Source organism: Arachis stenosperma, chromosome 10 (genome assembly GCF_014773155.1).
Source record: "Arachis stenosperma cultivar V10309 chromosome 10, arast.V10309.gnm1.PFL2, whole genome shotgun sequence".
Taxonomy (NCBI): domain Eukaryota; kingdom Viridiplantae; phylum Streptophyta; class Magnoliopsida; order Fabales; family Fabaceae; genus Arachis; species Arachis stenosperma.
Genome location: NC_080386.1, coordinates 131,051,945 through 131,106,086, shown reverse-complemented (window position 1 = coordinate 131,106,086; position 54,142 = coordinate 131,051,945). Strand labels below are relative to the sequence as shown.

Here is a 54,142-nt window from a genome sequence, read left to right as displayed (position 1 = left end):
CACATAAAGCCCTTACTTTTTGCTTCTCATTCTTAATGTATATAACATTCTTACCCTCATAAACAAAATAGTCTTTCAGAGCTTGTTTGAATATATCCATTGTAGGAAACATCTGTCCAACCTTAAACTCCACTTCACCATACTCAGTGTCTTCATTATATGAGTCATATGCTGTCGTCCCCTCATCATCACTGAAAATTGGACTGTTGAAGGCTTCACTTTCGTATTCATAGGGCATATCATAGTCATTATCATTTTCTAAATTGTTTGGGTCAATGTTGGATCCAAAACGTAGCACATCATCTACAGGGTCACTACTTTGCTGTTTACTTGGGCCTGCATCAACTGAATGATGTCCATTTTTATCCTTGCTCCCATCATTAGACTTTTTATCCTTCAAGATATGCTTTCTCCTCACACCAAAATACTTCCTTGAGAAAAGTCTCTTAGCAGTACTATGGGAGATGTCCCTGTCATTACCTTTCTTCTTGCTTTGGGTTACAAATTTTTTGGAGTAGACTTCTTATCTGTCTTCTTGTTAAGCACTCTCTCATTAGAACTAGTGTCAGAATCCTCCTCATAACCAGCTGGAGGTGGTTTTCATGCCTCATCCTCGGCACTCTCATATCTGTCATCAGAACTTGATGACGAATCACTCAAAACAAAACTTCCAGATGCCAAGCCATCCCCTACCACCTCTGGCATATCTGCAGGATGGTTAAAATAAATGTAAAACTCCTCACTGTCTCTGTTCTTAAGTTTGTTCTCCCTCATCTCATTAATCTCATGATCACCTTTAATGGGATGAAGCCCAAATTCCATGTCAGGGGCCAATATGTCATACCAATGCATCTCCTTATACTCAACATACCCCAACTCCTTAAATAACAACCAAATCGAAAAAATTCACATAATTCAAATCCATTTATGGGAACCTCTTCTCTTTACTATCCATATAACTCATATATCTTCCACTGTCTCTCACAAACTTTTTCCCGTGACGAAACACGGGAATAGCAAAATATTCAGACATCTGTAGTATAATATAATACATACATTAAAAAAGAAACTAGCATACAAATTTAATTTGACTCTATTTCAATTTCACTTCTAAATTAGAAACCCTAATTCAATTTCTATTTACAGTAACATTGTTTATTATTTCTCTTTTTCTTGGACCACACACACAATGTACATGGCAAAACATGTTAGAATTATTGAAAACGACAACACACATTTGAAAGGCAATGGAAGGACCACACTAACCTGGCACGTCGCAAACGCCGTGCAATCTCCGTCCAGGCTTCAACCAAGCTCCGTCAACCACACTATCCAACCACCGTCAACAATAATATGTGGAGGTCAGTCAGCAACCTTGTCAGCAACACTGTCAGCACGTCACTCCAACTTCGAGAGGTCAACGATCACTACAAAGGAACGACTCTTGCTCTACTAGGGTTTTCTAGTAATTACTGGAGCAACACAGGAGGCTTATATGGAAACCCCAACGTCACATTCCCTTATTCAATCGAAACGCAACGTCTTAGACCAACAAAACGACGTAGTTTTAGGTCTTCAAAGGGGGACAGACCGACTCCTGTCCATTTTCAAATGGCCAACATGGAACTTAATAGAGTGTTAACCTCCAATTCAGCAACGTTAACTGATATGTAGGCAATTTTCGTCTATTTTGGTCAGGAAAGATGACGGAAGAACTGAGAAGTCTCACGGAAATATGAAAGAAAGACCGATTTGTCCCTTTTTTTTTTTACAAGGGTCGCGACGTCCATCGAAAAAAAGATAGGGATCAAGTTTGGTGTTCACTCAAGTGTTAGAAGTTTAAATTTTATATTATATGTGTAAAATTGGTATTTGATACACCAAATTAAAATTCATAATAAATTAATTATTAACTTATTAAATAAAAAATAGTATGTGCGAAAAAAAAACTTTGTTTTAGGATTTGAGAGTACTAGCAATGATGATACCTCCTAATTAATGTTCAATATTTTTTCTTTTACTATCTGATGGGTTCATTCAATAGTACGGTTGTTAGCAGATTCAGGCTATCAAATAAATAAGAGTCTTGTAAAATGAGTAAATTCCACTAAATGATACTACATGAAATCATGAATATGGATCACCTCTTTATTTTATAGATTGCAAATAATAACTTTATCTAATAACATAAAAGATATCTTGGTAAGTTATCCGTTATATATGTCGCCTCTCTGAATTTTCTGTAAGTTGCGAAAAGCAATTTTTTATTTGCTTTTTCTACATTTTACAAATTGTAAAAAGCAATATATATATATATTTTTTCAACACGTGGATGTTTTTTGAATTTTTACAAATTGCAAAGAAATAGACTAGTCCATATTTTTATACATTATGTTAGACATTTATTCTGATGAATTACACCAACTGAAATACCATTTAAGAATTAATTTCTGAAATTATCTTTATTTTTTATTTATTTTATTTTCTTTGAGGTTGGTGTATTATCCTTTTAAAATTGGAATAAAAATCAAATTAAATTTTGAATGAGAAACATATCATAAATAACTAATAATTGCAACTCGTATACATACTTTAATTTCATCAAAGGAAGAAAACAACGTATGTACAAAATGCATGTATACGCGCCACGCAATAATCAATAATGTATGGTAGGAGTAGAATAAAGAAGAAAATGAATAAACGTATCTAGTGGCAAAATAGGTCGAGTTCGCCGAGCCGATCCGCTAAATCTGCTTAAAAAAGCGGGTCGAGTTAGAATTTAAAATTCGCCAAATTAAAAAATTCGTATAGTCAAATTGGCAGATTTTGGCGAGACGGAGCGGACCGGTTCGCCAGACCGAAAATTAACATTTTTTTCATTTTTTGTTTTTATTTTTTTTAGTTATTAACTTTATTTATTTTATTTTACAATTTCGTATATATGCTCAAATTATGTGACTTATTTTTTAAAATAAAAATAATTTTATTGACAAATATTATTTTGAACAATTTTATTAAGTTAAAAATAAAAAATATAAAAAATATTATAATTTGATTATTTGTATTTAATTTTTTAATTATTATTTTTTGGTTAATTTTAATGAATTTTATTTAAAAAAAAAGAGTCAAGCAAACTAATCCGCCAACCCGCCAATTTGTCATAAAATGAGACGGGTTAGCATTTTGAATTCATTTTAGTTGGCGAAACAGATCGGTCCGTCTCATTTATAGAATAAACTTAGATGAGACGGGCCAGTCTGCTTTGCCACCTCCTATCTATATATCAATTATTTCAAGCATGAATCGCATGGAATGTCTTCAATTTTATTTATATATAATATTTTTTTCTGTATATTTTCTAAAGGTTTATTTTTGTGTTTGATAAAAGTATTTTTTATTTTTGTAAAATGTTCGTGCGTGGTATGAGACGATTATTTTTCAGACGATTGGTATGAGATGATTGTGGTAGCTTCAACAAGTTGGGGCAGTGTGGAATTGTGCTTTAGTTTTCTAGCGTGGCAACAACATAAGGAGTGTACCTCCTGCGGTAAACGCAGGCGCTTTTTTTTCTCTATGAGATACGCCTAGGAATACAAATTATATATTTAAAAAAATTAAATAATATATATATTTACAAATATATAATAATTGATTTTAATATATAAATAATATTTTGAATGAATAAAATATATGTATAATACGTTGATATTCTAAAAATTATTTAAAACGGTAATTTGAGTATGAACTTAAAGTCTAGACTTTTTATGAGACAGTGTTTGACTTGTTCTATTGCCGAAGTGTCACCGTTCGAGATTCTCGTGAAGAGGTGGGAGTGGTACTTGCAAAAGATTTCGATACTTAAGTTAGCAAGGACTTTAGACAGGTTTATAATAGATTGGGACGTGAATATACTTGAAATATGTCAGTGTATTTATAGTAGAGTCGATAACCACCTTTTTAAAGTAGTTCTACCTTTGTAGGCTGGTAACCATTCCCTTTATCTCGGGAGTTTGTTGAGATATATTTTTGAGTGAAAATAGAGATAGTAGAAAAAATTCAGAAAGACAGTTACTTATTTGGATAAGCGGAATTGAACCCCCTTGTTGCGTCCGACCTCTTAGGAGGTCTGGTGAATGGAAGAAGGCACCCTTGAGGGGTCTTTGTCCTTACTGGGCCTGGCTATATTTGGGTCAGAGTATGAACAGTGCCCCTATTTGAATCCGAACTTTTATGAGGTCGGGCCCAAATATTTGTGGCTCTAGTCTTCCTTGTGGGATATGCCACATTCAACAGGTCGGGTATTCGACGTGTTTCAAAATTTGAAACATTGCCACTTTAATAAAATGGCTAATGTTACGCGGCAATTTTCTGAAAATCCGTGTGTGCCTTTATAGAGGGGTGTAAAATATCTTTTTTGCCCTTTGTTTATTGTAAAGGCTTCGCGTCTTTCCTCTTTTCTCTTTTCCCTTTTCGAAAATGCTCTCTTTGCTTTCGTTTTCTTTAACGAAGACCCTTCGCTCTTCTTTTCCTTTTCTTACTTCATAACAATGTTCTAGTTCAAGATATCTCCATTTAAAATCTTTTGAAGATTTCTGTGTGCTTCGAAGAGGAACGTTCGAGATTTTGTGCCCTTTTATTTTTGTGCTTCATCAAGGTTGGTGCTTTTACTCTCTTTTCAGTTATTTTGGGTTTTTATATCTTCTTTTGGATGATATGATAATTGGAGATATTTGTTGGAGGTGGAGTTTTTGTATTTTCTTTAACTGCCACGGCTTGTTTGTTCTTAAAAACGTAAACATTTTTTCAACTTGTCTATTGTCTGAGATTGTTGCTATGGAATTTGATTGTGTTACCCCTAAATGGTGTCATGTTTGTTTGCTCAAAAGTGACACCATTTCCTAATTGTTGAATTCGTTTGTGAAAAAATTATTTAAAATCGTGTTTTTAACGTTATCCTATGAAAATACGACTTCCTTTGCTTGGTGTCCGAGTTTGTTTTGTGACGGCTTCTTTATTTATTGTATTTGTAGGTATAGCTTTATGTCTTGATCTGTTATTCATGATATGTCAAAAAAAATTTCCTCTTCTCTTTTAACTTGGGTAGATACTTCTGTCTTTACTCCTGTTCCTGTGATTAATAGATAGTATACCGAGACTTTTTGTAGACACTATAGGTTGTGTGAGAACCGAAAAGATGAGCGAAACTACGAGATAGTGATAGCTGATCCCGAGGAGAGGGTGTGTTTTTCCCCACTAGAGAAGTCGGAGCGCTCTTTCTTTTATGCCTATGATTATTTTTTCATTAAACCATATATTAGACTTCCATTTTTCGACCGTGAGATCAATGTCCTCTGGACTTACAATGTTGCACCTACCCAATTACACCCTAACTCTTGAGCATTTCTGAAGATATACCAGCTCCTTTGTTAGGAACTAGATATCCGGCCTTCTTTTAGAGTGTTCTTTTATCTCTTTGTTATGATCAAATCTTTTAGTTCTTCTAAAAAACTAGGTTGGGTGTCATTTTGAGCTGTCCAGGGGAGAATTTTTTTTTTCATTTTTGAGGAGTATTTTCATAATTTCAAAAATTACTTCTTCAAAATACGAGCTGTCGAGACCTTTCTTCTTAGATGAGAATGATAAACCCTGTTTTTCATTATATTAGAAAGAGAAACCCGTGATAGCCAAATGCAATGTAAATGACTTAGATGACCTTGAGAAGAGTGTAGTTGGCTTATTTCAAGAGTACTGGGACCGAACTCCTTATTTGGACACCCAAAAATTCTTAGAGAATCCCAGTCAACTTCAGTCCGAGCTAGATAGCTGTTACAGTCCAAAATGAGTCATGACCGGCACTTAGAAAAATAGTCCCCTAGCAAGCCTAACCAACTCAGATATAAGTTGAATAAAAAGTTACAAATATTTTACAAGTTCTAAAATAAATAATTATACATTTTTAACAAAATTAGAATAATTAAGAACGGTTGAATCCTGCCTGTGATATATGGAGCATATACATCTAGGAACTCGACAAAAATAGATACTCATTGCAGATCGTGGCTCTTGATTAGAAAGTCTTACATAGTCAAGTATTTGTTCCTGAAAAATATTTTTTAAAAAAGGGATGAGTTTTGCAACTCAATGACTAGACAATACATCTATAATCCACATGAGACCATATAAACATTATTATCAAAGTAATTTTAATTAGAAAAGAGTAGTTGATAATAATAAGTGAATCAATAAGGGAGTTCTCCTACAGAAATTAAATCAAAAGTCCACACTTGGGCGGCTCCACCTCTAAGGGTAGCCCTTTCCTCTTGTGTGTCCGTACGGAATAACAGATCCAACGTGTGGCCTACACGTTAAGCTAGCAGCGCCCCTGCTAATTGAGGTCTGAGCCAGATGCATCTAGGTTAACGTCATAACTGCCATTAACTACGGTTTTCTAAATACGATTCAAAACATATAATTTCAATACAACAAATCTTTGATCTTTTAAACATATAAGGTATCGAATCGAATCAAATCAAATCAAATAATATTTTCTCATAAAAAATCTTTTCCAATCATACTTTTTCAATCATAAGAAATTTCAAGCATATTTCACCATCTTTGAAGTAAGTGAGTACCAACAAATACTTCAATACTTCAAAAACAAATATTCAAGTAAAATCAAATATTTTGGAATAATGCAAAATTTCATAAAAAATATATATATAGTCTCATGGATAGTTCCAAAAGTATAAACTTCATAAAAACAAATTATTCAATTATAATAAATCAATTATTTTAATCAATTTTAAATCGTTCAAGATAAATATAGTGAGTATAATTCAAATATCATAATACATATATGTCCAAAATAATTATAAATACATAATCAAACAATTATGACTGTAAAGTCTACCCACAATTTGGTTCTAAGGGACCGAAGAGACCAAACCCAGAATGCCGAATTAAAATGTGAGAAAGGTTGGAATAAAATGGAACAAAAGGACGCAGAATTTGGACCGAGTCAGTGGCAGCAACTTCAATTCAAATAGCAGTAACGACTACGTCACGGATGTAATCTCGGCAACAGCAGCAACATCACTACCACTTCAATGTAAAGGTATAGCAGTGGTGGTTCTTGGCAGCAACAATTCCAACGACTTCGGCGGCAACATTCATGGCCCTAGAGACTCCGACAACCAATGAAAAACTAAAAGTAGGAGCAGAGCAGGACAATTCCTTCTCCAGTGACCTTTTCCACCTGCAACGGAGACAACCGCAATGATAATGGAAGGACAGAAGGCCGGGTCTACGTCGCGGTGTTGGAAGGCAGTAGCATTTTGGCGACGAGCTCCAGCAGAGCTCCCCTTTCTCTTTCTCGTTCGCGCCTTCCTTTTCTGCCCTGTTTGGCGATGACGATGACCTCAACCGGGACGACGACTGTCTCGATCAACGGCAACGGCAGCGACGGACACCGCAACGATGACATGACTCCCTTCTTCTTTTCCGTCGCGCACTTTTCTCTTTCTCCATGGAAGGTCTGCGATCTCACTCTCATCTCTCTCGTGCGCCTCTTCTTTCCTCTGCTATGGCAACAGCAGCGCCCTCCCCCACCGGCGTCGTCTCTTTCCTCTTTTCCCTTTCTTCTTCCTTTCTTCTTCAATCGCTTCCCTTTTGATTTCTGTTCTCCCCCCTTCTCTCTTTCTTTCTCCTATTTGTGGGTGTATGTGTTGTAGCATTAGGGATTTTTGGATTAGGGTTAAGGTTGGAAAGAGAGGGATAAGGCTAGTTTATGAATTTTGATAAAATTAGAGGGTAGGGCAATCATAAAAAAAAAAGTTTGGGACATTACAGTAGCTTTCTTACCTTTTACTTATAAATTTTGGTTGTGAGTTTATGTTGACGACTAATAAGTCTTTACTTTTACTTTGCAGAAAGAATGACTCATAAATCTGCTGCTATGAAGACACTGCGGGCGACCAGGAAGAACGCTGTGGTTCGGGATATACAGTCAAAGAAAGCTGGTGACACTTCCACCCGACCTTCCCATTTAAAGTCGGACTCGGGTGCCTTAGTTTCAAAAAAGATTATATCCGTCCCGACAACTCGTCTAATTCATCCTAACTCTCCTTTAGACAGTGCCATGGCCCGTCCTCTCCCTTCTTCCTCTGAATTTCCTCCAAAAAGACAAAAGACTATCGAGGAAAGGAGTATTTATGAAAAGGATTTCGATGGACTCGTTTGGAGTGAAAATCACATTCTCTCCTACCGCCATATCAGTATGAACGATGTGATTCTCAAGAACCATCTCCAACTCCTGGCCCGTGGTGAAATTCGGACTACAGATGCATGCGCCGCCTTGAAAAGGGGGATTGAAAAGGGGCTCAATCTAACTTGGACTATGAGAATAAAGAGATTAATAGTGAAATATGATTCTCAATGAGTGGTAGCTACTCTCAATAGCCAAAGACATCTACAAAGACACTTAAATGGATTAATTAGAAGCATTAATAATTGGGAAAGAAAAAATTGGATGATCCTTTTAAGGGGTGAACGTAGATCGGATATGACCAAATTTTCGATCCTATCTGCACTAAAATAATTGGATCGGGTCGGATCCAATATCTGCTGTTTTTAAACTTGGTTGGATCTGATCCGCACATTATCCGTAAAATGCAAAAATATTTTTAAAAGCTTATTTTTGTTAAAAAAATCAATAAAATTTATTTTTTATATCCTTTTAAATATGTTTACTCTTAAAGTAATATTAAACATATTTTTTTAAATAATAAATTAAAATAATACAACATATATGATTATTATTAGTTGAAATAAAATATAAAAATAATATACTTATTTATTTCTTTATTTTTGCGGATACAAGAATATGCGAATACCTATACAAAATCTGCAATCTGATCCAATTACTATGTAGATCGGATCCATATCCGCAATTTTTTTGATCGAATTTAGATAAATATCGCAGATATGCGTATTGGATCCAATCCATGAATATCCCTACGATATTATAAAATAAATTTACTAAAATAATTATGTAAAAACTAATTTATATAACACGTTATACGAAGTAATCAAATGAAATCATCAATAACATATCATGTACTAACCTAATAACTCATCCATTATTTATTCTTCCAAGTGATCAAATTTTTATTTTATTATACTTTTCTATTTTTGAAACAAACATTTATGTAATAAAAGTTTGTATTTAAGGTTCTGTAAAGATTGAGCTACAAGCCTACGACTAGAAGATCCATTTAAATTCGTCAACACAAAATCAAAATCATTTTGTAGAATTTTTATTGGGTTAATTGAGTCAATCTCACCTTTTTTAATGCGACACATCAAGGATTAAACAGAGCTTTATTTAAAGATTTAATGTTGATCAAAAAATTATTGTATGTATAAAATAAAATTTAAATTTTTAATATTTATTTAAATGGATGAATGAGTTAACTAAATGGCAAAATTAAATTAATTTGAGTCAATCTCACTGATAATACTAAGTTGCGTAGTGATAATTGTTACGTTGCTGTTACTTCACTCAATTTGAAATTTGAAGGGTGATCACCAATAATCAGCCGAGTAATTCCCTCACATCATACCTTCACTACTTAGTTAAGGAATCACCAGATCACAATTTCTTTAATTTTTATCATTTTCTCTTCAATTCAGTCACTCCAAACTATTTCAAACTGTTTTTATAAGCACATCATAAATAGCAAAAATGATCTTTTTAGAAAAATATATATAAATTTATCCTTAGTTTGGTAAAGATGATAATGATTCGGCGATACATGGACATATATTCTTTTTTTTGGTCGGTGATGGACATATATTCGAATGAGAAAAATAAAGAACGAAGACAAGAAAGAGAAAGTAGACATAGAAGTAGACATAGCAATTATTAAGCAATATTGGGCTTCAAACTAAATAGGCCTGAAGCCTTTCTTTTTTTTTTATTTCATTTATAGTTTTGGATTTGCCATAAAAAAAATTAACAACAACAATGTTAGATGTATATTAAAATTAACTATTAAAATTAATTATTAATATAAAATATTTATTAAAATATAAAATATATAATATTACATGTATTAAAATATAAAATATATATTAAAAATAAATTAAATAATATATATTTATATACAGATATATAATAATTGATTTTTGTGACAGACTTTAGTGTATAAATAAATTTTTGAAAGAAAAATGTTGAGCTCAATTTTTTTATTTTATATTTATTTAGTATTACACATAAAAAAAGTAAAATTGATTTGTCAAGTCAAGACGTGTATCTTTTTTCTTTTCTAAATAAAATTTACGTCAAAAGAATTTATATGCAACATTTTTTTTATTTTGTGAGCACCTTTTGTTTGTGTAATAGATATACAATATTAATTGTTCACAATTCACATTGGTCCCTTTTATCATCTCTACATAACCAGTGCAAAATTGGGGGTGGTTGTCTTATTCCCTCTGATTGCGTCGTATTTCAAGAAGCTAAGCCCACTTTTTTAGTGCATAATCAACCACTTTACACGTCCGAAAAAAAAAATCAACCACTTTAAGCCTCGTTTTCCGACCAAAAAGGAAAGAAAAAAGATTCGTTAGTCCTTAAAACAAGATTCCTTGAACTTATTGAATCCATAAATAAACAAATGAAGAATATATGAGTCTACCATAGCGATTAATTAACCCTAAACATAAAACGAAGATAAAAAACATAAGAAAAGAAAAGAATGGTCCTACACTTCAGCTCAAATCTATATTTATATTTATCAATAATTCAATATCAGTGCTAATACACTATGATATATTGATATTTCATGCTGTTTTCAAATAAATAAACCAATTAATAAATAAAATACCACTATATATCAGATAATCTGATCAGAAAGAGAAGGAAGTCTTCTATAAAAGTTGGCAGAAACGGAAGGCATGTCATCACGAAACCTTGGATGGCGAAAGTAATAGAAACCAGCTCCCAAAACAAAACCTTTAAACGGCACCACGTAGAACACCAACGACAACACGAAGCACAAAACGGCAAACATCGCCGTCGCCCTTGGGTCCCGCCAACTGAACAGAGCTTCCAATCGCTCTCCCTGAGCTGCCACGTCACCAAGCAAAGTCTGCGCCCTCCCCGCAAGCGCCCGCACCCTATCGTACCTGATCCGCACCACCTCCGGGGACCTCGTCGTCGGAAACCCGTCAAACTCCTCATCCAGCTCGTCCAAACTCACCATGTCCACACACGAAACCCTCGGATCCATGCTCTGTGGGACCCTCTGCCGGTAACGGAATCTCAACAGAAGAATCAAGAAGCAATACATGAATGCAGTGGGTAGAACGAGAGAAGGGCAGAAGACTATTGCCAAAAGAAGCACGTGCATTAGAATAGTAGTGGGAGGATGCACCCACCTTCGGATCCCGTCAAACCAACGCGCCAGAGACGCGGCGCGTGAGATGCAACTAATCACCCTGAACCAATTCGCCTTGCTTCGTCTCATGCTCCACACGTGAGTGTCTGAATCTAACATGAACTGAACCACCTCATGACCCAAGGGCGGTTCAGACCGGGCCAGTCGAGCCGTCACGATCCTCATAGCCATGTGACGTAGAATATCTTGTTGGGCTGGGCCGAATGGTTTCACATAATGCATTCTTGGAAGAATTGGGCTTGTGTAGGCCTGCATTAAACTCAACCACGACGAGCATGAAAATCTAACTGCAATTTCTATCTCTCCCATCTTCTTGGCTCCACTTGGCAGCAAAACGGTTAGAGAGTAGGAATGAACGTAAACCCGGTTGGTATCCAACGTGGACAAACGCACGCGAATTTTCCCCAACCTAACATCTTTATTCAGCTTCCCCTCTTCAGAACGCTTGTACCTTCCGTTATCGAACACACCAATTGTGAGGACTGTGCAAGGGTCATAAACATCCCATGTGTATTGTTCATTCCATCGCGGGTTAAACCGGTCAATGATGGTTCGGGTTCGGATCCACTTGGGTCCATATTTGGCCACCGCGAAAGCATCGGTAGTGCCACGTGTTCCGTCCTTGGTCTTCACGGGGAGGAGGTTAGTGGCGCCGCGAATTCCCACCTCAAGCAAACCAATTGGAGCCTTGCATAGTTGTTTGGCCGATGCACGAGCGTCGCTAGTCACGTGAGTTGCTTCGTCGATCACGTGATAGCCTCCTTCCAGGCACACCCGAACGTGAATCCTTCCCGTGTAGGGACGGGACTCGTCATCACTAGATAAATTGAACCATCTTGACTTTGGCTCCGCTCCAACATCTGTCCGCCGTTCGATTGATGACACGTGGATTTTGGCTTGGCCAACGGTTTGGGAGTTTGACACGTCCTCCACCGTTAAAACCAAGAAAGGCTCAAACGGCTCAGCTGCAACAAATACAAGGTCTTCATTCCATGTTGGGTTAGCCGAGCTTGACGCTGCTGAGCCGCCAGCCGATGTTCTTCCAGTCTTGAAAACCTGTGCGCCGAGTTGACCCTTCACTACGTAAAGCTCTGGACTCCTAAGCTTAGGCTCGGATCCCGAACCTAGCTGCAAGTCCTGCGTCTGGATGACCGTTACTCTCAGATACCAAAGCTTTGGGGAAAGATACACTTTAGCTCTAGTCTCCGGTATTAAACCGCCGGAATCAGACTGCCACGCCTCTTGAAACGCTTCGTCAGCCTGCGTCCCGATCCACACGGCCAGCATGACGTCATTTCCTGGCGACGTATCAGATTCCAGAGTGTACCATTGGGGAGCCAAAGGACTGTCCGGCGGCACACGCTTAGGCACTTCTTGCAAATCAAACGACACCGTTCCGAGTGAATTCTCGGTGATCTCTTCACCTTCTTTCTTTTCCTCGCACCACACTGAAACCTCCAACGACGTGGAATTGAGTCCTTCTTTATCAAAAGCAAAAACCTGATCCCAGTCTTTGTCTTCACTTTCACTCTTGGTCTTCACACTGTGTGTTCCGATCACGAGCTTCGCATAAACCTTTGAACCGCTTTCACTGCTGTTTGCTCGCTTTGCCTTCACCACGCGAACGTAGAGGAATGGAATGCGATCCACAAGATCGTAAGTGCTGCGACTACGATCGCTGCTCAAAGACCGTAGTTCGTGATCGTTCACGCTCAGATGATTATTCTCAGCTCGCTTTATTATCTCAATAAGCTTCTCCTTTTGTGGTTTTGCCAGATTCTGCACTTCTGCCTCCGGTTGTGGTGGTGCCGCCTCTGCCGGAGCCTCCTCCTTTGGCTTTGGATTATCCGGTGGAGCTTTCGCCTTTTCCTGTTCTTCTTCAGGAGGTTTGCTTTGTTCTTCTTCCTTCTTCTCCTCGTCCTGCTTATTCTCTTCTGATTTTTCTTCTTTCTCCTCTTCTTCTTTTGCGCTCTCCGCCGCAGGCGGAGGTGCGGTCTCTGCCTTCAGCTCGCCATCGGCCTCCGCTGACGGCGGCGGCGGTGGATCATCGTCAACGTAAGAGACTTTGAGTCCTAACTCTCCTTTGATCTGAGAGAACACGCTTCTCTTCTCCAACGGATAGTACACAATCTCTTCTGTACCAGACTTCACAACACTGCTTCCTGAGATTTTCACTTTTCCGAGAAAAGTGCTTCGCTTCCCCAGCTTCTTATCGTTATAGAGATTGACCTCTAACGTCTCTGAAGCCATTGAATCTTTATCATGAACAATAAACTCGAGCTTCTCGTCCCATTGAGGGTTGAGATCTCTGGATTTGGTAGTCGTTCTTCTTCTCTGGCCATCGAAATCCACAACGGCATAAGCACTTGCGGTTCCTTGGCCATCTTTCGGCATCAAATTCTTGGCGCTGCAAACCTCCACGATAAGCTTCCTGCCGGAATTTTCCGCCATTGATGAAGAATTTTCAGAGACAGAGAGAGTGAGCGATAATAATTGTGTTGGTTACCGTTAAAAAGTTAGTGGTAATCTTTCGGCGTTTGGTTTAGTGGAGCATCAATGTACTGTTGCATAAGAAGAAGGTCTTGAACGTTTTAAAGCTAAAGCGAGGAGCGTGTACACGTGGATTAGATCTGCCACGTGGCAGAATCTCGAGGTGTGTGATTTTTGGACCAGCAACTGAAAAATGATTTATTTTATACTGAGCACCGTGCCTGGTGCTGAATTGCTGTTGATGCTGGATTTATATGGCATTTTGGTGGAAGAATATTATAGAAGTGATTCTTTTTTTTCACTCATTAATTTTTCTGTGGTGAAACGTGAACATGATAAATGAATCGGAGGTGAAAATGCATTCTGCATGGGAAACGGAAAAAAAATTGAATGCGCAAGCAGTCAAGCACGCACTACTCATGTTTCATGTTTGTCCTGTTGCTTTTTTTTTTTTTTAAAGAAACTTTTATAGTATTCCTTTTGTTGTATCTAGTCAACAATCACTAACTAGTTTAGAAAAAGAAAGTGTCTTTGGGTTCATTGATCTATTCATTCATCATCGCATCTCTTAGTTTTGTTAAATTGGAAAATGGAATAGCTCTACATTTCATTTCTCTAACGACGATGTTGAAATATTTGTTGTATTATTATTTTTCATATGCCGTTTTGGGTAACTTGATTAAATAGTGTGACCATTTTTATCACATTATAACGTGCTTGATAGGTGTGAGAGTCAGTGCAAATCAAAGTCAAGTTGTTGTCGTCAATTAATTATTAATTAACAATGTAGATAAAGATATACTCATTGGACTGAGTTCCTACTGGATTTATTTTATTGAAACATATCTTTCTTAATTTTTTTTTCATTTTCTTTTTTAAGTTTTGCACGTTGCCTTGTGCATAGTTTACTGCAAGATAGAAACCCACTTGCACACTGCAAATATGAACGTTGTTTTTGTTTCTGGTCTTGGTGATTGTCTTTTTTTCGAGGGAAACTTTATAGAGAAAGACGATGCTATGAACTTCAATGTGATGGATCGTTATATGTTAAAATGATACACACACCCACTGACTGTTCATTGTACGACACTGACAAGATGCATGACGTTACTTGTATATTTAATAGCATTGGCTAAAGAAAATTAAATGTGGTTAAAATCTGCGTATTTCAATTCTATTATTTAGGGACATCCTCCACGGAACCCACCAATGGGGACACATTTAAATACGGCTGATTCTAACCGATTTGAATTGATTTAATAGTTAGTTTATTAGTTTACTTAAATAAATGTCAGATTTAAATCTCTCCTTCCTTAAATAAAACACGACAGATTAATTCTTAATCTACGTTGGAGGATACCATGAGAAGAAAGATACAGCGGATTCTAAGGCAATTAGATGTTCCACATAGCAAAAATTGAACTCTCAATATTTAATTAAGAGAGATTTAGAGAGATTTGTTTAAGGTTTGTAAACTAAATTCATAGAATAATGACTTAGGAATAATATAAGGTGTCATAACACCCACTTCACCGTTGAATTTAATTTTAATCAAATAATAGTGAATGGCAAGCTTACCTCGCCTTAGAGCATCTGCAACGAACACCAACAGACATCCAACATGATAATATCTCCATAAATACCGTAACTACACTCATTCCAGCATCCCTAACCAATAATCATCAACTTCTATGAACTGCCTAAGCACCTGAAACTGTCCATAATTTATCATTCAATGACTAATGATGACTTATTGACTTTAGTATGCAAGACAACGAAGGACCTCTAATTATATTCATAATATACAATGCACCCGTTGCTTGGAGCTCAGTACAACTTCTGGTGAACATTGATTACGATTTCCATGGCATTGCCACACCACTCTGGGTAGTTACTAGTAAGGAATATTCATATTTCATGTTAAGGATGACGGGAGAAAAACAATCCAAGCACAATTTTAAGGAATCAATAACTTTTTGAAAGAATCCGTACAACAAATAATAAACAACTCTATAAGCAGCTAAAATTACAAATGGGGGTAAGGGGAAATTGTCCCCAAAATTGACTCCACTTTTGTGGAGCAATATGAAATATTCTTGGACGCATAACTAGCATCCCAGAAGTTATTATTATAGCTGTGGTAGAAAAAACTAATTGAAGAATTGATAAAGAAAACAAAATACAAAATACAAAAAACCTATTACCTATGCGGATCCTGAGCCAGTGGATAATATCTCATTTGTTTCATCATCACCAAACCTATATTGATTGTACACTTCAAGCAATAATTCCCTACAAGGCACAACGGCCCCAATCTTAATGCATGCCAAAAATGCACCAGAAAGTTTTCTGTGCAGACTGTAAGCTTCATCAGGTGGCGGAGTCAGCCTGTGCTTCAGCATCGTCGCACCAAGGTGTGAAATGCTTGATGTAATGTTGGTGGACTTGAAGTCGAATCCACCGGATCTTGCAAATGGCAAACCCACAATGAAACCAGCTTGAACATGGGCATCGAGCATCACATCTGATTCCATTCCAGTGATGAACCCAAGTCTCTGGGACATCTCTATGACCCCATCCCTATCAGTATTTGCACATGCTAGAACCTGATCAATCGTGTATCATAAATAAAAATAAGAATAATAACATTTCCAGGAGTCTCTTAATCAATTGAATAATCAAACTTATTATGACCATTACTGTCTAGAGCCATTTTGATTCTCTTTCTCTATATTTCAAAATTTAGATCAATCCTTTCATAACTGCAAACAAATTGTTACTGATTTTCAGTTAAATGATGCAGCTTACCAGGTAAAAAAAAGGACAAAAAAGACATTTTCCAGTAATGCCAAATTTCATTTCAACATAGGTAAAAAATTCAACAATTACGACCACCAACTTTTTCCTAATTATGTGGGGTCAGCTATAAAGACCCACATCAACCACATGGATAAATGATACGACAACTAAACAATTAAGAGGGCCAAAAAGAGCAGTTATGAACCAACATCCGCTTGTAATTGCATACCAGATGTTACAGTAAAGTGAAGAAAAGAATGTGTAAATCGAAAACAAAGTAACATAAAATGGAACAGAGAAAATATTAACACAAACAACATTAGCACAAATTATGATCTTAAACAATTAAACCTCATGTCAGTTATTGAAGAGAATGATAATGGAGAAGAGGAGACCTAACCATTTGTAAATAATCATCAACAAATCTTTTGGGGTAATCCCGTGCCGCTCCAAAATCAATGAGATTTATTGTTTTCTTCGCTTCATCATATAAAAAGTTACCCCAATTAGGATCAGTCTGCATCAAAGAAACCACCTCCAACATTAAATGAGACCAGAAATACATGTTTACAGCCATAAAACAAACCCAAAACTCATCATTAATGATAAGAGCAGACCTAGTTCATTCGTTACAGATGACACACAATAGACAGTGTCAACTGTCAACAATGGCATATAATGACTTCAAACATACGGGAAGAATAACAAATAACATGCCTGCATAAATCGAAATACAAATAACTCCATCAATGTGAGCTCCAATAACATTTTCCCAATATAATTACGAGTTTCCTGGTCCAGCAAGGCTACTTTGTCAATTGTAATTCCTGTAACAAGAGAAAACACTTCCTTGTTAAAAACAAGTTGAAATTGAATAAAACTTGAAACAACATTTCTATTTATTCAATCAAAATAATGTAATAAAATTAGTCATTTAATTGACTGAATGGTTTTCAGAGTTTGCTGCAACTGTTAAGCAAGGTGCAGTAAAAGAATGTCCTGCAGGAGGAACAGGTAAAACTTGTAATTACCATGAACAAGTTCTGTAGTTAATACTTTTTTGCTTGAAAGATCATTAAAAACTATTGGAACATAAAGCCCTTCTGTGCCAGAAAGCAGATCTCGGAATCGCTTCTGACTTGCTGCCTCCAAGTTGTAATCACACTCACGTGATAATTCTTCTTTGGCCACCTAGGGAGAGGGAAAAAATACAAAAAAGATAAACATAAGAATCCAAATTGATGGATAAGGGACTCCAATGTCGTTTTAGACCAGAGCACATGGCTTAGACAGGACAAGGTGATGGGTGAAGAAAATAGAAAGAGGTAGTAATGAAAGTTGAAAGAGCTGCACGTATAAATACAGAACAAATTACCATGAAATGAATCTGCCATTATACCTAACATTTGCAGGTATTTTTTTGTTCAAAAAAAAGAGAAGAAAAGAAAAGAAAAAAGGCCAGCAAGCAAGGGGTAGAGGGACTATGTAATCCACACTCCCAACAATCGAGAAATTGAATTCAGGGTGTTTAAATAAAATGATTAACACAACTAAAGAGCATACAAGAATTCTAACAAAACAATACAAACCTTTATAGCCCTGTCAAGATAAAGTCCTTCAGGAATCAGATTTGTGTAATTCAAAAGAAGTTTCACATTCTCAATGTCGCTCTCAATGCTATTTGCAACACCAGGGTACTGAATTTTCATTGCAACTTGCATGCCATCCTTCATGACAGCTTTGTGCACCTAAATATTTTAGGAAGAACCTTGTTAGAAAATATTAAGTGTGACAACTAAAGTTGCATGATATTGTTGTTAGGACAATGCAAATTTTCTTGAGTTTAACATAACTGGAAACTTCAATTGTGGTTAGTGTAACTCTTTGCAAATTGAGAGTTTTGTATGTAATATTGCATAATCTCAGATGAGGATAGTGTAATTGACCCCAGATTTAAATCAACACGTAATTAAACAAATAAACAAGCACCCATACCTGGCCAATACTTGCAGCAGCTATAGGTTCATAATCAAAACTAATCAGCTTTGTTGACCAGTCAGGACCTAACTCAGCATTTAAAACTTCATTAAGCTGGCTCTTTGGCATCACATCTGCACCTTGGCGTACAATTTCTAATGCAGCCAGTATCTACAAATAGAACACAGAGAGTTTGCTTCTTAAGGCACATACATGGAGCCTATGACACTAGTCAGAAAATAAACATCTGATTGAGCACAATATGATATTAATTTTGCTAATCAGCATTTATAAAAATACAAGAGATAGTGGTAGCAAATATGATGAACTATAACCACCATTTTACACAAACTTCATAAACAAAATAATGCATATTCACAAGCTAATTACTGAAAATGCAAAAGATGAGAAACAATCATGAAACAGGAGCTAAAGCCACTAGACCATTTGAATGAAGAACTCGTGTTAACTGCTGATGATATTCAGTTCAGGTCGATTGACATCAAATAAAATCACACTACATTGAAACAGAAGACATGAAGAGGATTTGGAAGTACAATCCAATGCTGATGAAAATGATTTTAGCCTTTTAGGACCCATTTGGATAGCACCATCGTAAGTTTATTTTAACATTTTGGAATTCAAATCATAGGTTTAACTTTTGGTCCTGTTTGGGTATATAATATATTTAAGTACATCATAACTTATTCATACATTACTTTTCAAAAGTTCCATTTGCATAATCGCTTCAATACTATATCTTCTTAAATAGCATACAAACATAAAAGTGTGCATAATAGAAGAATCAAATACCGGAGCTGGAACAAGAGATTCATCCTGAATGCTCAACATCTGCCCAATTTTGAGGGCAGCTCCACGCATTCTACAAAGTGCAAGAGCCAACCGCTCTGCGTTCCTCTCAGACAAGAATGGAGAAAGCGGAGATTGGTTGTCTTGAGAATTAGGCATACCAAAGGCAAGCCTCCTGGCAGATTCCTGAAGTGTCCCCCATGCAAGACTAGCTCCTAGCCCAGCAAACCTAAATTCCCATATCAACACATATTACATCACTAGTTCTTAAAGAAACACTGTCTATTACAAGAACTACATTTAAAGCTAAACTTATCAACTCCGAATTTAGGCAATATTACACACGATAGTCCTTTTTGCCCTGTCTACACTGGTGCCACTACAAAGGTCCTCAGTGTCATATACTACTATAGTACAAGGCTACCAAGTCTAATATAAGTATATAGCCACAACCTAATTCTCAGAAGGACAAGCATATGTTTCTATAAACAAAAAAGACTTCACGTCTAATATCATCTAACACAATGTAATGTCTATAATCTAACGAGTAAGATTCTGAGGCCCATGTTAAAAACACAGTAATCTCTAATAAGTACTTAGAATACATGTTGGTTACCAAACAAACCATTAGACCAGGAATCAAATGCTTCATCACAGCCAATGAAAATTGAATTGAAAGTATCACAAGTCAACCACAAAAATTGATAATAGGACAGGTATTACTATTGTCTAACTAACCATTAGACCCAGAAACAAACGCCTCATCAAAGCCAATGAAAATTGCATTAAAAGCATAGCAAATTAACACAAAGTTAATACATTAGAAACAACACTAACCCAAGAGCCCTGGAAAACGGAGTTTCAGGAACCCTCCTCTCCCTCGGTCTTCGCCTCGTCACCGGTGGAGTAATAGGCGCCATTTCACCACTCCCCTCACCACCCACCTTCCCATTCTCATTCTCATTCTCTTTCACATTCACATCCACCTTACCCTCAGAGCTCCGAGCCTCGCTTTCCTCCGCCGCCAAAACACTCCCATCCGGAACGGCAACAACCGGAGACGAAGCCGCCGCAGTCGCCGTCCCTGCCTCGGAATCCGCGACCCTAGGGCGGTTTTCTTCAGAAGTCAAAACGACATCATTTTCATCATTTCTTGTTGTCGTTTCAGGGGGCTGTGAAGAGCTGAAATAAACGACGGAATCGGTAGAGGCGCGTTTGGGAGCGTGAGAAGATTGAGGGTTTGAGAATTGGCGAAGCTTGCCGCTGGTGATGCCGGAGAGGTCAGTAGCGGAGAGGACGGCGTTCTTGATTAGGGTTTGGAGGTCGGACTTTGCGGCGGGTTTGATGAATTCGTTGGCGACGAGGGAGAGGCCATTGAGGAGCCTGGTAAGGTCCTTCGTATTGAAGAATGAAGAAGGCATTGATTTATGTTGGTTATGGGTGTTGAGGATGGTTCTTTGAGTTGAGATTGAGAATGTTGATCATTTTCTTTCTGCTCATTCTATTTCATACTTTCAGTTGATTTCATGTCTCGCACGGAAGCAACCAAACATGGCTTTTGAACGCCGACGTGGGCGCTGTTCCATCCATGGAACTCAAAACCAAAAAATAGAAAACTTTCAGAAACCGAACCATTTAGTGTTCAAACATTTAAATATTCCATGAAAAATTGAGCCATCATCAAACCGATAAAATTAAACATTTAAAAGTTTATCAAAAAATAAATTCAAATTAAACTAGATGTAATAAAATAACAACAATGCTAGAGAACTAAAAAGGTATCACCAAAAAACTAGCCAAATGCTTCTGGGTGAATCTAAAATTTCTACGTGGATAGTGTTTATGCTAGGTATTAAGATGTTTATTCTACTAAGTTTTTTTGGTGACTAAACATAACACAAAGAAAAAAGAACTAAGAGAAAGAATAGCACTCCTCTCTAATAATAATGTCTAAATTATTAGGGGACAGTAACCACTCTAGATACACCTGCTTGTTTAAAGTAGCAGTTTTAGCAATTAAATCAGCCACTCTGTTTGCTGTGCGCTGGATGAGAACTAAAGTAGCTGTCCAATTGCGTTGGAGCATCTCTTTGATTTTGTCAAGCAAATCAGAGTCATTCCTAGTCATACTGGTTGTGCCTCGCGAAACAAGAAGAAACGCATCAAGATTATCAGTTTCACAGATGACCTCTTTGCACTCGCAATCCCAAGCCATAACAAGCCCTCTCCAAATAGCATGAAGCTCACAACAGAGAACACTAGAAAGAGGTATACTGGCAGAACAACATTTTATCCAAATTCTCATGCTATCTCTAATAATACATCCAAAGCTAGCTAATTGCTCATTTTTAAAAACGATTGCATCGCAGTTCACTTTACAAACATTCATTGGAGGTGGTTCCCAGTTATATTTCAAAGAAGAATGAATAATATGTTTTTGGTTGGTAACACCATTAGAGAAATCTCGAACAACATGTTTAACCAAGGGAACAATTTTCTCTTTACTCCATGGATCATCTTGATGAAAGATGTCATTGTTTCTATCCCTCCAAATCCACCAAAAGGCCGCTGCAAAGAGAAACTCATTGTTGTTGAGGTTAGAACGAATCCAAGGCACAAAATCCAAACTAGAGTCCTCAGCGGACAGCGGTCATTCCCAAATTTAAGCTAATCCAAATCTGACGAGCTTTTTGGCAAGTCCTAAAGCAGTGGTTAATATCCTCTTGCGCAAGATAACATCTCTGACAAAAATCAGAAATATCAAGACATCTTTGAAATCGGTATCTAGCTGTGAGAACTCCGTTGTTGAGGCAAAGCCAGAGCAGACACTTTATCTTCTCCGGTATTCTTAAGCGCCAAAGCCAAAGCCAATTTTCATTATCATTCCCAGCCAAATTTCTTCTTCTACTAAGTATCAAAATATTTTTTTTTCATATTAAATTAATGTTCTTTTATATATTTTATAAATTTTTTTATATACTAAAAATCGAAATTGTTGGAAGCAGAGTTCCGTGATCTCCGCCCATAATTTTCCAACGTATCATTCAGAATATTAATTTGAGGTGAGAAACAATTAATATCAAATATTATAAATTAAAAACAAATAAAATTAATTAAATATAATTATAAATTAATCAACTCTTAATTCTATATACTTTTTCATAAAATAATATATCTACTTATAAATATAAACTTTTTCTAAAAAAATATTTTTTGATGGGTTCATTGTCGATCGATTTTTACTTGAATTGAACCCGTCTACTGATCGATTTCCGATTAACCCAATTTTCAAAACCATGAAAAATAGTTAATCTACTTCTACACTATTAAAAAGGGTTTTTTTCTTTTTCTTTATATCAAAGATATACTTTCATTGCAATAAAATGACTTGCAATTACAGTTTTGACTTTTGAGATGCACTTACGGTTTTGACTTTTTACCATCTGCTCTAAAGCAAGCATGAGTAAAAGAACGACGGTGAAGCTGATGTCTGATTTCTATCTCAATAGCTTTGATTTTAGATATTAATTAACGATTGGAATAATTGCCAAAAACTTCACATCGACAGCAAAAATGATTTTTGGTTTCCAACTTCATATTATGAGGACAAGTGGACAGTCTTGTTTCAAGTTTAATCAAACTTGGCTCCCAACTAATATTCTTTCAGCCGTAGAACCAAGGTTCTCAATGTCTACCCTTTTTCAAATGCAATCAAACTTATCTCCTAACTAGTATTATTTTTAGTATAGAACTAAAACTTTCAAAAGCCATAATCTGATTCTACTATCATGACAATATCGGAGTACTTCCACAATGACAAGTACCAAAGTGCAAGGGCTCAATGTGAAATAAAACGGACCAAAAAACAAACATATGACTCGACTAAACAATGACCCAACACTAACACATGACTCAACAACATAAAAACTCTCGAACATACTGAATGAAACAAAACAAACCCATGACAACTACAAAACAAAAACAAAACAGCTAACCCCCTCCATAATCTACACAACTAACAAATATTTACAATAAGAAAATCATAGTGCAGTGGTTAGGCTTTTTTTTCCCCTTTTATCCCAAAAGATAAAACTGAACCAAGTTTTGAGCACAAACAAAAGCATCAAAGTATTATTAAGTCATAACAATACATAATGAGAGAAAAGATTATAGTTTTATAAAAAAGTAAAATAAAAAGAGAAGAAATCAACTAAGAAGGATATATATATATATAGACATCATTCCAATTTGGCAAGATCAGTGCCATCCCAATAAAACCATAGCAGTATGCACAGTATGCTACATTAACAAATCAGCTGAGAAAGGAAAAGAACCTTAAGATCCACAATTTCATGTACATTGTTCAAAATATACACCAATTCAAACAATGCAATATACTGAGAAATATTACAATGAAACAGAAATCAGGTCCTGTTCACAGGTTCAAGTGCTTCAACAGTAACCACACTGTTTCCTCTAATTACCTGTATCATCATTTTTAAAAACAAAATATGGGTTAAATTGTACTCTATTTCCTCTAAAAATCTTCAAATTCCTGTTTGACAAATTGAATTAATATGAAAAATGGAATGGATTACGGGACTCACCACCATCCCTATTTCATTCTTTTCATTGCCATTGACTTCCACAGTGTTGTCAACAACTAAGTTCATAAACTGGTCAAAACCCCTCAGGGTACCAACAATCATCCTATTTGCATTAAGTTTTACTGCAAGCAGATAATAAAAACTATTCATTTTCAAACATAAACAAAAAGCCCTAAAAACTACAAGGTTCAAAATTCAAATGTCTATCTCATATGATGTATGCAGAGTTATTGATATACAACATTATTAACGGAAAAAGAAATCAAACTTCAGAAAATTAAGGAGAGAATCAAACTTACTCTGAAGCTTCATGTCCATGTACCTGGAGCATCGTAAAGAGGGGGAAAAGAAGAAAAAGAAATGTAGGTTAACATATTTGCTCATTGCAACAGATTCTGAAGAAAGTTCAAGAAATCGAAAGATGAAATGAAGTGAAGATGAATAGTAATGCTTACTTCTTCAAATCCGGTGGCTGTCCTGATCTGCTCATGGTGAATAGTTGAGCAGAGAAGCAACAAAGACGAAGAAAGAACAATAATTTGGGAGCACAAAACCTTCGCTGAACTCGAAACCCTAACGATGGTTTTGCACTTTGGCGCCTTTGTTTAATTTATAACCATCAAGCCCAATAAAATATAGGAAAATTTTCAAATGTAACACCGGTGTTCCAGTTATTTTAATCGTTGATTTTAATTAAAATATATTTTTTATAATTCAGATCAACGGTTAAAACAACTGAAACACCGATATTTCAAGAACTCTTCCTAAAATATAATCCAAGCCCATAACTAAGGCCCTAAATTTGAACTCCCTAAGTCACGAAATTAGTTCAGACAAAAAACCAGTAAATAAAACCAAGTTTGGTTGATTTAGTGGATAGCTCACTAGTCCGCTTAAGCAAATGTCGGGGTTCGAATCCCGTCTTGTGCATGCAGCAACTCATTGATCAGCGACAAACCCTTAAATGGAGCTTAGTACCGCGACGGATTAGTCCTTAGCCTATCGAGTTGGGGGATATCTTGAAAAACAAAAAAAAAAAACCAGTAAATGAATTTAATTAGTGAAGCATTGAGCTGTGTTGTAAAATTTATATGATTTTGTTAGACCAAAGTTTAGACCTATATTGTAACAATAATAAAAAATTGAAACTTATAAAAGAGGAAATCTAATCGATAGTAAAAATCTCAAACAATAAGAGTTTTATAAACCAACAAAAGTTGTATTGGATATGTGTATTGCAATTACTTTTTATCACCTATTAGTTTAACGATAGATAAAATCTAGGCGAAGTCTATGGTGTAGATACCATAAATTATCTATACGTATAGAAGCAACTATGGTGTAGATACCATAAATTATCTATATGTATAGAAGCAACGTGTTATAATTTTTTCAGTGACACCTAGTTCTACTTTTGTTTTTCTTTTTTATGACAGCAGCCACATCAATGACACACTGCAATTTCAGATTTTTGTCCCCTTAAAAATATATAATTAGCAGTACTATTAAATTAGTAATCAAAGAGTTTTTGACCAAATATACTGGGCAACTTTTCAATTAAATCTCATATAGTTAAGCCCGTTGTTATGATCTAATTTCTTTTTTATAAATAATGCAATATATTTTTATAAGTTACACAACAGGGTTTTCTTTTTTGCACCGCTTATTTTTTTTTTTCTTTTAGAACATTATTTCTTTTTTCTTTAACACTTTTAATATGGTGAATAAATTACAAAAAGTTCTTATGTTGTAGATCTTAATATTATTAATATTCGTAACTTTTTTATCTTCAAATTTTTTGTTGGATATAGTCTACAGATATTTTTAATAATTTATTTATAATTAAAATTTTATAAAAAATAATTATATTCGTGATTTAAATCATAAATAATTTCACCAAATAATATTTTAAGCATACACATTTAGTATTTATTTATAAATATATATTTTTTCATTTATATTATATCTTAATAATAGTATGTTTAAATAATATTTTAATATTTATTCACAGTTATGTGTTTTTTTTGTTTATACGATGTGTATAATAATGTGTTCAAATAATATTTAATAATATAAATAATTTACAATCCTATAAGAAAAGAATCAATTTTTTTATAAGTGTTATACACTAACGTGTTTTTAGATCCAAATAAATATAAAAGAAATCAAATTTTATTATTTAATTTATTATTATAGAATTCTTATTTTGATTTAAAATAATTCATTAAATTAATATAATTAAAATTAATTATAAATTATTTTTATATAACACATACAGATCCAATTAAATATTGCTATATGTGTTATATAAATTATTAAATCTGTATGTGTTATATAAAATAATTTATAGTTAATTTTAGTTATATTAATCGAATGAATTATTTTAAATTAAAATAAAAATTCTATAATAATAAATTAAATAATGAAGTTTGATTTCTTTTATATTTATTTATTTAAAAACACCCAAGTATAAAGCTTGTAAAAAAAATTGATTCTTCTCTTATAAAATTACAAATTGTTTATATTATTAAATAATATTTGAACACATTATATACATATAGTATAAATAAAAGAAAAATTACATAATTACGAATAAATACTAAAATATTATTGAACATGTTATTAAGATATAATATAAATAAAAAATATATTTATGAATAAATAATAAATATGTATGTTTAAAATATTATTTTGATAAAATTACTTATATTTAAATTATGAATATTAATTATCTTTTTATAAAATTTTAATTTATAAATAAGTTATTTAAAAATATATGTAGACCTCAACAAAATTTGAAGACCAAAAAGTCACGAATATTAATTATGTTAAGATCTACCACCTAAGAACTTTTTGTAATTTATTTATCATAACTAAAAGTGTTAAAGAAAAAAGAAACAATGTTCTAAAAAAAATAAACGGTGCAAAAAAAAAAATATATTGCATTATTAAAAAAATAAAAAAATAGATCATAACAAGGCTTAAGTATATGAGATATAATTAAAAAGTTTGCTCAGTATATTTGGTAAAAACTCTTTGATTACTAATTTAATAGTACTGCTAATTATATATTTTTAAGGAGACAAAAATCTGAAATTGTAATGTGTCATTGATATGACTGCTGTCATAGAGAAGAAAAAAAAAAAAAGAACTAGGTGTCACTAAGAAAATTATAACACGTTACTTCTATACATATAGATAATTTATGGTATCTACACCATAGACTTCGCCTAAAATCTATTGTAAAATGTTAAACATAAAAATTTAAAAAGAGCTCTTGTACTTTTACAGTGTCATTTTATATATGTGTTTATCGACTGTGCAAGCGCTACTGTTATATATCTGTCTTCCTCATTTTGTGACAAAGTATAACGACCCGTAGTTACTAGTTAGACACAATCACATTAATAACGGAGTCCATCAATTCGATTCAAGATCAATTCACATCCAAGAATACTTGTAGGCCACGCACAAAAAAAAAAAAAAAAAAAAACTAAAATAAAATAAAAAATAAAAATGAAAGTCAAGTCACAATGATGCACAAAACAAAAATGTAGACAGAAGAATCCAAATTTCAACTGTCTTCTATACAAGTAAAAACTATTCATCAATCTGTAAGTCAGCATAACTGTTATTCTGTTAACATCTTTTTAAAAGGTGATGAAAACAAAAATGTTCTGTAACAAAGTTACTGTATTTATAGCTAAGTTTCCTGGATTCCTAAACAAGCTCCAGAGAAGAGTCTAGGAACTCACTATGTTAAGTTACACTGACGCAGACCATTAGGCCAAGCCATCATCTAGATGTATGACAAAGTATTGGCCGTATGGCATCTTTGAAGTCGTCGTAAAACCTTTGCTCAGAAAACCTCGTTGCTCGTCTCCTTGCAGCTGCAGCCATCTTAAGTCTCTCTGACTCTGGCATCCTTGTAACTCTCAAAATGGCATCAGCATATTCCTCAACAGTGCAGGCAAGAAATCCTGTTTGTTCTCCATCTTCATCTAATACAATGTCCATTTTCGGCCCAGCAGAATTATGAGCTAACATGCAAACATTACAAGAATAATTAATACATCTTAACACACCCAAATAGGGAAAAGTATGCCGAAGTATTTACCGAAAGGTAAAATTGCATACAACACCCACCAATTGGAATGGCGCCAGCAGCCATATATTCTACAACACTGATGCCAAAATGCTCATCTGTCATGGAGTGGATGCCAGCAACAGCGGCCCCTAAAAGTCCCACCAAATCTCTGCAGGTTATGCCAATAATAGCATTGAATATTAAGGTTTCTACAAGCACAAACTCGAACAACCAATTAACTACGTAAAAATGAGGTGATAATAATGATCATTTAATTTGGTCTAGAAACATTCTTAATATATCGAAATCCCAAATATTAATCCAAGCCATTGAACGCTCTTATACATGTATATTTATGACTAATTAGGCTGCTTCATTTTCCAGTCGAATTCCCAAATCCATGGCTAAAATATTGACAAGTCAGCAACCTGCCTTATTCACTATTGATCTTTTAGTCTTTAATTGAATAGCTGCAACTTAGAGGAACTATACCCCACCATAAGTCGTTCAAGTAAAGCAACAAGTTGAATAAATCAAATACCAATTTTGAATTCCAGCAACTTGTTAACAGTTTGACCTTGATAAATAGCTCCAAAATAACTGCAATCTATGCTATGTATGTCTTTGGTAGATGAAGATATGATCAACAGAACGTCTCAAATATGGCACAAATTCTAAGTAAGATCCACTTTTGCGTGCTGAGTATATAGGGTATGAAGGTGCAAGCCTTTCATGTTGAGGCAAGAGTAATGGTATAATAGTTCAATAATTCAAACCGACTTGGAGTTCAAATCTAATCTCATTGGACTAATCCTGACAAACGGGGGAAATGATTTCCTCTGAAATTGTGAAATATGCTTAAAACTAGCTAAAGTAACTCTTATTGTCTTCTTATTCCAACCTACATGCCAGAATATTCAGGATGAATAATCCAATTGGGTTCAAAAACATCCATTTCTCATCAAAATTATTTATGACAACACTATTCACTACTATTTCCCCAAGATAACTAATGACAAAACAGCAACCTCAAGGAAACACCGTCTAAATTAAATTCCAGAAATGATGCATAAACAACACTGGTTTATATGTACAAACTACTATTTTGCCGCCCAAAATATTTTCCAGTAAAATGACCCCCAGAGAATTAAATTAATTGTCCCCTAAAGATTAACTCCGTCTAACAAATTTTGTGAATTAATCTTTGGGGATCAGGAGGTCATTTCTTTCTTTCGGGGACCATTTTATCGGAAACTAAATCTTTTGGGAGCCAAAATAGTGGTTTCCTCTAGGATCAAAGAGTTCTTTTATGTCCCACTAGAGTTCTTTAACATGATATAATAATTTGACTACCAAAATACTATGGTAAAAGAAGACCAAATGACAAATCTCTGATTAGAACTCGAAAGGCAAACTGAAAGCATTCACATGCATTATACAGAAGTGTTTATTATACAGAGAAAGCACATTTTTAGGAGATGTATGGGAAACTGGAAAAGTAACTAGAAAAGACTTGTGAATCCAATTGTACTGACCTATATCTTATATTCTTGTGAAATTCTACTTGCTCATTCACATTTAGCTCAATCGCCTTGTCTTTCAACACTTGAAGCCTTTCCTCGTCTGATTTATTTCTACAGCTACCCACAAACTGTAGTCTAGGTTTAGGCAAGCTAAAATCTAATCTCTTAACAGCAACTGAAAAGGCTTCAAGTTGGAGACCATGAGCCTAGAATGAAAAGAAACATGTAAACTTGGTGTAATCAACAACAACCCAATGAACCAATCAAAAGCTGCTGTACCTACTGTTCACAAAATTGATAGGAGTATGCCCACCTTCTCTGGTCGAAATTGTGCAACTGATATTATCACAGGAATTTCAGCTTGTCTTTCCAATGGAAGAACCTGCCATATTGCTGAGCTGTTAGAATCCATCATTGATTACCACAGTAGGCAAAGCTCATATATGTATAATATGTTAGTTGAGAGATAGAAACGGTTGGAAAATTAGAGAAAATGGAAGAAAAATCATTGTATTATTGAGAGAGTTCTTGAACAATGTGTTACAGGAATCCTAGAAGCATACGATTAACTTGTAAATGCTGAGAGCTCCTTTATCTCCCTGAGACTCACCAAATGACCTAAACTACTTCCCCTTTTACCCCAAATCCCATTTGTTTCCTTCTAGCCGTCTTTACTACTTGATGGACCCTACAAAATTTGCTGCCTTTCTGACAAACTTTTCTGTGCTCCATTGTTTACAATAAGGTCTGCCAACTTATCAAGGGTACCTATGGGTTGAGCAGGAATGGATGGAATGCTAAGGATACGTTTGGTTTGCGTTTTCATTTTCTGTTTTCATTTTCTGTTTTCATTTTCAGTGTTTTCTATTTTCTGGATTTTGTCAAGGAAAAAGTGAAAACAATAAAATCCCGTTTTCTGTTTTCACCTCCTATTTTCACTTTTTCCTTCACAAAATCCAGAAAATAGAAAACACTAAAAATGAAAACAGAAAATGAAAACACAAACCAAACGCACCCTAATATTGCTATCCGTGCTACTTATTTTAGCGCTTGGAAATTCATTTCTCAAGGTTATACTACTTTAAGCCCTTCCTTTCTTTGAAGGTAGGTAACAATTCCCGTTTTAACTTGTGGGAAGACCAGTAGGTAGGAGACAACTCTCTTAATTTAGCCCTTCCTCTTCTGTATTGTCTATCTTCCTTGCATAACTCACCTATATGTACTGTACAAGATTCTTCCTTTTCTTGGGACTTCTTTCATGAGCTAAACCTTCATGGTATTTGGGATCTCATTGATAATGCTCTTTTATCTTCTAACCTGATAAAAGGTTTGGCTTGTAGTCCATCTTATATGTTTTGCTTGTAGTCCACCTTGATAACCATATTCGGAATTCCAAACCTCTCTAAAGTCAAATCTTTTACATGGACAGTTGTGCTCAACATAGTTAATACCAATGAATCAATGACATATCGAGGGTTCGAAGGCTACACAAAGCTGTATCCCTTGATGTTTGTGTTATGTGAGGGGCCAAGTCAGAATCAATTTCACATCTGTTGTTACATTGTCTTGTGGCTATTGTTTATTGAATACTTCGTTTGGTACTTTGGGTGAGTGTGGGCGTGTCCTAAAACCTTGTATCAGTTTCTCTTGACTAGATTTGCTGGTTTGGAGTATTTGGCTGGAGCACAATTCATTCAAATTCAATGACAGATTTTCAAACAAGCATGTTTTACGGGATAGGATCATCTACTTGGCAGAAGGCTTACGAAATTGGAAAAATATGCTACATACATAGCTCCTTTTTTGATAGTTTTTTGCTCTTATATGGAGGATCTCTTAAGTCTTACTCTCCATCTTCCTATTATTCTTCTTTCTGTCGTAATGATATTCTTCCATTATCAAAAAACTGATTAAATAAATAAATAAATTTAAGAATTAGGCCTGCCAACTGATTGGACCCATCCTGCTCTTATTCTTCCTAGTATAAAACTGTTTAGAAACAGGTGTCCTAACATACTACGGCACATCAATTTGTAAGAAAAAACTACTAAATCCACCTCTTAAGAAAAATTTTTATTCTAACAATAAACCCAAGGATCTGATCAGAAATGTTTGTAGATTGCCCTCATGTGACAATTATGATTCAGCTGGCTTAATAGCAATTGCCAGTGCTTATAGTAACTCAGTCCCATTGAATGTAGATAGTGCTGAGATTAAATTCAAGTTTAATAAAGGGGAACATAAGAAGAAGGGGAAAAAAAAGAAGAAAAAGAACCATGAGAGCCTTCAATTATTGTAAAGCAACATGCAATACATAATTCAGTCCAGCAAGCAAAAGCGGCATGGGAGAAATAGACTTCACTTTATAGCAACATATTTCAAGCCAATAAAGAACAGATTTCAAACCTGGAGCCCTGAAGTATCACAAGGAGGGTAAACTCGTTTAATACGATGTGGAATACCCCAAAGCTTTTCAATATGGGATTTGGTCCAAGATGAATTGACCATAGCTAGGTGTGTACAAGATCCTACAATCCCATACAACCAGCTGAAGAAGGTATAATAGATCATTTTGCACCGGGAAAGCCAAACACTGCCAGAAAATTGTTGTTGTATTCCTTAGATCAGCAACAGGTAAATGTGACATAAAGTGCTGCAATTTTACTCTTATCAAAGGTTAAAAATCAATAACAGAAATCTGAGAAATTACCATGTAAGTAGTTTTCAGAGAAACCATAAAAGATCAACCATTAGGTTTCTAAATCTCATAATCTGTTAAAAATTCTATGTATTTGGTGCATATTAAAAAATACAAGCATACATGAATTGAAGAGAAAGGGAAATGTGAAAAAGGAATCGACCAGAAGAAAAATTAAATTTCCACACAATTTCAGCTTTCAACAGCCATATGCCCAAAGAATACAAATCAAGAGAATTCTGTGCAAGTTTTATTAGAGAAACTCCTTTCATATACAAATTTATGAAATACTAACACAGGATGAATATCATCATTTTCCAAGTACAGACAAGAGAATGAGAAAAAAAATCATGAAGTATAACTCAGAACAGGAGAAGAAAACAAATATGCAAAATCCAAAATAAAATATCAAACCTTTTTGCAATTGAGGCATCATTATTATACATAGAGCGGCGCTGACTAACACGAGAAAGCATATCTGTACTGATAGTTGGGTAGTGTGTGTAGCAAATAACTTTACATCCAAACAACCTTGCAAGTGGATATGTAAATGCATATCCACTTGTGTCAAAATAATATAAAGGAGGAAACTTGCACAATGCTTCCCAAGCAAGATACATAGAACCAAGACTTTGACCAATCATGGTAAAGTGTGGATAAGTGGTTTCTTCAATCCACTTCCTCTTGTACAAGTAAACCACCTGAGAATTAAGATAACAAGACAAAGGTTTACTAAGCTTTTCATGAAATCAATTGCATTATTGCAGAATATGTTCCAAAAAAGTGCTATTTACCACATTAAGTAACAATAGCCAACATATTAGCAAATAATCTCAAATTTATTTTGTACCATAGGAAAATGTTAAATAATTCTTCTGAGAAATTAATTTATTGCTTCACCTCTTTTACTTGGCTAACTTCACTTCTAGTGGGGATAGCTGCTCTAGAAGAATCAAAGGTTTATGTCTAGCAAGGGTCTAGTCAGTTCTAAACTATATGCACTCATGGTGACTCAATAACTTATTTCAGCTGTTAAGTACCATTCAGAATACATCTCCCACCCCAAAATTGTACCAAGAAGAAAATTTTCTATTGTTTCTTTTCCACTATATATATTGGATTTAATCCAAGAATGGGGAACCCTCCCACACCAACCACTATCCCACATACAATACATTTCGATAATTCCCTTTTCTATCTAACGCTGTATCTAAACCCTGGGCCACAAATTCCTGGTGTTTTTCACAGTCATATTTGATCCATAGAAAAAGGGATAACTCATCAATAGGTTAAATCAAGGTCCTTATGCAATATTGACTCTTGGCAAATAAACATTTCCCTTTAGTTAATATAAAACCACTCTTTTATTCTTTAATCTTAGATTAAATTCTTATATGATCACAGATTGATCATCATCAATGCTCAGCTGAATCTAGTCCACAAAACTAGAGATTCTCTAAAATCATAGAGTGATCAATTAAGTTTGTTGTCTAGTTTACATACAACTCATTTTCATTTGCATTATGATACAATTAAGTATAAAAATACACAAGCAAACCAACAACCAAACAACAAAACTACAAATGCTAGTTGAGCTACTGGCTCGGCTCTAAACTAATGCTCTAATGGAATCCATTTGCAGTATCTATCCTCAACTCATTATTGCAATTTGGCACTAGAAAAAAACTTCTTGCCGTTAAGGTAAATGCAGACATAGCCATAATCAAGCAACTACAGTGCACAATACAAACAAAAATCCCTGAAAAAAGAAAAACCAATGTTGCTTGCCTCTCACAACATAAAATGTCACGAATGTTCTTACAGATTCCATCCTCAGAAAATCAGTATCTATCTCCTCTTCTCATTATAAAACTAGTTGCCACCTAGGTAATGCTTGACACGGTCAAAATCGCGCAATTACAATGTAAAATATAAATTCTGCTACACTTAAAATGTGCAATGTGAACGAATGATGAATTAAAAAGCTTCAAAAGATTCTATCCAAAACAAAACTCAGAACCAAACAAACAATGAAAAAACAAAAGTGATGGCAGAAGCAGCAAGAGGAAGTTCTTAGAGAAAACCTTTACGGGGGAGAGAAGCGTGACGCCGAAGCGGTCGACGGCTCGAGCCGCCAAGCTCTGCGGCGTGGCATCGTGATCTCCCGTATAGACAAGGCAGTCAAGGTCAGGGCTCTCTTCTTGGATGGCTCTAACTGCGCACCATAGAACCCTCTCACCGCCGCCGCCGTCGTTGGTGTACGGATGAAAGAACCCAACTGCTCTCTTCCTGCTCCTCCTCCCGCTCACCGCGCGGAGACCAAGTCCCAAAATCACCGCACAGAATGAAGTCACCACCGCAGGGACGATAAACCATATTCCCATCATCGTCGGAGTGTGAACCTCCGAAAGAATTCGAATCAGTAGCAGTTGAATTGCGATTCTCTGTTGGCATGTGGAAAGGGTAGATCATGGTTATAAAAACCGAACCGGCCGGCCGAACAGGTTCAACCACGAACTGACAATAATAACAGTCCGGTCAAACATGTAAAAACCGTTAATAAAAAACCGGTGAAAACCATTGAACCGGACGAGAACCGTACGGTTGGAACGAACCGGAATCCGGCGGTTTACACAAAAACGGAAGCTCCTTCGTTTCTTTCTTTAATTCAGAAAGAAATCACACAAACCCAGACAAAAAACCCTAGCACTGTAAGCCTACACCACCGCCGCAAGGAGTAGCATACTGCCGCCGTCCGTCGCACTCAAAGTTCGCCACCCGTCGCACTCAAAGTTCGCCATCCGTCCGTCTATCTAGCTTCCCTCGTGCTGGAGTCTTCAACCCCTGTTCGCTGTCACCGATCGCGGCTGCTTCCTCGAGCTCGGTGTCCGTCGTCTTTGTCTGCTCAGCCGCGCTTCCGTCGCCGTTTGTTTGCCGTTCACGTTCGCATCTTCGTTGAGCTGTCGTCTTCGTTCGCGTTCTTCCCCGTTCACGTTCGCTCGCCGTTCACGATTCGAGTTCGCATTCACGTTCGTCTGGAAGTCACGTTGCTCTGCTTCAAACTCTGCAACCAACCCGCGCGCTCCACCTAGCCGTCGAACTGCTCTCTTTTGTCGCTGCCGTGAGTTCCCTAAACCCGCCACTAGACAATACACTCACACAACACCAATACTCTGCTTCAAACTCTGCAACTTCTGATTTCTATTACAATAAGTAACTATTTGATTTGGTAGTGGTTTGGATTTTTTCATAGGCTGAATTAAATTTACAATAGTTATGTTCTCTTCTCTATCACATTGATATTAAGCTTTGAATTCTCTTATTTCGTTTTAATTTTACTGCACTCAACATGTTTGATGAAATGCTTTAACCATATTTCTGGTTAGTTTTATAATTTCTAGCTTTTAAAAACTTAGTAAGTTGATTGCATGTGAAATTAGAATAATTGGATCTTAGTAATTAGGAAATTTTAGCTGCACAAATAGCATCTTTGCAGAAAACATATTAGCGTGATGATTCCACTTGCACTAGTGTTCTTCTGGTAAATTTTAACTGTAATTGTGAACTTGTTAATTTGCTAATTGTTCTTGTGTTGTTGTTTTGTTGTTCTTCTGTTACTTTTAATTTTTTTTTTTGTTTTTGTTGTGATTTTCTGTTCTTGAACTTGTTAAGTTGATAATTTGCTAAATTGCTGGGTTGCTGTTGTTTTAATTTGCTAAATTGCTAGGTGGTTGTGATTTAATTTGTTAAAAATTTGTTGCTGTAACTTGAATTTGTTGCTGAATTTGTTGCTTCCTAGTCACAGAATCAGAACAGAATGCTCAGTCAATGCTTGATTGATTTGGCTTTGCTCACTGATTGTATTTGATGATAAATTTTAAATTGATAACTTTTAAATTTTAAATTTGCACTGGCTATGTTACTGATTCACTGTTCCTTCAGTGCCTTTTGTTGTTGTTAATCATTGTGATGAGCTTTGTTAAAATTTGCACTGCCTATATTACTGATTCTTTCAGTGCTTTTTGTTGTTGTTAATCATTGTGATGAGCTTTGTTAAAATTCGCACTGCCTATGTTACTGATTCACGGATTCATCCCTCTCGTCATCATCATTGGCATGAACTCCGAACCAAAACCCCAACTCTTTACTCTCTGGATAAAATTGTAACGAAAGCTTATTGGGACTTTTTCTTATATTTAAGGAATGCATCAGAATGATGAGGCCAAGTTGTGAATACACAAGTGTCAAAACGGACTATAATATATATTGAGTTTGTGACATTAGAAGGGTGTAATAATAACAATAATGGAGCCACGTTATTTGAATATTGAGGTTTAACATTTAAACTCTCAGCTTCTCAACCCTATTTGATTCTTCATCTCAGGCAATTGAATCGAATCAACCAGGCCTTCCTCTTCTTTTTCTTTTAGTTGATTCTTAATTTTTCTAATATATTTAAGTTTTTTAATCAAGTGGATCAGATTATGTAGTTTCTTTTATTTGGAATATTTTCGGAGACGCATTAGAAGAGCTATTTTGTTATTATGTTTGCTATAATAATATTCACATGTTGTGTATGCTTGTGATTGTTCTGTGTTTACATTTTTTTTCCAAGTCACTTGCTGTGGTTGTTCTTTAAGACTGCATTTGTGTGTGAGAATGTGTGATAATGTTAAATGATGTTGTATTTAGTAGAAGTTCTTGGAGTATCCTCATCTTTGGTCCTTTATAATTTATTTATTATTTTATTGTAAAATGATTTTTCTGGTTGAACCATTGATTGGATCGGTTAGACTAATAAATTAATAAACCAGTAATTAAAGAGGTTTGATGGCCGGTCCGGTTTTCAGAACCTTGGCTAGATGTAATAGGCGCGTAAAAAAACGAGGGGAATTTCTTACTCTAACAGTAAATGTTACCCGAGTAATATCCATATTGGTTACCACTTACCAAGGAACTTTTTGCATATCCCAACAAATTTTAATGACCATATCGGGTTAATTTTTATTTTGCTAGGCAAAATAATTTCTAAGGTTAAATATAATTTTTATCTTTTTAGTGTTTGTTTAGGCGTCATTATTCTAATAAAAAAATCTTTTTTTCAATAAATTTTTTTTTATTTTTTAGCGTATTTGGCAAATTTTTAGTAATAAAAGTTAAAGTATTAGAAAAATAAAAAATTTTTTTTGAGAAGTTGTATTTAAATTTTTTTTAAAAGATTTTTTTTTAAAAAAAAGATATTTTTCATGTAATAAATAAATAAAAAAGTATTTTTATATTGTTATACCCAAATATAATTGATAAATAAAAAAATTTTTTGTATGAGATATCTAAACATAAAATTACTTTTACTTTTTCATAAGATCTTTTAAAAAAAGATAACTCAAAAAAAGATATTTTCTTAGAAGTTCACCCATAATTTTAATCGAAAATTAAAATTATTTTTCAATTTTTAAAATCGTGTCATTAAGTATTTACATGTGTGAGGAGAATAAAATAATTTTTTACCTGGTTAATTGATGACTACTTTTAATATATATAATTTTTTAAAAAAAATAGTTAATATAATCCATGCTTGTTTCTTAAGATATGCTCAATCTAATTTTAAATAATCTTTAAATCTTATATTGTTAACTATCAATATATTCTAAATATTTGAATTAAAAAGTTAAGGATGAATTTGGGTTGGTCTTTTTTTCTTTTCAAAAAATTTGTTTTTTAATTTTTTATTATAAAAAAACAGTGTTGTATTCGGATAGAAAATAAGAAATATTTTTAATTGAAAAATTACTTTATTCTTTAAAACCAACAAATTGCTTTCTTAAAATAGATAATGTTTTGTTATGAAAAAAAAAAGTGTGTATATATATATATATATATATATATAAATATATATTACCCAAATCCTATTTTCTCTCGGACAGACCCCCTAACCCCCCACTCGGCCACTCCCAAAAAACTACCGCATCCCACACCATCTCCGCCACATCTTCACAACCCCACCGTCCATAGCTACCGCCTTCTTCTCCGGTAACCGCTTCCGGAAACTCCTCCTTCTTTTCTCGGTCAGTACAATTGCTCAGCTGTTAGCTCTTTTGTTTTTCTTTTTTAATATTTTTATATTGACAGTATTATGTGATGTGATGTGATGAGTGATTCACTGGTTCTTGTTTGTTGTTCATGTCTCTAGTGCAGTTTGACCCTGTTACGTTGATATCAGCCTGATTTTAGTGGCTGTTAGAGTTTTTTCGCTTATTGTTCTTGAATGTTTGCCGCATATTTGCACTGAACAATATCTCAAGGCTTGTATTTTCTTATTCTTAGATGCAATGTTGGGAAGTTAGTGTGTGTCCTCAATTATCATGTGAGGTTCTTTTTCATAGAATGGAAATTGTGATTTTCTTGTATTTAGCATAGGCTGGTACCGTACTCTTATGTATGTAGCATAGGCTGTTAGATGGTTATCCTTTTCCCCTCTTTGTACTCAAACCAGTTTTGTTCTGTTTGGAATGAAGGACAACGGAGACAACTAGTGTCCTTGGTTTTGAATATGCACATTGAGACTGTATTTTAGTCCCCCGGTGTCTCTATCTGTCTCTCCTTGCTACCATGTGTAGCTCCATGTCTATATTTGTACTTGAGACAGTAACCAATAAGCTCAAACTGTTGGATTCTCTTTTACTGTTGTTTGTTTTTTGGTGGGTTCTTTCATCGGTTTATGCCTCCTTTTAAAGTTACTGATTAAAATATTTCCATCACTGATTTTGCAGATTTATATTTGTTTTGATCTTATTGGTAAAGAAGTGTGGCAAAGAGCTCTATTTAACCAGAAAAAGAAATAAAAGGACAGGACAAATAATGGTGTATTGTGATCACTGTGTCCAAAATGTTAGTGCGTTGAGAACTGATTATGGTTCTTTGTGAGTATTGTACACTGCAAGATTTTCATTAACTTATTTATTTAATTTAGAACTAAATTTTATTTTTATTTTATTTTTTTATAGTTGTTATTTTTGACCTGTGTGGTTATTATTATCAGATGTTGTGGCACATGTGGTAAGGTGTTGCAAGATTATCTTTTTTCTGAAGAGGCCACATTTGTGAAAAATTCATCTGGACAGGTAAGGCAAGGATTATTTTAGTGGTTTCTAGGGGGATTAATTAAATTGAATCTTAACTATACCCATTGCTTTGATGTTTATCACCCCCGGTATCTATTTTAATATTTCTTTTCCTAAAATTTGGCTGTTTATTTCTTTCTTATTCTGTTGTTTTTTCTGCTGTATTTTACTGTTGGGCAACTGGGAGGACTAGGGGATGGAATAACTCGAAAAGTTACATTCTTTCTTTAATACTTATTGTGCTGTTATAAGGGCAATCTGAAAGTTTGCCTCTTCTTTCACTCTCATTAAATATTCAAACTATAGTATGAGATCTTTATTATAAGGCATCACATTTAATTGTAACACGAGTGCCAAAGTAGCTTGGTATTTTTTAATGTCGAAACAAGATGGGTAGTAGAACAGATACTGTGCACCAATTGAAATTCATATTAGGCATTGATACCGTGTGAAAAAAAGGAATGGTATGAGAGAAATTTCCTAGTTCTTTTTTTCCCTTTGTGGTGATTTTGATGATATAGTGTGACTCAAAGTGCCAAAGGAGAAATGGGTATGGAAATGAGATTATTGTAGCACATTATGTTCTTCTCTTAATCAACAATATTTCAAATAATCATGGGTATATCTTACATTTGAACTGAAGATTTTAGGCTGTCACATGAGAAACACTCACTAAATGTGTTTCAAAATTTGAAATATAACTTGTGTTTTATTTATTTGTTTTTTTCTTTACACAATTGTTTATGTTGATATCTTTCATTGTTCCCTCATATGGTTCTTTATTTTGTTGCTCCACATAGAGCCAATTATCTGGCCATTATGTCAGAACAATTCAAAGCGAATTCTCTGCCTCACGTCAAAGGACTATAGATAGAGGTATTTCTTTTGCTACAGATTTTTCACTATCAAATCTTGTCATTATTATAACTTTAGTTCTTTCAGGTCCTATTACTTATATTCACATTTTATTTAAACTTTTTTTTCTATTTATCTTCTCTAAGTTTGTGGTGCAATTACATTTATGCTGAGACACGAAATGTAACATCTATAGTACCATCCTTCCATCAGCCACTGCTGATGATAGTGTCAGCATGTGATGAACATTTTATAGAGAACATGTCTAAAGAAGTTTGAATGTTTTTTTTTCTAATGATTATGTTTAAAGATAATAAAATTAGTTACCATTTATGTCTTGTCTTCTTAAATGCATTTTTTTTCTTGATTGTAGCTTTTGAGGAGATCAAATACTTAAGTTATGGCCTTGGAGTGAACGATGATAACATGACCGTGCAAGCTGTGGCCTTTTATAGAGTATGTAGCTTTTTTTAACTTAATTGATATTAGACTTGATTTCTATCATTCCTCATCCATTCGAAATTTTCTTTCTGTTTAATTTTCTTTGGTCGAAAATTTTTATTATTGAATCCTTGTGTATGCCTAGTGAAGATAGCACTTGAGCGGAATTTTACCCGGGGACGTAAATCAGAGCAAGTGCAGGCTGCTTGTCTTTATATTGCATTCCGGTAAGTTATCTCTCGTATGCTATAGCTTTAAGCTAAGTAGCATGCTAATATCTCTAATGATATATATTGATTCCTTCACTGGTCATCTCTCTCTCTCTCTCTCCAAAAAAAAAAACAGTATGTTATTATCCCTACTATTCGCTCATCCAAGCATGTGGTTTTAGTCAAATCATAGGTTCATGACTTACACATGCCTGTAGTACTTTGTGACTATGGTTCTGGTGCAACATGATTTTAGTTTAGTGCCATTCTTTTTTGTGTTCCCTTATCATGGTGTTAACGAGTCTAATCTTATCATATCCACATTCTTGTAATATTTTAAATTTATGCTGAAACTATGTTTCTTCTTTCAGGGAAAATAATAAGCCATACCTTCTCATTGATTTTTCAAATTATTTAAGGATAAATGTGTGAGTATACCTCTTTTTCCCATTGGATGTGTCTGGCATTGCCTTTATATTTTTACCCTTACTTTTTTATTCTTGATTTATCTTAATGTGTCTCTGAATATTGTTGTTGTTAATGACTGTGATGCAGTTATGTTCTAGGTGCAGTTTTTTTACAGCTGTGTAAAGTATTAAGGCTCGAAGAGCACCCAATTGTTCAGAAGCCTGTTGATCCCAGTCTTTTTATTTATAAATACACAAATAGTAAGTATCACTTTAGATCAATGAAATGTAGAGTGCGTAGTATTATCTCATTAAATTGCACGATGTAGGTTATCTGAAGCAGATTAATATTGCAAATTTTTCGCAATTGAGGACGGGAGTGTTTTTTTATTTTTTATTTTACCTGTAACTTAAGAAAGAGGATAGACATCCTTAATACTTGCCAGTGCTGCAACATTGTTGTATGCCAAAGAATTCATCTTTAAAGATTGTTCAGTATTGACATTCAAACTAAAAGGGACAGGAGCAGTGTGGAAGGACTAAACAACTAAGTCTTGTCTCATTTGGTAGGGTTGGCTACATGGATAAGATGATATCAGTGTCTTTTTGTAAATCATTTCTATAGTTTGAATTTGAAATTCTTTTTTAATAGTTTTGCTGATAGTCCTTTATCAACCTTTAGTTATTGGGCTATCCTCTATCATTTTTTCATTCATGGGCTTCTATAATCTTTCTCCATCCATGCCGAAACTGTTTTTAAGGAGAGATTTTCCAACTTTTATAGGATAGTTGTTACCCTAATTTTATCATCTCTAATTCATTCATTTCTAATCCTTTCAATTTGGGGGATCCATTCATCCAATATGGTATTCTCATCCTTACTGTATTGACACTACTTCGTTGTTGGCTTTCTACTGCATAATGTATAGTACCATATAAATGGGTGGTAAAATTTTGTTCCTTTTCATCTTTTATAATTATTATTCTTAGACTATTCTATGTCCAGTGTTTTGGCCAATATAAACTTTTATTTTTTACTGAATGACATAATTGTCAATCTATTTTAGTGTTGTATAAGAAATAAAAATCAAAGGGAAAGTTATTTATTAACCCTTTTTCTAATAAACCACTTTTATTACTGTGAATTGTATACACTGGTAGAAGTGTGCATGTACAGACTGTAGAGTAGATGAGAATATCTCAAAGATGTATTGGATTTGGTTTAAAATACTCTTTTAATTTCTGTCCTAATTGTTTTTGGAACAAGTAAACGTAACTATATTGAGTTGCATGCAGATTTGTTAAAGGAAAGGAACTTGGTTGTCTCTGAAACCGCGCTGAGTATTATTGCTAGCATGAAACGTGACTGGATGCAGGTAACTTGATGGTGAACTGGCCTTTTCCTGATTTTATTTATTTATTTATTTATTTTCGAGGTATTCATATCTGTTCCTTTGGCGCTGAAATCTTTCTTCTCCTGCTGGTGGTAATATTGCTAATGTTTGAAAAACAGACAGGGAGAAAGCCAAGCGGATTATGTGGTGCAGCATTATATATGTCTGCTCTTGCAAATGGTTTTAAGTGCTCTAAGTCAGACATTGTAAGTTTTCATTTTCTACCTTGTGATTGATTTTTAATTTTATGTCACGGAAAGGATCTTTCAATTTTGTTTTCATTTTATTTTCCTTGAGGCTTTCTTGGTTGTTCTTTCTTCCCAATTTCCTCTACTCTTTATTTGAAGAGGATTTCTTTTCCTCAGAAGTCAGGTCACACTGTTCTTGTACTTCTCTGATTCTCTCTCTTTCCTCCAATAATATTTCTGCTTTTATTCAAGATCTTGTACTGTAGCAGTGCGGAGTTTTTTCTTTTTTGGGCATTTATAATGTGTAGGGTGGCTAAACGACTTTATGCTTGACTTTTGAAGTTGCTTATTTATTTGATCACTTATTTATCTTAGTTAAAATTGTTTTTTAAGCTTTGATGTTTTAGTTGCTGTTTAGTTGTACCTTCTTTCTCTTCTCTCTGTATGTGTGTTTTATTAAATTTTATAATGTTTCATCCACAATGAAGTTGTGGAATATTGTTGGCTAATGGTTCCTATTAGAGCACTTCTTTCATTTGCATTAGACTTTTATGTTTCAATGAGTTACTTTAGATTGATTGACTTTTTCTTAATTTCTTTGGAACTAGCATTTTTTTTTCCTTTCCATTAAGTGATTAATGTGCTTTTTATTTTTATTCATTTTTCCAAAAAAAACTTGAATGCTGGATGGCTTCATGTATACAAACCAGTGGTGCTATGATTCAGATTCATAATTTTGTTCCTTGGATTTTTATTATCACTTAAGCATTTTTATTTTTGATAACATTAATCACTTTAGTTTAGCAAAAACAAATGGCTAGATTCTTATGCTTAGACTAGTTATACACTTGCCTATGGATTTTTCTGCCTCATTTTCGATGACAGTTCTAAATTTCAGTGGTTCTTACTTGAGCTTTACTAATTCTCTACTGATGTAATTTTTTGTTTGATTTGCTATTTTGAACATAGCTAAGAATCGTCCATATATGTGAAGCAACTTTGACTAAGCGGTTGGTAGAGTTTGAGAATACAGAGTCTGCTAGCTTGACAGTATGTTTCTTATTCCCTGTTATTCTTTGAGCTAGGATCCAATGACATCGGTGTAGGCTTAAATGGATGTTACACTGTTGAATAACCTTTTATTGAAGTAATTTTTTACAAAACTTACTATTGGATAAGAAAATTATACATATGATCATGTCTATAAAATTTCACATCTGTCTAAAATCATATAATATATATTCTTTATAGATCAAAATTGCTGGTAATATAAAAGTTTAAAACATACATGAATATATGTTGTTAGATTTAGTCTTATTTCTGTTCAATTTATAAAAGTTTAGAATAAATGATTTTCGATATAGGTGATTTTAACAAATGGTTGGGTCTAATTTTTATAGAGATATGAGAAGTGTAATTTTACTTAAATAAGAAGAGGGATGGGGAGGAGATTGGTGCACCAATTTACCCCCCCCCCCCCCCCCCCCAAAAAAAAAAAAACAAATAAAACACATTTATATGCAAAAAGACGTTTTGCTATTTCTAAGACTTAAATGCAAGATCTCTTAGTTCGAGTGTAAGGTATTTATCATCTTGATTAATTTCACATTTGTTATTAGAATTTAGTTTTGATGCATTGACAGTGTAAAGAGTTTTACATGTCCATCCAATCTAATTCATACATTTAAATGACTTTTGAAGTAGTGAGTTTGAAAATTAGTTATTTTTGCTGATGTAGCAATACATGATTGGTTGTAAATCTCTTTTACAGTGACGGTGCATGAAAATTAAGTGCTTGTTATTATTACACAAATTTAGTAAATAAAAAGTTGGATTTAATAGGCATGTTCCTATTTATCCATCTTTTCTATATATAAGTTTTGTTCAAATAATTGTACCTTGAAATAAATCTAAGACTAATGTTAATTTATTATTAATATAGTGTCATTTAGGTCGTGATCTGTAATATTTATTTCATTTCATTTTTCTGGCAACTTCTATTTTGAATTAAATATAAATTTTCATTAATCTGTCGAATTTACAGATTGAGGAGTTGCATACAATGGCAAAAGAGCATGAAAAGCAGCCAATTAAAGTACCAAATGGTGAATTGAACAAATGTACTTCCGAAGATCTACTATGTGAGCACAAGGGTACTGCTGTGCCTTATTTTGCACTTGGATTGTGTGAAACATGTTACAAGGATGTGAGTCAACTCTACCTTATATGGGAATTTGCCTTTTATTAACCTTTGCTGATGGTTGCCTGTTCCACTTATTTTGGCAGTTTGATAAACTCTCTGGTGGACTTGATGGTGGCTTGGATCCTCCTGCTTTCCAGCGTGCTGAGAGGGAGAGAAGGGTAAAATCAGATTCTGAGGAAAGTGCCAATAGAACAGATGATGTGAGTACACCTTAAGTATCTCTTGTGGTAGTATACATTTCATTTTTAATTTTATAGTACCAAAATTTTCATATACATGCTGGTACCAAATTTCAAAGCTCAGCACACACCTGCCTTTCAAGAAGTGATGAGATCCACAGGTATTCTAATTGTCACTGAATATTCCATCCAGAGTAGGCATTCTAGTTGTAACTGAATATTCCAGTTGAAGAGGTGCCAACAGATTACACGGGTTTCCTGACTTCTGAGCCACTTGAAGCACCATACAGTTTTCAATTTATCTGCTTCAAATTTATTTGCGAGAAAATGTCTTCATAGAATCTGATCAAGGAGCAGCTTTTGCTAGTATTCCTTATTCTTCTGTTAAAAAAAAAGTGTCCTGTCTCAAGGCATATATATATAAGTATAAAATCTTCTCAAAAGCATGATTACTAAACGCAATTTTCAAAGGGCAATCAGCTAGTACAACCTACAAATCCAATTTATTGTTTTTTAATATATATATATATATTTCTTTTTATTAGATGGTGAAAGCATCAAATGGTGAACATGGAAGCCAAAAAGAGGGATTACATGCCTCAGAGCCAAAAAGTGCTGGTGGGTGCTTGTTTCTTTTTACCTCTTTCTAGGCTACTGTAATTCTTTGCTTGATATTATTTAAATGCTTATTTTCTTGGGATATTTTCAGGAGATAACTATGAGCACACAGCCACTCAAGATGGCAACCTTGATGAATCACATGAAGATGATACGAAGACTAAAACTCATGATGAATCAGAAAGTTTATCTGATATTGATGATCTAGAGGTGACTAATAAACCAGTTTTATTTGTTGCCTATTGCTTAGCACTAAGGCTGCGTTTGGAAGAGACACTGTGATGAGAGACTGAGACTAGGAGACAGAGACTAAATTAAGTCTCTGTATTGTGTTTAGTGTGAAGTGTACAGGACTGAGTTATATCTCAATATTTTGTTAGAAAAGAGAATGTGGGGTTAGATTTGGAATTTAAAAAGTTGAATGAGGGTAATTTTCAAAATAGATGTTATTAAAGTTTCAGTCTCCGTCCCCATTAATTTCAATTCCCTCTGTCCCCACCTTCTTGAGATATTGAAGGGACTGAAACTGTGTCCCGAGACTTAAATTTTAGTTCTAGTCTCTGGTTAACAAACACAATACAAAGTCCCCGTCTTTGTCCCAGTCCCTGCTTCCAAACGCTAATGGTTTTGTGCAATTAGCAACATGCTACTCTGCTTTTACAGCTGTGATTGATTTTTTTTTCTTTTTTATTTTAAAAAGGATGTTCAATTTTTTCCCATTATGCAAACAATTGCTGAAGTCGTGATGCTTGAATATTCAGCCTATACTAAACATAAAACATAAATATTTTCAAGAAAGTGTGTGATATGTAGTATTTTGATGTTGCTTTTTAATGTTCTGATAATTACTTCTTCTAAAATATTGTGTGCTGCCTAGGTTGATAGCTACCTTCACAATGAGGAGGAAAAACATTACAAGAAGATTATATGGGAAAATATGAATCGAGAATATCTTGAGGTACTGAAATTTCAATGCAATTTGATCTTCTGTTTAATCGCTCGATATAATTCTCTGATATTTCTTCCACATTCTGTCATGATAATACTCTGAAGTGGATGCCTTTTGGCTATAGTTGTCCTTGGGTTCCTTTTATTTTATCAAATTATAAACTCTTCTTTTATATATAGGAACAAGCAGCTAAGGAAGCAGCTGCTGCAGCTGCTAAGAAATTTGCCGAGGCAAATTGTTCCGAAGAGGAGCTAGCAGCAAGAGAATTTGCGAAATCGGCTGCTGATGCTGTGGCAAAGTCCAGAAAGGTAAGATTTGAGAAAAAAATTTAATCAACTTTGCTTTATGGACACCATAAAAGGCCACCAATCAGCAACTAATATTGGACTATATATAGGAATATGGAATGATCACATTTTCACATCTCTAATCAAACTTCATAAACAATATAATCAAATTTCATAATAATAGAATCTAGCTTGATTCCCACTTATAAGCAAACTTGATTTACATTTATAATAAAAATACGAATAAAAGTATCGAAATACAATGGTGGCTGATTTTTTATGTTAATCAAAAGTTTGTTTATTTTGTTACGTAAAGTTTGATTATTTTCCCTGGAAAAGTTTAAATATTTTGGTAATTGATTTTGCTGAAAAAATATGTGGAACAAGTATTAATATACACAAATATATAATGATTGGTTTCTAATATTGATATAACATTTTGTTTTCCTATTGAGGTTCTGTGTTGTGCACTTGTGTGTGTATTGACAAGGATGCAAGTGTTAGACAAAGTTTGATTTTAATCTTGTGCTCCACTTGCATATTAAGATTTTCTATACTAATCAATACAAGATTGTCGGGTCTGGTATTAATAGAACCAGAAAAAATCACGCCCAAACTCACAGGAAAAACAGAAAATTTTACTCACTTGAGCTAATAGATCCGAGATATTGAATCTTGTGTTGGCTTCAATTTTCAATGCTAGGCTAGAAATTTTGATTTCTTTCCAAATTTACATTCCAAGAACTCAATTAGTCTTCTACTTATTTGAAAACCATACGCTTCCAAAACTTGTTGCCACAACTCTAGCTTCCAAGTTCCAACTTAGCCCTTCTCTCACTTTATCTACTTTTATGCACATTCCAGGAAATGAGACAAAAACGAGCTCAAGAGGCCAAAAATTCTGGTCCTGCTCAATCTGCTATAGAGGCCACCCGGCAGATGTTGAGAACAAAGGTAAAATCATTGAAACATATGCATATATATTTTGTTTATTAAACTGGCTATGATTCCCTAAAGCTTTTGTTTAGACATATCTATATTGTTGACCCAAATTATTGTATTTTGCCTTCGTATCGTTGGTATTTCTAATGTTAAATTTCTTTATTATAGCATACCCAATAAAAACAAAAAGAAAAGAAAAGAAAATGGAACTCTTAGGTTATTTTGAATAAGTTCCCGTATACATAGCATTGTTATACCCCTTTTGGAATAAGTGCATGGAATATAGATAAATAGTGATGGAATATCAATTGCATAAGAGCTGTAAAGAAAAATTAGGAAGCTAATTAATTTCTGAGAATATCCTAATATGTTTCCTTATTCACACTATTGTAGGTCCTTGATCAATTGAATTTACAGTATATTCTTGAAATTAACTATTTGGATGCTGTAATGATTTTTGTTTATACTGTTTCATCTGCAGAGGCTCAGCTCCAAAGTCAATTATGATCGCTTAGAAAAGCTATTTGGTGATCCTGTAATTCTCTTCCTGAACTGTTTTTGGTTTTTGATACGCAGACTCTAGTCTTCATATAACCGAGCATTTTGGTGCCATGATCCGTTTAGTATACATTACCCAAATTAAAATTGTGTTTTGAACGGTGAAAAAAAAATGGTGTTCAACGCACATTACTCTCTGATTTGAGTTTTGGGCAAAATTTCTTTTTTTTTTTTTTTCCCCATCCGTTTTTGGTGTTCGGTACTCACTTTTGTTTAACTCTTATGATCAACAGGTATCTACAGAAAATCCCAAGAAAGTACGATTTGATCCATCTTTGGACAAGGATGAAAATAGAGAATCCAAATTAGGGGAAAAACTAAAGGATGATGATGCAGTAGGAATAGAAGATGAAGTTGAGGATGGTGACATGACTGGAGAATATGAAGATAATATGTATCAGGAAAATGGAGATGAGGCATATGAGGATGAATATTATGACGATGGTGATTATTGAAGAGCTTACAGCTTGTATTCATAGTTATTTTCAGTTGTCTATAGTAATTCTTTTTAGGAAAATAAAAATACTATTTTTTCTCACTTTATAACTATCAAGTATAAACATCACGGTTCCACTTCCACCACCATCATTTTTCTTCTTAGTTAAGCTTGACCTTCACTTAGGTTAAAGATGAGCCAAGCTAGCTCGTGAGCTAACTCGAGTTCAACTTATTAATAACTCGGTAAGTTGAGTTCGTAAATTTGTGAGCCGAGCTTCAACCACAATTTGAGTTCAAATATTAAATTTGTCAAGCTTGAGTTCTTCGAGTAAGTTTAACTCATTGGCTCATAAGTTAAGTTCATTATATTATTAGAATTACTTATATTAATGCGTATATTACTTATCATCATCAAAGATAACAGTTAACTGGTGTTACTAAATCAAAGTTATATATTACATATTTTAATATTTTTTGATAAATTATATTTAGATATATATCATGAGAAATATCAGAAGATCATTAGAACTTAAGAGTTAATATTTAATTTAGTTTATGAACTTGCACGTGAACTTCATTAGAACTTAGAGTTAATATTCAATTTAGTCTTTGAACTTGCATGTGAATTTCAATTTAGTTTTTGAAATTTCGATTGCTTTTATTTAGTTTCCAAATTTTGTAACACAAAAAACGTTGAGCGTTGACATAACCAACCCAATGTCATATTGGAACTTGTAAAACGCCATTTTGGTTTTGGCGCTTAAATCGTTTAAAAATGATGCCAAATCACTTGTTTTAGGAGGAAAAGTTTCAATAAATACCACTTATGGTGTTTTTTAGGCTATTTGAGTGTCAAAATAAAAACGACGATGTTTTACAGAGTCTAACGTAGCATCTGGTTGTCCTTAGCGTTTATGCGTCGAAAATTATGTTAGGGACATGTGTTACATTCAAAAAAATTGAGGTAATTGAAACTTTAAGGACTAAATTGAGATTGGCGTGCAAGTTGAGAGACTAAATTAAATATTATCTCAACAATTTATTATTTTTGCTTATCATATTACTTTAAAAAAGAATCTATGGGGCTTTTAATAATAGGTTAAAACTAAAGAATGCCTTTAATCAAATAAATCGATTTTTTTAATAGTGCTTTTTACACAAAATGAGTCATGAAAGCTGACATTCCACACGCAAATATCTTCACTTCTTAAGTAAAGGAGTCTTTTTCATCGTAAAAAGAAAGCCCCCCAAACATGGCTTTAACAAAGATACACTTTTGGATTTTGGTTAAGTCAAAAGGATTTATCACACGAATTAAGAAAACATGTTAAAAATAGATAAAGAAAAAGGCAAAAAGCACATGCAATAAAAAAAAAAACTGCACTTTAATGTGGAAAAAAGAAAAAGAAAAAAGAACTGCACTTTAACTCAATATCAATTATCAATGATGAAGTAAAGACACTTTACATATGCTTAATTGTGACAATTGCAACCAATTATGTTCACCGTGCAAGGTAAAGTTGTTTAACTATGCTTGAGATGATATGGAAGTGGATGTAAAAGATCAAAGATAAAAAAATATAAATAACAAGACAAGAATATTAGAAGAAATTCTTTTTTTATTTATGAATTCTCAAATACAATGAAGAGCATCTCTTCATAATTTTTCTTGAAAATCAAAATAATGAAAGTTATACTAATTAGTTTTTTTCCCTTAAAATGTGTACTTTTTATTCATAAGCTACATCAAAGATACAATGGTAAAATTTGGTATATTTATATAATATTTAAAGGATATTTTGATCGTTATAAAAAATTATATAGTGCTGAGTAATTTTGCATGATATAGGCTTAAATACAATAATAATCACTAAACTTTCAATTTACACTACCTTAAATGATTAGTGATGCAGGATCACTGTTTTATTGTTGCAACTTCAAGAATCATTTTCAGGACATAATTAAAAAATTAAAGAAGATTCTTCATATATATATGCTGGCCGCAAAACACTTTTTCTCCATAATATGCCAAGTTTGTTATGTGAGGTAATACTGAGATAGAGACAAAAGATAAGACACCAGTGAATTCACTTGTCTTTTGTCTTCTGTCTCTATCTCAGTATCTTATTCTTGTTTCTCATGCGTAAATTTGCTTGTGCTTGTCTTTTGTCTCTGTCTCAGTGTCTTGTCTTATTCTGTTCCTCGTTTCGAACGCAGCTGAATGAAAGCTGAAACTCATTGTATGCTCTCTTGAAATGCATGAACACGAGAAACTGCTGCAGGGTTAGCTTCCAAGATTTGAGACACACCTAATACACGCTCTTTGCCTTGTCCTTTTTGTTCCACCTTTTTCGAAACACCATTTTCTGATTCATACAAGTGCTTTCTTGAAGCCTCATTTAGGCCATCAATTCTAAGTGTCTTTGGAACCAAAACACATATCTCCGATTTCTCGTCGTCCATGAAGACATTACCATCTCTGGTGTGTTTTCCGAGCGTCGGAGAGCCATTGCCGGAGCAGCAACTGTTACTTGTAGTAGAGGAAGAGGGTGAAAGACAACCGTTGGATCCTATTGAAACTGCGGCGGTTTGTGAAGGCCACACTTGTGTTCTGTTCCAGAAACTTCCAGGAACAAATTGCAACGGAATATTCGGTGGCGAAATGGTTGGAACTCCCCTCATCGTTGCCGGAAAAGTCAAACTCACCGGAGAACCACCATTGTTCCAACCTGGATTCCAAGAAAATATCCATGGAGGAACAGGGTAACACTTTTGTTCTAACGATTCATTTTGAAAATAAGAATTCGCTGAGCTTGCTGCATCAACATTTGGCTTCTGATCTCGAAGACTAAGCATTGACTCCATGGATTCACAGAGAGGAACATCTGGACCAAATTTCAATACAGAACCATTGTTACCAGATGAATCTTCTTTCGGTTCTAACCTTGCAGCCGGAGTTCCCTCCGATACTATTATGTGTCTGAATTGAGAGGCCAGATGCTTATTCTTCCGCCTTCCGGCTCCGACCGGAACATTCCTCATCGTTCCACCAGCAGTCCAATATCTTTGACAGTTCTTGCAGAAGTGCCGCGGTTGATTGACGTTGTAGTTGTTGAAATAACAAAACTTAGTCTCTAAACTGTTGCAGCGTGGACACTGAAGAATCTTTTCTGGCTTCTTGAAACTTCTTTCTTGATCTGTGTTACTACTCTCCTCATTTCCTTCCTCAGTGTTCTTGGATTCTTGTTTGCTGTTGCTTGATCCGCAAGTATTCTTTTCTTGCTCAGAGTTTTGAGCAGAGTGAGTTTCTACTTCTGTTTTCTTCAGGTTGCTGCAAGAATTCTAAGATTTTAAAAAATTAATCAGCAATGAATTAGTCAGAGAAAATTTCTAATCACAATTTTGCTCTCAGAGCCGTTTCGTTTTGTATCTGTTACTCTGGAGTTTCGGTACCTTCAGATGCCATGAGCTATGAAGGTACCGAAATTCCAGAGCGAAAGATAAAAAGAAACGGAAAGAGTAACAACATAACACTACTCTTGTTTGAAATTCAATCTCTTTACACAATGCAGCAATTTCCTAAGTCCTGTATCTTAATATTTTACGACTATATTAGGTGTACATAAAAAATTAATCACCAAATCGGTCGTTCGTATAAAATACATATTGAAATATAAAATATATATTAAAAATAAGTTATCCTACACATTTATATACCTAGTAGCTGATTTAATAACTAATTTTTGTGTGCACATAATAAATTTTTAAGAAGTTACTCAAATGAAAATGCCAAAAACATCTTTTTATAAAGATATTTTGTATAAAAGTGTCATTTATTTAGTTGATCACATTTTAAATAAAAACAATACTTTTATAACATATCAAAATCTAACCTTATAATTCATCATTTAAGAGTAAACAAAATTTTTTTACATAAAGACAATTAATAAATCTTCATTGTAGTATCCACCAAATTTTTAATCTTATAAGATAAATATGTCTTGCCTTCCATTAATATGAGGATTCCAATTAATCAACATAGTTTAATAATGAAGCATGAACATGAAGGGTTATACAATGAAATTCAAGTTGGTGAAGCATTTTTTTCAAACATAAAGAAGCAATTCATTGGAAATGAATCAATACCAGCCTAACAGAAGAGATAATAACTAAGATTGCTTTTGGATTTTGTTTCTAAAACAGAGAAAAAAAATAGAAAGATAGAGATAGATATGTTCTTTCTACTTTTAGGAAACAAAGAAAGAAAATACTAGAATTTTTTTGTATCTTTTACATAACTAAAAGAATTTATATATTTATGTGTCAAATGTCAAAGACAAAATCAGTATCCAAACTAATCCTAAGTTGTTTTAAGATTAACCAGCAAAGAAAAAACAAAAGAAAGAAAGAAAGAAAATCTTACTACAAGAAAAGAAAACAAAGATGAGAAGAACTTAAGAAAGTATCTACCATGGCTGCAAAGTTTGCCTGAATTTGACAACCCATTTGAGAGCTGGCTGGAATCTGAAACTCCGGCAAAGGAATCTTCATGCCAAAGAGCATGATACCCGGATCCTTATTATCAGACATGTTCCCAGCACCACTCATTAATCTTTTGTAGTTGTGTTTGATGTTACTACTATGATGATGTTTTTGTGATGCAAACTTGCAAAGTGTGAAGTTTTTCACCACTCACCAACTTCTATATATATATATATATATATATATATATATATATAAGGAAACAAATGAGATTGAGATTCAGAGTTAAAGAAAAAAAGAGAAAAAAAAAAAGAGGCTTTTGTGTCAACAGAAACTTTTTATTCAAAAAGAGGAGGGTGAAAGTTTCACAAAACAAAACACTCTGAAGAAAAGGTCACCCTGCAAAAAGCACAAAGAACAT

The 54,142-nt window shown here is 34.2% G+C and overlaps 6 protein-coding genes across 12 annotated transcripts; 1 reads left to right on the top strand and 5 right to left on the bottom strand.

Moving 5' to 3' along the window:
* Window positions 1–10,769: 10,769 nt before the first annotated feature.
* LOC130954526 (multiple C2 domain and transmembrane region protein 14) lies at window positions 10,770–14,238 on the bottom strand. Its single transcript, XM_057881277.1, has one exon. It carries the CDS (start codon window positions 13,908–13,910, stop codon window positions 10,896–10,898), a length of 3,015 nt encoding a protein of 1,004 aa, XP_057737260.1. The 5' UTR covers window positions 13,911–14,238; the 3' UTR covers window positions 10,770–10,895.
* Window positions 14,239–15,429: 1,191 nt separating this feature from the next.
* LOC130954166 (protein ABC transporter 1, mitochondrial) lies at window positions 15,430–21,140 on the bottom strand. Of its 3 annotated transcripts, none has more exons than XM_057880903.1 (9): window positions 20,373–21,140; window positions 19,539–19,764; window positions 18,744–18,896; window positions 18,338–18,496; window positions 17,780–17,939; window positions 17,466–17,575; window positions 17,149–17,265; window positions 16,154–16,555; window positions 15,430–15,663 (listed from the first exon to the last, which is right to left on the bottom strand). In XM_057880903.1, exons 1-8 carry the CDS (start codon window positions 20,954–20,956, stop codon window positions 16,154–16,156), a joined length of 1,911 nt encoding a protein of 636 aa, XP_057736886.1. In that variant the 5' UTR covers window positions 20,957–21,140; the 3' UTR covers window positions 15,430–15,663. The 3 variants fall into 3 exon arrangements, with proteins under 3 accessions (XP_057736886.1, XP_057736887.1, XP_057736885.1); XM_057880904.1 differs by having other exon boundaries at window positions 15,462–15,657; XM_057880902.1 differs by lacking the exon at window positions 15,430–15,663 and having other exon boundaries at window positions 15,905–16,555.
* A 2,601-nt stretch (window positions 21,141–23,741) lies between these two features.
* LOC130956375 (probable small nuclear ribonucleoprotein G) lies at window positions 23,742–24,743 on the bottom strand. Its single transcript, XM_057883411.1, has 4 exons — window positions 24,598–24,743; window positions 24,442–24,464; window positions 24,143–24,264; window positions 23,742–24,019 (listed from the first exon to the last, which is right to left on the bottom strand). The coding sequence occupies exons 1-4, from the start codon at window positions 24,630–24,632 to the stop codon at window positions 23,960–23,962; spliced, it is 240 nt and encodes a 79-aa protein (XP_057739394.1). The 5' UTR covers window positions 24,633–24,743; the 3' UTR covers window positions 23,742–23,959.
* A 2,944-nt stretch (window positions 24,744–27,687) lies between these two features.
* Window positions 27,688–34,883, bottom strand: LOC130954497 (GDP-Man:Man(3)GlcNAc(2)-PP-Dol alpha-1,2-mannosyltransferase-like). The gene is made up of 7 exons (XM_057881244.1): window positions 34,535–34,883; window positions 32,865–33,151; window positions 32,159–32,345; window positions 30,066–30,134; window positions 29,765–29,958; window positions 28,289–28,398; window positions 27,688–28,182 (listed from the first exon to the last, which is right to left on the bottom strand). Exons 1-7 carry the CDS (start codon window positions 34,835–34,837, stop codon window positions 27,938–27,940), a joined length of 1,395 nt encoding a protein of 464 aa, XP_057737227.1. The 5' UTR covers window positions 34,838–34,883; the 3' UTR covers window positions 27,688–27,937.
* Window positions 34,884–35,087: 204 nt separating this feature from the next.
* LOC130955894 (uncharacterized) lies at window positions 35,088–49,636 on the top strand. 5 transcript variants are annotated; one of them, XM_057882891.1, is made up of 20 exons: window positions 35,088–35,571; window positions 39,221–39,370; window positions 39,490–39,571; window positions 40,372–40,447; window positions 40,800–40,882; window positions 41,018–41,094; window positions 41,448–41,504; window positions 41,632–41,744; window positions 42,780–42,859; window positions 42,997–43,083; window positions 44,035–44,115; window positions 45,110–45,271; window positions 45,352–45,468; window positions 45,993–46,065; window positions 46,157–46,275; window positions 46,943–47,023; window positions 47,194–47,322; window positions 48,166–48,255; window positions 48,725–48,778; window positions 49,035–49,636. In XM_057882891.1, the coding sequence occupies exons 2-20, from the start codon at window positions 39,309–39,311 to the stop codon at window positions 49,254–49,256; spliced, it is 1,845 nt and encodes a 614-aa protein (XP_057738874.1). In that variant the 5' UTR covers window positions 35,088–35,571; window positions 39,221–39,308; the 3' UTR covers window positions 49,257–49,636. The 5 variants fall into 5 exon arrangements, with proteins under 5 accessions (XP_057738874.1, XP_057738877.1, XP_057738875.1 ...); XM_057882894.1 differs by having other exon boundaries at window positions 35,093–35,571; window positions 39,221–39,338; window positions 41,013–41,094; XM_057882892.1 differs by having other exon boundaries at window positions 35,099–35,571; window positions 39,221–39,338.
* Window positions 49,637–50,988: 1,352 nt separating this feature from the next.
* Window positions 50,989–53,921, bottom strand: LOC130956224 (cyclic dof factor 3-like). The gene is made up of 2 exons (XM_057883273.1): window positions 53,710–53,921; window positions 50,989–52,581 (listed from the first exon to the last, which is right to left on the bottom strand). The coding sequence occupies exons 1-2, from the start codon at window positions 53,845–53,847 to the stop codon at window positions 51,475–51,477; spliced, it is 1,245 nt and encodes a 414-aa protein (XP_057739256.1). The 5' UTR covers window positions 53,848–53,921; the 3' UTR covers window positions 50,989–51,474.
* Between the last annotated feature and the right edge of the window lie 221 nt (window positions 53,922–54,142).

Excerpts from the sequence above, each read along its gene's own strand:
- LOC130954526 (XM_057881277.1), bottom strand. The coding sequence starts at position 13,910 with ATGGCGGAAAATTCCGGCAGGAAGCTTATCGTGGAGGTTTGCAGCGCC.
- LOC130954497 (XM_057881244.1), bottom strand. The coding sequence starts at position 34,837 with ATGATGGGAATATGGTTTATCGTCCCTGCGGTGGTGACTTCATTCTGT. Across the intron at positions 33,152-34,534 it reads CGCTTCTCTCCCCCGTAAAG|GTGGTTTACTTGTACAAGAG; the intron begins GTTTTCTCTAAG and ends CTTAATTCTCAG. Across the intron at positions 30,135-32,158 it reads GTGATACTTCAGGGCTCCAG|GTTCTTCCATTGGAAAGACA; the intron begins GTTTGAAATCTG and ends GCAATATGGCAG.
- LOC130956375 (XM_057883411.1), bottom strand. The coding sequence starts at position 24,632 with ATGAGCAGATCAGGACAGCCACCGGATTTGAAGAA. Across the intron at positions 24,265-24,441 it reads CATGGACATGAAGCTTCAGA|TAAAACTTAATGCAAATAGG; the intron begins GTAAGTTTGATT and ends ATCTGCTTGCAG. Across the intron at positions 24,020-24,142 it reads AGAATGAAATAGGGATGGTG|GTAATTAGAGGAAACAGTGT; the intron begins GTGAGTCCCGTA and ends ATGATGATACAG.
- LOC130956224 (XM_057883273.1), bottom strand. The coding sequence starts at position 53,847 with ATGAGTGGTGCTGGGAACATGTCTGATAATAAGGATCCGGGTATCATG. Across the intron at positions 52,582-53,709 it reads AGGCAAACTTTGCAGCCATG|AATTCTTGCAGCAACCTGAA; the intron begins GTAGATACTTTC and ends TTAAAATCTTAG.
- LOC130955894 (XM_057882891.1), top strand. The coding sequence starts at position 39,309 with ATGGTGTATTGTGATCACTGTGTCCAAAATGTTAGTGCGTTGAGAACT. Across the intron at positions 41,745-42,779 it reads TATTTATAAATACACAAATA|ATTTGTTAAAGGAAAGGAAC; the intron begins GTAAGTATCACT and ends AGTTGCATGCAG. Across the intron at positions 44,116-45,109 it reads CAGAGTCTGCTAGCTTGACA|ATTGAGGAGTTGCATACAAT; the intron begins GTATGTTTCTTA and ends TCGAATTTACAG.
- LOC130954166 (XM_057880903.1), bottom strand. The coding sequence starts at position 20,956 with ATGCCTTCTTCATTCTTCAATACGAAGGACCTTACCAGGCTCCTCAAT. Across the intron at positions 18,897-19,538 it reads AATCTCTTGTTCCAGCTCCG|ATACTGGCTGCATTAGAAAT; the intron begins GTATTTGATTCT and ends TTCTATTTGTAG. Across the intron at positions 18,497-18,743 it reads CTGCTGCAAGTATTGGCCAG|GTGCACAAAGCTGTCATGAA; the intron begins GTATGGGTGCTT and ends TAAAATATTTAG.